The sequence below is a fragment of the Stigmatopora nigra genome, chromosome 14 (genome assembly GCF_051989575.1).
Source record: "Stigmatopora nigra isolate UIUO_SnigA chromosome 14, RoL_Snig_1.1, whole genome shotgun sequence".
Classification (NCBI taxonomy): Eukaryota; Metazoa; Chordata; class Actinopteri; order Syngnathiformes; family Syngnathidae; genus Stigmatopora; species Stigmatopora nigra.
In genome coordinates, this window is record NC_135521.1 from 3,375,001 (window position 1) to 3,445,000 (window position 70,000).

Consider the following 70,000-nt stretch of genomic DNA (forward strand, 5'->3'; position numbering starts at 1 on the left):
CAAGTGACTACATCTTCTTTGGTAATCATTTGAGTTTCTTGACAAGAAGTACACAGAAGCAACAAAGTGAAAATGTGTCCCAACATGTGAATCTAAAATATAGTAGCAGGGCATGTAATATTATTAAAAATATTTTTTCCTTTGGATATGAATGAGCTTCATTTTATGTTTTTGGCGCAACATTAAATTTTAGGAGAGGAATTCAAACAAGAGCTTGTCTGGCAGGAATTTTTGGAACGTTTTGACGTTGGAATGGTGTGAATTGATCGACTCGCGTTGGGTGTGCGGCATTCTGAAAACAGCGGATGTTAAAAACATTGATGAAATTGACATGTGCAGAGCTTTACTTTAAAAAGAATCCTCACAATAATGTATGTATTATTGATTCACATCATTTTTATAAATAATCGCAACCTGTCCAAATTGATTTTCATCTCTGTTGCCTTCATTTGCACTTTGAATAACAATAATAATAAAGGTCATAGTAATTGGCTCAATAGACTTGAAGAACGAGTTAATATGGTGGCTCAAATACTTGGTTGTTTTTTTTCTTCCATAATTGGCTTCTTCACAGACACATTTTCTTCTTTTTTTTTCTTTCTTGCGCCGCCTCGTCGCTTGGCTGCCGAACTGCGAAAGGATAATGATGTGAATTACGCTTTTAATGATGCGTTAATTAGAGTCACGCCGCGGCAGAGCATGAAGCGTGAAACGTTTGCAATAAATAAGGCAACAGATTGGGTTGCATATGCTTCAGATTGCAACTTTACAAGTGCGTTGGCAACTCACTCACTCACAACTATTATTAGGAGAAAGTGAAACAACATGACAAAGTCACACTTTCCTTGCACAAATTGCATGTGGATGCTTTCCTCTGTCCTTCATCTGTCACTTCCCGTAGATTTTTGCTCACTTCCTATTCATATTGGTGCATTTTTGGGTCACATGTTGGTTAACTCATTGGCTCTCATCTCAAATCCATTTAGACTGGGAGGAGTGAATGGAAAAAAATGATCATTAGCCCTTCGGATTGTCAATAGCTTTGAAAGAGGAGCATTCTGAGGCAGGCTACCTTAGAGGTAACATCTTGATCGCGAATTCGAACCCAAATCCGACCCAACATGTATAAAAGGTCACTGAGATAATCCGAGTATTAGCAGTGAACCAAAATTATTTATATGTATTGTGTAAAATAAGATGTTCATGACCTACAATGAAAAGTAAGAGGCAAATTAACATGAAGTCACCCAGAAATCCTCCGCAAACAATATGATAATAACAAAAATGTAAAGTAAAATAAGCTGGACATGACCTACAATCAAAAGTAAGTGGCAAAAGAACACAAAGTCACCCAGAAACCCCCCACAAACAATATGATAATAATAAAAATGTAAAGGGAAGGAGCATGGAATGCCCCTAAAAGTACAGAAAGGGATGCCAAACCAAAAGCAAGTGACCTAAAGTGTGCAAGGACTGAACCATTAATGAAAATTAATAGGAAGTAGAGGTGAGATCTTGAGCCCGAACCTGACCCGACCCGGGTCGCGCTGTGCTTCTCTCTCACTGAAAAATAATGTACTACACCAAGGGTGTCCAACTCGGGTTGGTTCGCAGGCCGCTAAAGTCAACTCCAATTCATGTGGGGCGGACAATTTTAGATATGATATTTAGATTTTTTTTATTTTTTATAAATGGATGAAAAGAAGTGGATTAAAAGCCCTGAATATTTTTTTTTTTATAGATGTAAAACAATGTTTTTTTTTTAGCTTTTTTAAATATTTTTTTAGATTTTACAAGATGTTTTTTTCACTAAAAACTGAAAAAATGATTAAAAATGACAATTATTGATTTAAAAGGGTGAAAATCAAGAAATGTAATATATATGAATACTATTCCTTTTAATTTGACCCTAAAACAGAAAGTCAGCACTCATGATTTACTTTCCCGGGCCACACGAAATGATGCGGTGGGCCAGAATTGGCACACGGGCCACCACTTTGACACCTGTGTACTATACTAAAATAATGTGTGGTCTCTCTCAAAAACTTATTTTTTTTTTTAATAAATAAATGTTTATAAAAATTCAGGTCTAGTCGGGCCTAAAATGTCAATAATTAATTTCCTACGTCACAGGTGTCAAATTGGTGGGACGGGTGCCAAATCTGGCCCGCCGCATCATTTCGTGTGGCCCGGGAAAGTAAATCATGGGTATCAACTTTATGTCAAAACTTTTACTTTCAGTATATTTTCAATCAGCTCCTTTTTTATCTTTACTTTGAGTAGATTTTTTACACCAGTTAAAGTTTTTTTTAAATGTTTTTTCCCTTTTGGTACTTTTTGCACTATTGTTGCTAAAGCTATCTTTGGAATAGGCCTTGCTGGTCCAGCACTAAAACACAGAGGAAAATAAGAGGGCACCATGATGGAATATAAAAAATGTGTTTCTTTTATGTTATTTTATTTCTTAGCTATTTAGTCGTTTTGCCAGCTGAGCCGCAGATGGCGGCCCGTCACGGTACTGACCCGCCGGACCTCCGAACCCCCAGCTGCTGCGGCACTAGGCCTTGCGCAGAAGGACTGCTCACCATTTCTCGCCTGCTAGGAAGCAAACAAAATTCTGCTTTTGTGCAAGTGAGGGAAATTGCCACGTTTAGCCATTTGGCCGTTTGGCCGCCGGCGCCGGCCTAAGAAGGCGCCGTTAGCCATTAGCGGCGTGCGCCAGCCGCAGATGGGCCGCGGCATCCGGCCAGCACAGCCGCGCAGCTCCACAAACACCGCCTGGGTATGCATTTGCTAGGCCAAGTGTGTTGTTTAGATTTTTTTTTTTCATTTAATTATTGCATGCGTGCCCGTCTGTGGACGTCGTGGCGGCCATTGACGATGACAACCGATCAATCAATCCAAATGGATTGTACGTCATTGGGAATGGATGAGTTATAAACTGCATCTTAGGCATCACGATGGGAAGTATTTTGATTTTTGGCTGAGTACGTGGGCAATCATCTGACCCAAAGCCCCTTTTCCTGAGCCCTTTTGAATCTTTTTCCAGGACCATGTCTAATCAGCTCTGGTTGGTCGGTGGTGACTCCCTGATTGGTGGTGTGCCTTTGTTCGTCATGGAATTGTTTCTTGAGATTTTCTGAGTGAGCATAACATAGTTGTTTATGGGCATGTTTACGTTTGTTCACTCAGCTGTCACCTGCCATTCCACCCCATTGGATAATGTTTTTGCATGACTTATTAATTCTAATATATTTATGAATAGTTTTTTTTAAGATTAGATTGGAATAGATTAAACTTCATTCAACTCATAATTGGGAAATTTCCCTTTGTTGCAGTAGTATTTAACATTGGATTACACATTGTAGACAGAAATATAATGGATAATAAATGATAAATAAATAAATAAGCGTGTCACGCAAAATATACATACATTATAAATATGTTTGTGCTTGTATTTATATATATATATATATATATATATATATATATATATATATATATATATATATATATATATATATATATATATAAAATTCAAATTTAAATTAATGCTATGATTTTCGAACAATCTAAGTTAAAAAAAACACTCCTGGGACGAATTAATTTCGTAAGTCGAGTTACCAATGGACTTGAAAAGAGATAAATCCATTTAATAAAACCCTAATTGCTTTTACCCAATTCAGATTCCCTGAAAATTAGATGATCGGGCCCGATTTCCAATAAAATGTTTGTTTCTGGGACATCACTAGTATCAATACATTGATACTTTCCATAGCAAATAACTGGGTATAAAATATGTTGGGATGTAATAATACAACCACTCCAACATGTTTTCTACCTGCTTTTATGGCTTCCTCCCTCCCTCCCTCCAAACCTCCCTCCCTCCCTCTTTTCGTCCCTCCCGGCTGACAATCTGCACTGACAAGGTGTGAGCTTCATTATCACCCCCCAAGCCTCCTTATGAGCCCCTCCCACTTCCTTGAGAACATCTGAGGTGCTAACGCCAAACAAGGCAAGTGGGCGAAAGTATGGCGTTAAATTCATGCCACAATTTCAAAAGTGTAATGTGAAATTCCATGTATGGAAAAGGTGTTCAAGTATACAAGAATGTGTTCTAAACGTTTTTGATTTATTTATAAATTCACAATTATCTTGTGCTTGCAATGTCTTTCTCATCCACCAAGAACAGATTTCCCCTGCTTTCCACTTCACTTCGATTCATATCATGTCATAAGTCTGCCGCTATTCTCAACCAACCAGGTTACAAAATACTGATTGGGTAATTCCTGTCCAATCATAATAAGGGGTGTGCAACCAAATTAAATGCCTATTTGATATATGTTCACATTAAGTACTGACACGTGGACGTTCTACTGTTATGTTTTCCATTTGCTAATCAATGGAGATACTCCATGCCTCAAATTGAATCTGATTGTAAAACCAAAAGCGACTCATGACCTTCCAGACGTTATACATATATATACTTGAGTTGAATGTAATTGGACAGTAAGCAGGTAATCAGAATTTGCCCTCATTCATACTTCTGATTGGTTGGGGCTAGACTGGTTGAACTCTCTAAATAATCCTAATCAAGGTCTTCCCCGCCTGGTGCTCATATTCAACTGGGATAGGCCAAGGAACCCCGCGACCCATGTGAGGAAAAGTGATTCAGAAAATGAATAACCACAGTTTTGTTTAGCACATTATAGGATGCGGGCAATATGGATATTGAAGGCATTGTTCTCAGAAATCTGACTGACTTGCAGTGGTATCTCGACTGGTTACAATAGTGGTTTTGTGACCTGGATTATTTTGGAAAAAGAAGCATGTATTTCATTTAATTACGATCTTTAATACTACCCCATAAACTCTTTGATGAGGATAAAAGTATATTACTTTTTATAAGACATATACATACATACATAGACATAATATGTATGGACAAAAATATTATGGAACATTCGTGAAGCCATTCAAATGAAAATTCAAAGACATTTTCCAATGGGATGGAATTGCGAGTGGCAGCTAACATAAACATAAAGACAACTAAGCAATTTAAGATTATGTTACCCACACTCAGAAACACAACTCACCTGATGAATGAGGGTCTAAGGGACACCAATTCACCCCATACAAGATGGCTCTTGCATCTGCCTATAGAGCACTAACCTTGCTTCCTTCTAGCGAATGAGAGGCCAGCGGGGTGTTGGGAAACATCCAATAGGAAAGCAACTTTAGCACAACAAATACTTTTTAAAAAATGATACTGAGAGATCGTTTACATTTTGGGGGATGCTTGAATTTGTCTAATGATTCGTAAATCTGATTGCTTTTGTATTTTGGAGAAAAGGTTTCCCAGTGAGGCTTTTTGTAACTGGAATTGCTCGTAGGTATAAGCATTTGTAAGTAGAGGTGCTACTGTATTTAATAATAGGGGCCTGCAAGAAGGCAGTGAGGACTGGGCTTCTAGTCATGACATCAACAGCTGGTGTTTTAAATGCTGACCTAAAACAAAAACTTAAATATAAGATAAAAAAAGTTTCTGCCTACATGTAAGATTCAACACACCCTTTGTTTTTAGCTTGTGCCCATGTTTCCTGTACGCATTTTCAAACAGATTATTAAGAAGAAAAGTATCAATTCAACCCTATATTACCTTTAATGATGAATTCTGAAAGAGAAGCAAAGTTCTTTTTTTTCAAATGTATGTATGGAAACCATTAGCTGGAGTTAAATATTGGCATTCTTTTGCCTGACTTTGATTCGGGAGATGTAGGATCCATTCAATTGGATTCAAGTGTACTTTTTTTGTTTATCTTTGCATGTGCCCTACGACTGACTGGCGACCAGTCTATAGTGTAGTCTACCTCTACCCAAAATCAGTCCCTGTGATACCCGGGGAAGCTAAAATGACTAAAATAAATATACTTTAGGTTGGGAACCCCCACCCTGTCCTCCATCGCTGCCATCTTGTTGGCGTCTTTCTCTGTTCCCATGGCAACACAATCCGACATGACACAATTCCATTTTAGGAATTTTTATTTTTCCAACATGAACACAGGAAGCACACACTTTTTTTTCTTTTTGGCACCGCCCCTTTTTCAGAGAAAAACTGCTTCAAAGCGGTCTTACAATTAGAATGAGGGTGCATAGATATCACGAGATGTCTGATGTGCAATATGAGCCAATGGGGATGAGCCGCGTTCTGTCGATCAATTAACTTGTGGCCCATTCCTTCCAACAAGTGGTCTCCAACTGGCAGTCCGGGGGCCAAATCTGATGCGTCACTTCATTTAGTGTGGCCCGTCAAAGAACATCTTTAATATTCCCTTTGTGTTTGGCTGTAGTAATAAAAATGGTGTAAATTTCAGCAGTCCCCAATTCACAGTATGTTTTCCGCCTCAATTTTAACAACATTTAAAGACAACATTTTCTGTTCATTCATTTGTTTCTTTGAGGTTAATCAAAGAATGAAAAGCAGAATGTTTACTGATGTCCCTCTATGTTTTTAATAAATTGTGAATAAATGACTGAATAGAATGAAAAATATTCAAATTCGACCTCCGTTTAAATTGAAAAATCAAATATACCAAAGTCCATTTTAAAATACTATTTACAGTTTCCACTTTTTATAGGGCGATAAAAATGGGAAAAAATAGGATTTTGAAAACTTTGATGACTATAATTTAGTCAATTAATCACGTATAAGCCATATTTGTAACTAAAACCACGACTGAATCTTATATGAGCACAAGACTTGCTATACTCTTTTTCACCAGTAGATTTCAGCAAAGTAAAATTTACTATTTATTGGTTATTTTCAGTTTTGCAGTATGTAAACAACCGTTCATAGATTAATTAATTCCTTATGATATTGACCCTAATAATGTGCTTTTAATTCATACAGTATCTCAAAAATACCACGTGTGATAATTTTTCTTTAGATTTTCCTTTCCAAGTAACACAATTGTACTTGTTATTAAAACCATGAATATGGAGGTGAAAATTGTGAATCGGGGTGCGAAATTGTAAAATCCAACAATTTTAAGGCAATTTTTTAGGGTGCGACTTATACACCGGGGCGGCTTATATGCGAGTAAATATGGTATGTACTATCGAAACATGTATTGAGTATTTTTTTAGCCTTTCGACATCTACCCTTATATGATATATATGATTAAGTGCATGAAAACTTGGTCACATGACTTCCGAGAGGAAGAGGAAGTGCTACGTGAGAGAAGGATGAGGTAAATGTGCGGAAGAAGATAAATGAGAATACGACACCTCGCCTGCCCCCAATGGCTATAGATGTCTTCGGAATGGATGGGACGTCTAGAAACGTGGCCGTTCGCTGCCGGCAATCTTTTCTTCTTCATTTCAGTCCAACGCCGAATGGTGGAGTCGTCGCCCCGGGTCAGGGTCTGGTATTGTTTCCTGTTCTGGGTCTCGCTGTGTTGCAACTCGCCACCTGCTAGCATGTTGGCTGCCTTTGGTGCGCTTGTGTTCCACCTCGAGTGAGTCCTCCTCTAACTTTTGACGTTTGTGTTTGGTTCTGCGGTTCTGGAACCAAACCTTCACCTAAAAGGGACAACGGGAAATGGGTACAAGTCAACTTTGGCACGAGTCGAATCGTTGTTTTGGTTTCCAGTGGATCTTTGCCGACAGGGGCCATCCCATAAGTGTATGTAATTTGTTGACATAAAAGTTCTCCCACAAAAATTTTAATTCATTTAATTGAAAAAATAGAGATTTTTGTCTCTTTTTTAAATTTTAAAAGAGAAAGCAATACATACTTGCTTATTTCTTTGTTCTAATTTATGAAAAGGCCTCAAATGGATATAAAAGGGAAAGAGAAATGCGGCAAAATAAACAAAGTTGTGGCCCGATATCAATAGGGAGGGACATAGAAATGACCCAAACGAACAAAAGATGATCCAATTTCAACGGTAAGGAACTTTGAATTTCAGTTTGGCAACTTTGGGTTGCAACATTTGATAATCTGGAGGCACTCGGAACTTAAAAGTTATGCGGGAGGAGGGATGAGGGCTTCCTTTTGTTTTCCCGAAGCCGGCCCTCCCTCACCTGCTCACCTGGGTCTCGGTAAGGCAGAGCACCGAGGCCAGCTGCTTCCTTTCTGCTCCGACCACGTAGTGGTTTTTATCGAAGGCTTGTTCCAAACGCAGAAGCTGCGAGGGAGAAAATGCCGTTCGGATCCGTTTAGCTTTCCGAGAGAAGGCACCATGTAGCAGGAGGTTCTCCGTCCCGCCGTCCCCGTCATCACCTGAACAAAAGACGCCCTGGTTGGGTAAAACTAGGACTAATTGTACACCCTATGGTACAATTTACAAGCCCGCTCCCACTATTCCAGACTATCTTGCTTTAAGAGTGTTTTTGCTGATTTTCTGTCTTAATAATTGGATTTGGTGATTCTTAATGATCCCATTTACTTTGATTTGCTTTGTTGTTCTAACTTATAACTATGCCTTTCCTATATCTGCATTCCCCCTCCTTGCTACTGTCACAATGAAATTTCCCAAATATGGGATGAATAACGTTATCCAATCCAATTCACTTCTACACTAAATTTCTCGCAGCACTGATTGGCCAAGCAACGTTCCATGATCATCTGCAGCCAGTGATAGCCAAGCGGCGCATGTCAACATGATGAGTCAGGCTGTCTTGACCTCCATGGCAGCGGCTTCACCAAACCCCAGAGAAGAAACCAACGAGTTCGATCAAACTCAGGTTCAGAAGCCCTGAACTAGAAGTAACCCTAAATTAATAAGAAGCAACCTGATCATTTTAGATCAGATTTAGATTAGAACTTTATTTCATTCCGTATTTGGGAAATGCAGTAGCAAGACAGACACAGAAGACATTGTAGACCTAGGTAAAAAAACTGGAGCCACTCACAGGAAGTCCACAAGGCATGGAGCTTCTGCAGACTGCGACTGAGGTTAATGCCTCAATCATCAACTGTAACCCACTAGCAAAAGTCTTTAGGTTTACTGATTTATAGTTTAGTGAAAATGTTGGTCCGGTCTTAGTCTCTTGTTCTCTACTCGGTCTTCACTGAATTTGACTTTTGGGCAAGGGTTGGTGTCAGTCATGTTGTGTTTTAGTCTTGGTCATCACTCCCAAAAGTCTTGATCTTGACTCTTTCTGGGATCGTAAAGATGTCTGTCAAGTTCATCTTGGTCTCCTCAGTGTAAGTAGAAGTCAATTAGGAAAAGACAAGATTCAGACTCAAGCATCGGTTCCATAATGGCCGGCCGATGGTGTACGTGACTGTGTTGAATTTTTGAGGTCCTTCGTTGAAACCTTTAATATCGTTTACATATAAACAAAGTCGTAAACAGTCGCATTGAAGAGATCGGCCGGCGGCATCACGCCGCAGGCAAAAACGTCGGTTGAATCGGAGTGAGCCGTGACAAAGACGTACAAACCGATGGCTAGCGCGTAGCATTCACATGCAAAACACGTGCTTTCATCAACACCAAAGTCACGGTAAAATAAAATCGTAGCTTCACCCGGGAATAACTTGTGCGTTCCATCTTCCCGATCGCTTCCGTATCCGTATGTAGTCCATTTGGAATTGGAAAAGTTCAGTTGTTTTTAACTTTAGGTGCTAATTGTGTAATAGTGGATCAAGGGAGTTCCTCCCAAAGGAGTTTGATATTGTGAACACATTGAATATCATTAGATGTCCAATCCTTCTCAATTGGGAGGGACTAGGAGCAATCAATCAATCAATCAATCAATCAATCAATCATGGGTGGATGAGTGTATGGTTTGGGTGCGTTGGCCTCCCAGTTTTGAGGTTGAGGGTTCAATCCCAGGTCCAAAACTTCCTGTGTGGAGTTTGCAGAGTTTGCATGATCTCCCTGGGCTTGAGTGGGTTTTCTCTGGCTACTCCAGTTTCATCCCGCATCCCAAAAACATGCATACTAGGCTGATTGAACACTCTAAATTTCCCCTAAGTATGTATGAGTGTGAGAGAGAATGGCGGTCTGCCGTTCAATAGGCCACCAATAATCTGGGATAGGCTCAAGTGACCCTTATGAGGATAAGCGGTACAGAAAATGAATGAATGAATGAATGAAACACATCTTGGGGGAGAGTGGTTAACACATCTGCCTCACAGTTCTGAAATAGAAAGTTGAATTCCTGGCGGGTTCAAAACTATTTTATAATTTGGCAAACAGAATTCTCAATTTTTGGAGTTAAAACTAACTCCAACAAATGTTGACTCCAATATGGATGATGCTTGGGTCCAAAGTATTAAATTCTGACAAAGAAAATACATTCTGAACGTTTGGTTAAAAGAAAACCAGCACGTTTGTTTGCGTGTTCGTGTGCGCGTGCATGTGTGTGTGTGTGTGTGCGTGGGTACGGGGGGGGGGGTGATTACTTTTTGGTCCTATTTCATGAGTTAAATTTGCCGCACCAACTCTAATATTATTTAATAATATTATTCAAATTGAAAGTCCATTGGGAGACAATAAGCTAAAATACAAATAGCTTAATCAAAACTGAAATTAATCAGTAATGAAATCATCAATACATGAGTTGACATGAACAAATACGAGTTAAAATGCACACAAAAATATTGAAAGTCAAATGTTACACACGCGCGTGCGCGCACACACGCACACTAAAAGACAAACAGAAATACGTTCACAAATACAATGCAAAAAACAAAGTCACGTTCCCAAACACGCGCAAAAATGAACACACAAAGTCAAAGACAATCTCCCAAAACACAAAATCCTCACATAAAGGCAAGCCCGAATATACACAGGGACACCAAAAACAAACACACAACACCACAAAAATACGCGCACACACACCCCAGAAACATGATAACACAACAACAACAACACAAATACACACGAACAAACACACGCGCATACAAAAAACACTGGAAAACACACAAATACATTTAAAGCAATACAAAGGAAAAAGGCAAGCGCGTGCGTGTTCGTTCTGTTTTGTCGGGTGTCATTTGTTGGGGGATTACTTTTAAATCCGTAATATTATTTTACTAAAATATAGTTGTAAATAATGTACTCAATTACATTTTAAAATTCATACATTATTAAATAATAAAGAAAAAAAGAAATAAAAAGTAAACTTTCAATCTTTTTTAAAATACTTTTTAAATGGCTGTGATGTGGAAAAAAATCCTTTCAGCTACTTTATGGAATTGCAAAAGATGTACACAAACGAATTAAGCCTTGAAGGATTTTCAACTTTCGTTTATTGGCTGTGTGCTAAACGTCCAATATATCCAATCAGATTTTATAGTAGGATTTGTAATGAAAATAAAAAAGTCAATCATTTTGGATTAAAAAAATAAATTAAAAAAACGTCAACCAGTTTGGGCCTAAAAATTTACTTAAAAAAATAAAATAAGTATATATTTAGTCATATATATTTTAAGAGAAATATATGAAAAATACACCAATTCTGAACTAAACTAGACAAAAAATAACCAATTTGAACCCCCTATTTAAATGAATCTATCCCTTTTTAAAAACAGTACTACTTCATAAAAATACGTTCCTTGTATATAATGAACAAGATTCCCTAACGTTGCGCGATACAACGACATCGCGCAAAGTCAGGAAATCCGTTCAATATATACATTTATCAACAACCTTTTATATACATAATATGTTTTACCTGCGAGCGCGTGCACGTATTTGTGTTGGTTGTGGAAGATCCAGGCCGAGGTGGGAGGAGGCTGGCGGCAGAACACGTGGAGTCCGAGGTTGGTTCCGGCGGACCAGTCCGAGGTCCGGACGAAAGGAAAGCCCGGCAGAAGAAGCCCGGCGGCAGCAGCGGCGGAAACGGAAGCGGAGGAGGAAGCGACGACGGCGTGCCGTCGAAGGGCCTCCGGGAAGCGGAGCGCGGTAGGCCGGACGGGCTCGTCCGAGGCGGGCCGCTGATGCTGCTTCTGCGGTTTCCCCACCAGAGCTTCAATAGAGAAGCACTTGTTGACGCCCGCAGACATGCCTGACGGACCCCCGAAGCCCAAACTCATAGCGCAACCATCTCCGCCTGCGTGCGTCTAGGCGCGCAATCAGCACGTAACGCACCTGCCGACGCGGAAGGTGGGTCGTGCCAATCCCGATTTTCATGACGCCCCTTCTCGAAGGAGGGGCCTTTTGGGTCTATTTATTTCAAATCATCAAATTCAGATGTTTAGAAGAGCACGGAGAATGCTAATCCGAGTGTCATCATCATCATCATCTCAATTTCCGAATCGCTCTATCCTCATTAGGGTCGCTGGGGGTGCTGGAGCCTATCCCAGCTGACTACAGCAGAGGCATGGCACAAGGAGATGGACAACCATGCACACACACGCCCATACCCAGGGGCAATTTACAGTGTCTAATCAGTTTACCATGCATGTTTTTGGAATGTGGGAGGAAACCGGAGTACCCGGAGGAAACCGGAGTACCCGGAGGAAACCCACGCAGGCCACATGCCAACAGGTGGACCAACCTGGATTTGAACCTAGGACCCCAAAGCTGTGAGTTCGACGCGCTAACCACTCACTTCACCAGGCCGCCCATTCAGTGTCATCCGTCATCAGTGGGATGAAAATCAGTCATATGAGAACTCATATTTATTTAACTCACATATTTACGGCTTTTCATCTATTTGGCATTAAAAATGGCATCTCTTATCAAGTTAACCGTTTTACTTACAAGTATCATGACAACAGTGATACATACCTGTCAACCTCGAACCATTTGTGATCTTACCAAATTTTGTTTTCGCCCTTACATATATGTATAAATACATGGAAAATCTTACCACTTTACTTTTTTGTAAAAAATCACGAACAACAAGTAGAAAATGTATGTTTATGTGTTTATTGCTTTCAAAGTTCCACTACAACAGCGTGTATTCTTGACTTGTAAACAGACCAGAAACAGCTGATCAAATGAAAGTAAACATAAACAAGGGAACAGGAAACGGAAATCACATGGTGAAAGTGTTACAAAACGAAATGTTTATCATGATCTTTTTTTTTTAGCCAATCAGAGGCGCCGGTACATATATCACTTGGCAGACATGCGTTTCCGGGAAGAAACAATGGCGGATGGTGAAAAATGGCTAGAAAGTGCCTTAATTTATTTTTTTTTCTCAAAATCACCGTTTAGCGTACCATTTTCATGTGTACAGCGTACCAATATAAAAATGGGCTTTCAGTTGTACCAATTACGGCGAGAACGTACCAGTTGACAGGTATGGTGATACTTTGTAATGGCACTAAATAAGATTTTTCCACCTCTGAAAACGGCAAATGTGGCTCCCTCCAGTGGTAAATAATGGTCTGGAGCAATTTAAGTAAATACAACGATGCCTCTACTTACGAATAATTCAACAGGTGACATTTCAGGTTATGAAATTACTGTCAATATGAACTTTTGTGAAAAATGTCACTTTCTTACAATATTGCCTTTTCAGTATAGCAACAGGAAGTTAAACCACAGAGGTGACACACCAATAGTATTACAAAAAAACTTTATTCATCATATGTATAAAAAATGGCTGAGAAAAATTGACAGTGAGAGCCATGCAATCCGTTTTCAACTAAATTTCATTGAACTCATTGACTGCTGCCATTGAGAACGATAGTAAATAAATCCATTTTAAGTGGGAAGGCGAGCATTCATGATCAAACAACTTCAGACAACACAATAGTTCATTCATTCATTTACCTAGGGTCAATTTAGAGTGTCCAATCAGCCTATGCCCATGCATGTTTTTTTTAATGTGGGAGGAAACCAGAGTACCCAGAGAAAACCCACACATGCCCAGGGAGAACATGGATCAACCTGGACATGAACCCGGAAGCCCAGACCCATGAGGCTGATGTGCTAACCACTCAAGCCACTGGGTCGACCTACTCAAAAGTTATTTATTGGTATTTTTAATATGTAGTATTTTAATGAGTGCCCTATTAAGGATTTCAGGCTAGAACTGTTGTATTAGAACAGTAGGAAGTTCATGAATTTTCTGGACTGCTTTATCCTCACCAGGGTCACAGGGGGTGCTGGAGCCTATCCCAGCTGACTTTAGGCCAGAGGCAGGGGACACCAATTGCAGGGCACGAGGACAGATACAACAATTCACGCTCATACCAAGGGGCAGTTTTAGAGTGTCCAATCAGCCTCCTATGCATGTTTTTGGAATGTGGGAGGAAACCAGAGTACCCGGAGAAAACCCACACAGGCACACAGATGCAAACTCTACACATATGGACCGGCTTGGATTTGAACTCATGACCATAGAGCTGTGAGACAGACACACTAACCACTTAAACCAACGACCGGGCCGCCCAGTAGGAAGTTATAAGTGGAAATATGCCAAACGTTACTGTCAAGTGAGTAAATACACTGTCAACGGCAGCCAATAAGTACAAGTGTCATTTTTTCCCCTACTGATGTATGTTCTTGAATCAATGGTTGGATTTAACCCCTTCCCGCAAATTTGGTCCGTTATTATTCAGGGGGGAAAAGGCTGAATTCAAAAGCTAAAGGAGCCATCTTTTTTTTTCCTTAAAAAGGACCTAAAAAGCACACTTCAGAAGCAATTCATGCACAAATTCAAGTCATAGCAAAGTTTTTTTGTGTTTTTTTGTCCTGATCAAGTCCATAGTAGTGGAGCTAAATTACTGCGCTTCACTTCCTGAGACATCCGCTTAATTAATTTCTCACAAAAACGCAGGCAGGAAAGTCAACGCCTGTTTCACTTAAGTGGTATTTTTTCCGGGATAGTCCAAAGCATTTCAAATCGGAGGAGTGGTGACTTCCAGCGAGGGACAGACAGGATGCTCACGCCAGCATAAGCTCAGTCCCGCCGTCACAAACGCGGGATTCGGGGTCCCCCGCCCGGCAAAACGTTGCGGCAGGAGCGCTAAAACATGGCTCCTCCTCCTGGGGGGAACCAGCCATTCTAAGTGCGGCTTCCAGGTCTCGCACTGAGCTGCCAGACACCTGAAAAACACAGAGGCCGAAGAAGTATTAGGTAAACTAAAGGTCATTTTCGGTATATATACATATATATTTATAAAGATACTTTTTTTAAACTGGTAAATCAAAACCAAATAAAAATTGTATTCCCAAATTGTTTCAGGAATTTTTTTTTGTCTCAAACTTTTTTTTTTAAATCTGAGTTTTCCTTTTTTTCCAGGTTAAAAATGCACCTCTCTCTTTGCAAAAGTTCACGTGATAGCTGAACCGCGAAGTAGTTCTTATATTCTTAATGTCTCCCTGACAAAAATAAATGAAACATTTTCGTGAAAATGTTCATTTGGCCTTAGAGTTACCCCAAAGCTGTCCATGAGCGTCTTGAGAGCATCCGGGCTGAGTGTGAAAGCAGCCTTGAGAATTCCCTGGACCAGCTTTTCCCAGTGGGTTTTTGCCTCGCCATCTGTAACGCTTGAGCCAAAACGCCGGCCGTCGACCTCAAACTCATTCCGAGGCGAGAGTGCCACATCGGGACATTTGGGGCGCCGCTCCTCATCGCAAACAAGATCCAACACCTGAATGCACAAATGTGAACTGGTGAGCTTTTTCTTAATGAGAAGAAGTTAGTAAAACAGAACAGATATAGTGGTAACTCTACTTACAAATGCTTTTATATACGAAGTTTTCAGGTTAGGAAACTGATATGCAAATTACTATTCCAAGTTGCAAACTCCCCCAAATTTTTTTAAAGAGTTTTTAAATTATTTCAGGACAATTTTTAAAATGTAATTCCCATTTCAATTAATTAATGACACGTTCAAGTCTGGATTTAAAGGTGTATTAAAAGATTGAATTCTATCTCCTTTATTCCTCCGTAGCTTTGAGACACTTCATCATTCAGTACAAAGAGAAATTGTCTCATTATGTATTTAATATATAGATGAATACAGTACAAAGCAATTTTAAGCTTGAAATGTATGTATAAAAAGATATTTTCAAGCTAAAAAGTATATATATATTTTTTTTAAAGAAGGAAAAAGAACATTTTTCTCTTTTATAAATTGAAAAATAATATTCACGATTAAAAAAAGGAATATTTTTATTATATGAATATATTATTTGCTTTTAAGTGATTCTTCGGTAAGTGGCCGCCAATAGGAGCCCCCCTAGTGTTCATCTCTAAACTCTTCATTTTTGGTGGCAAACGGGTAATTTTGTTGGTAAATGGTGAATTTTAGGTAAAAAAAACAACAACAAAAAAACAAATAAATTCTATTGTAGAATTCATCTATGAAATAATTGGCCAAAATATATTACGGTCCCTAAAAGTTCATATTGGTAAAGAAAAAATATTTTTTTTTTTCCAAAAAAGCAAATGTTTTGCAATGAAAATAGATTTCACATCATTACCATCAGTTAGTATAAAAAAAAAAAAAAAAAAAAAGTCTTTTGCACCTTGCAAAAACGGTTCCTGATGTCGAAAGCTTTGTCTCCAGGCAGAAGTGCGGGTGCGCCTGGCGAGCCATCCAGGTGAAGTACACTGATACATGGTGGCAAGCATTAGTGCTAAAAGACAGCGGGCCAAAGCATCTATTTCTCGAGTGCGCTCACGTCTCTCCATCCTCGTTCCGCGTAGCTGTCGGAGGGAGGTGTGGGTCCGGCAGGTATACCGCATCCCCCATGGCCAATGCGCTCCTGCTGCTCGCTGCTGCATTTTGGTCGTCTGGACCCCGTGACCAGTCGTTGATGGAGGTTTCTAAAAAGGGATTTATTTGCCAAACTATTCTTACCATAGAAGCTTTTACTTGAAATATTTAGCTCGGTCTGGGCGATAGATCTATTTGATGAATGGCTTCCATTTTTTTCCAATTCCAGATCATTAAAAAAATAAATAGATTAGATTTTTTTTTTTATTCACTCGTTTTCCATACCGCTTAAATAAGGTTATTTTGTCGTTAAAACTGATTAGTTTTTAGTTACATTTTTAAAAAAAAAGTCATAATTGGGTGTTTTGCTCCAAAAAGGCAAGTAAAAAAAAGAGATTTATAAAGGTAAATGGTTATTGATAATTAATAAAAGGCTATTTTTAACTCATTGGTGGCCATTGACCACATAGACGTCCAATCGATTTGAACCAGGAGGGCAGAATGAACAGAGATAGATGGATAACAGATAGATCATACTAGAGAAAACATCTAGCACCACCAATGGCACTGAACGATGAGCAGTCGCAGCAAGTCCTCAAAGTTTAAATAAATTTGAGACGTCTATCAATGTCAATGGCAGCCAGACTGTTAAAAGTGTTTGAAGAAACAACCCCGATCCAGCAATCTAATAGCAGGCAAACCCGTTGCTTACCGTGTTTGACTCCGAGAGATGCGGCGTATCCACCAGGACAAGCTCCTCCCACTGTCGATCCTCCTCTACTGTAGTTGATGGTGGAGAAACCCTGCATGAAGGCTGTTGGATAAAGAGCATGGTTAGGTCACTCAGGTGGCTAACAGGCTATTTTTCAAAAGGAAGATGGCTATGGCTTTGCTTATCATTCCTATACAAACACTCTTTTTTGGAAATAAAAACACAGACAAAAGTGAAAAGATGCAAATTCTGCATTTGTTGCGTCGTTGCATGTACATTAATAACTGGAGATTGTTCTTTGGTATCAGTTAAAAAGTAATTACCTGCAGTTACCTGTAGTTTTCTTATATTTTTGCTTTTTTGTATACATATTTTATACAAAATGTATTTATTTTCTGAACCACTTTATCCTCAATAGGGTTTCTGGGGGTGCTGGAGCCTATTCCAGCTAACGCCAGGGCAGAGGCAGGGGACACCCTGATCGAATACAAAATTGTAATTCAATAGAAAATATTCCCCTACTTACGAAAAATTCAAGTAAAAAAAACTTCTGGAATAAATTAATTGTGTAAGTAGAAGTACCACTGTATTTTGACTTGACCACACAATAAAGCTGTTATAAAATAACTCTGATTGAATGCGAAACTCAAAACAATGACTTGTTTGCTATTTTTGATCAGCTGCAATAAATTGTCAACATTTTTTTTAAACGAAAAGTCAGGTGCCAACAGGGAGAATCAAATCGAGGGGAAAATATACATTCCCATCGCTTAGATTGAAGAGCTTAAACATGAGACTGCATGGTTATTATGCATTACAGTCAATTCAAGGTGGTGGCATGCTCTTGAAATATGCATAACCGCACTTTTGTGGTTGGGTGTGGCTGGTATTTTTTTTGGATGTGGACGTAGAATATTTTTTGTTTTTCAGAGGGGGCAGAATACTGACAATTAAAAATCACTCCTACATGGCCTAACCCTGTCTTTACCTCCTCCAGCAGAACCTTGGCCTCCTCGGTGCAGGCTTCCTCCCGGTCCTGCTCCGCTGCTGCCATGGTCGCTGAAGTCTTGCAAGTTGGGCAAGGTCTTCTGGCGCTTCCTCTGCACCTCTTCTTTATCTACACACAGAGGCAGACACAAGGTTCATGTTTTTTTTTTTTTTTTTTTCACACGCTAAAGGCCTAAACATTTGGAAAACAATTATTTTCTGCTACTCGGGTTTTAATAATGGATACAAAATATTTCATCTCTGTTTGGCGTTAAAAGATTCCTATTAAGTCAAAATAATAATAATGTTAAGTTAAAAAAATGAAAAATAGGTTAATTTCTCACCAAAAGTTGATTTCTTTGTATCCAAAATGTTTCATGCTAGTCCAACAGGTTTAATATTGGGTAAAAAAAGTAACATTTCCGTTATTTTTTTAACTTTTGGTCCAGAAAGGCTAATATATTTGACTTATATTATGCTAAAAATTGTCATAAGTGTGGGATGTTCCTATCAAACATCCCACAGTTATGACAAAAGGTTTACAACCTTTGGCCTTTTATAGGCCAACCATTTCACTGATTGGTTGCCATTGATGAGACCAGAGCTAGACACCCAATATATGATAAATGATAAATAAATGATCACTCACGTTGTGTCCAAACGGATTGGCCCCCTAAAACCTTGACTGGCAGCCAATAAGTTAATTATAATACGAGTCGACGCCGATTAGTGTTTTGCGGCGGCCCTACTCGTTACGCACCGATAATCTGTGGGTGGTAGGTGAAGGGTTTGGGCTCGCTGGTCTCATTGTCAGACTTTCTCTTGAGCTGCACAAAGACGTTGGCGGGCCTCTGTAGGTTCTGATCTCGATATTTGGGCGTCTTGAAGACAATGGCGAACTGCCTGTGCACGTCTGTGGGTGAAAAGTCACCCAGAGCTTCCCAAGTCAGACCGGAGTCATCTTCCTCGAAAAAGCGAACTTGGATGTCGTCTGCGGTGCGGCGGCGGGGGGAGTCAGTTAGCATCCAGTCCACAAAGGTGGAGGAAAGCAATATTTGGTGAAATATAGACCTTTCTGGACTTTGTCACACAGGAGGTAGACTTCGTCTCCGCCACTCACGCAGCCGGCCGTACGGTCCATCCTGACGATCTTCAGATTGGATGCATTGGGAGCCTCTAAACACAAAAAGCCAGTCAGCCATTTTGCTTGCAAAAAGGACCAAAACTTTTGGCTAATTGGCCTTAGTCTTGGAAAACAACTTTACCACATAATGTGTGTGTGTGTGTGTGTACATGCGTATAACTATGTCTAAACACAACTTTACATTTACAACAACAAGAACAACAAAAATTCTAGAATATTTTTTTCTATAAAACTACATGCATAAGACCAATTCAAATGATTACTGTCTGTGAATGCTTTCGTTTCTGTGCCATGGATGGCGGTAGACATCCAATCCATTTTAGACCATTAGTGTCAAACACATTTTTTGTCGTGGGCCAGTTCGGACATTTGATTTCATGTGGAGGGGAGTTGTGTCTTTCAACTAGGCTGCCAAAATTAATTGATTAATGAATTGTCAGCTTTTCCTATCGTGCTGATTGAAAAATATTTTTTTGGGCCATTCAAATTGGCACAAATCTTCTGCAATTATCGATTTAAAAAGGGGAATCAGGGGCAAATATTCCCTATACATCTACAATAACACCACTGTATAATCATTTCTTTGAATATGATCATAAAACAGAAAGTCGGCACTCGTCATTTACTTTCTCAGGCCGCACAAAATGCGACGGGGGGCCCAGATTTGGCCCGCGGGCCGCCACTTTGACACCTGTGATTTAGATTGTTCAAATAGATTGAACGTCTAGCACCAGTTTGGGTGAAAAAAGCCCTGTATAATTTGCTATTCCCGGTAGCTTTGGTTGGTCTGCACGCATTTAAACAGGCGGCGGTGGAGACTGACTGCTGTCGTAGATGGGGTACGAGGTGACAGGTTGCAGAGGTCTGGTGAAGCCGCCGTCGCTGTCAGGGAGGAAGGCGGTAAACATGAGCCGCACCACACTGAGGTCCATCTCCTTGGCCTGGGCGCAGGCAGCACTGCCGATGACGGCACGCTGGCGCTCTGCACACACAGCACAGTGAATAAAGACCTGGTAGCATTATATCCAAACGTCCATTCAAAGACTCACCGGTCAGCTCGCGGGGCACGCGGCCCTCGCCCTGCAGGGCATCCACATCCGGGTGGACGCCTAGACCATAGTTGTAGCCCATCCGAAAGGCCTCCGTCATACGCTCCTCTAACGTCTTTGCCACATTCTTCTTGGTCACGTGCTGGATGCCCAAGTTGGGGAAACTGACCAAAAAAAAAAGGCTTTTTTAAAATGTAATAAGTGATTTAAAATAAGGAAATATTTACTGTCATTTTAAATTATATTCCAAAATTCCACTTCAAATAAAATAAATTCTGGTAAAGTGAAAAAACCTAAAGGGGAAAACACTGAAAATGAACCTATTCAATATAAAAATATATTTATTATAAATGACAAACGGAGAGGAAAATTAATATTTTTATATTTATTTTCAACTGAGCACATGTGAGCAAAGATGTGCCAGAATTTCCTATGCCTAGACGTAAAAAAGGTCAAAAATCAGTATCCAACTTGGCACAATTAAGCCAGAAATCTTAAATAGTTATTATTAATTCAGTCCTAAACTTCAAAAATCATCTAAAATTTGTCACCAAATCTACCAATTATCACCAAAAGCCAGGATTAAGTGCCTTTTCCCTTACAAGACATGAACAAAAATATCCATTCGTAAACTTTAGTATACAGTAATCCCTTGTATACCACGGCTTCAATCTTTGCGGCTTCCCTACAGTGCAGATTTTTTTCTGGTTGATTTTTTTTAAATAACATCTTTTTTGTTGTAAATTCGTAAAAATGTGAAAATCCACACTGAAACTTGCAAGCGGAAGCCACTCCCCCTGTCCTCTGCTTGCTACTAGAACTCAGCACTGAAGCATATACATAATAATAATATTTTTTAAGTTGGTAAAAATGTAAAAGTCCACGCTGAACTCTAGACTTTAATGTCGTGAGTTACAAAATCAAAAACCAACGAACCACACATCATACTTTCTTAAGATGAAAACCGCAACAAAGCATTTGTTTAAAAATTGAGAATTGGAACTTATTGTCAACAGGAAGAAAATCTCCATACGTGATGTTGGTGTCTTTGGGAGGCACGTCCATGATGCAGAGGCCCTTGTCACACTGCTTCCCCACCAGACTGTGGGCGTGCAGTTGGGGGAGTGGAGTCAGTGCCGTCACCAGCTGGACCACCACGCGGGCCGGACCCTGGTAGTTACAGATCTGAGCCAAAAAAGCACAGACATTACACCGTTGCTCATGGATCCAGGTATATGACCTACTGGGATGTCTAATCTTATCAGTGGCATGGAAACTATTAGTTATTTTTCTTCCACTTTCAGTACATCCATTGATGGAGCGTTATTTATTAGAGCAAATAGTGTAAATCTATAGTAACATACATATATTTGTGAAATACTAGTCAATTCACAAGATGAACCCATGTGTCTGTGTGCGTGTGTATATATGTACATATATATATGTATACATATGTATATGTATATATATGTGTATATATGTGTATATATATATATATATATATATATGTGTGTGTATATATATATATATAGATATATATATGTATATATATATATATATATATATATATATATATATGTGTGTGTATATATATATATATAGATATATATATGTATATATATATATATATATATATATATATATATATATATATATATATATATATATATATATATATATATATACACACACACATACATATATATACACATACAAATATACATATATACATACACACACACACACACACACACACACACACATACACACATACATATATACACATATACATATATACATATAAAACTACCAGCTGGGAACAAACGTCAAGTTAAAAAAATATGAAAACGATTATATGTACACGTTTTTTTTTATTTTAAAATTGAATTCTATTTTTTTTTACCTTGACAGTAGGATACGTTTTCCTGTTCTTCTCACTGGACGCTCCTGGCAGGCCGCCGTGAGATGGACCTTCGCAACCATAACGGAAACGGAAGCCGCGCTGACAAACATCAAGGGGAAAACAATCAAGAAACAAAAGACACTGAAATTCATCAGTGTTGAGAGTTTCTATCACCATCTCAAAAAGCATAAATCCTTGCGAACCAAACTGACTGTTGTCCCTGTTCTACAAATTTTAAGTCAGTATATGCACTATATAAAATAGGTATATATACTACTACATAAATCAGTATAAATAAAATATATACGAGTATATATAAGTCAGTATATATAGAATATGTACTAGTATATATAAGCGAGTATTTATACTGAAGAAAATAGCTGATATTCTTTACAACCCTATACTTAAAAAATGCATTTTTAACAACACTTTTTAGTCCCATTGACAATAATGGATGTCCAATCATAGTGCAACACAACTAAATAAACAATTTTTTTTGATGATTTTAAAGCTCTTCTAATAATTTATTTTTATTCAATTAAAGGAATATTTTATTTGTATATTTAGGTTAAAAATAAAAGCGCAAAAAAGGACTTGGCATTCAGTATTTTTTACTTGGGTTTTAAAAAATGATTTTTTGAACTACAAAGAAAAAGAGTAAATATAACATTTGTAAGTAAGCATTTCTATTTATTGAATTAGATTTTTTTAAAGGGAAAAACTGTTAATATTCCCTAAAGATGTATAATCTTCATGGGACTTTTAATCATAAAACATGAAGCCAACACATTATTTTATCAAACTCCACAAAATGATGTGGCAGGCCACCACTCAATTATCTTATCTTATCTTGTCTTATCTTAAATTAGCAACCTATGGATTAATTGACCATCAAAATAATCGTTTGTTGAAATCCTAACATACCTGTTTGGGTTGTTCCAGGATATGTAGAAAGGGTCCGTCCCCTAAAAACGAAATGAAGAGTAAATGAAATGGAGGAAACAATATAAAAACTGGAAAAATATATACATAATTCAAACAAATATTTTTAAAAAAGTTCTAAATAATTGGACATTATATTGTACTTGTTGTCTTAATGAACGGATTCCGGTGAAATTGTTTTAATTTCCTCATAAATCAACTAAAAAGTTTAAACTTATGTTGTGACCAAAATGACCAAAGTAGTCAATTCATTAGGGAAACACCCCTCACCTGTTGTCAAGGACGTGGAGTGCGAATGGAGTGCAGGGAATTGTGGGAAGTCCCACGCAGGGTCCATGATCAGTGTGTCAAGGATCTGCCACAAACATTTGAAACATTTTTTAGCAAAAAAACAGCACCGCAAAGCGGCATTAACTTGCCTGCAGCACGCCTACGCACGCGCACCTGATTGCTGACAGGAAGGAAGTGCTCATCGCCCGCCATAGTGCCTGAAAAAGTAAGGAGAAAAAAAGTGAGGTATATTTTTTGTTCAAAATAATACTGTTATTTTAAGGATCTGCTCATCACCCTTTATTACTTGTGTCACAGGGCTGAAGTCATTTGATTGAGTAGAAAAATCACAAGTTATTTCCTGTTCTATTAAAGTGAGCTTGACATTTTATTTTATTTTCATTTTTAGAGGATGAAAATCTGGTTATTTTGTATTTCTATGTATTTTAATATTTTAAAATATTAAATCATTGGCTGCCATTATTAACGACAATAGATGTCCAATCCAGTAATCCCTCAAACATCGCGGCTTCAACTTTCATGGATTCATTACATCACTGATATTTTTCAGGAAAGAAAATAAGTTCATAAAAATGTGAAGATTCATGCTGAAACTCGCTAGCGGCGTCGGCTGGTGGTCTGGCGGCGAACGAGGTATATACATTTATGACTTCTTGTAACTCCCCATAGCAGTTTGGAAACACTATTAGAAGATTAAAATCAAAACGAGATTAAAGTCATTTTGTTGCCCTTTTATTTACATTGAGTGAATCTGAAGTTGTTTGATTTCACTTTGGCTAGGTAAGATCCGTATCAAAACAAAACTGCTTTTGTCCTACTATTAGGAAATTGAAGTAAACAAGGAGACACATTCATAAGATGAAAATATTATAGATAACCGTAAAATTACAAGAAATTAGTCAGACTGAAACATTACAGAATGAAAATAAATCATCATGAGGTGGTTTTGTTGCTTATTTTTACATTGCGTGAGACAGAATTGTTTGTCATCATTTTAAGCAGCTTTGATGCAAAATTTTATATTGTTTGTTTCAAACGTCATAAAATGACAAAGTTGTGTTAAATCGTTACGTAAATTGGAACTTTTTCAGGGGCACCGGAACTTCAATTTGTAGTAAAATTAAGAAAATAAGAGCATTTGGCGACGAGAAGGGTTTAATGACAAAACGTGAGAAATGTACGCGTATGTCAATTTTTCGAGCGTATATAGAACATCCGGTTTCTAATTTTTCTACTTGCTAAAATTTCAATTTTACGAGGCGAAAAACACAAATGCGAGCCAAAAGTAAAGTAAATATAGGAACAGCGTAACAATATTTGCTTTCAGCACACGCTGGATACACATTATAGGGGGCGGTTATAATGAAATATAAATCAAAATTAAATGACTATGTGGGAGGAAAGGGTAAACTATGTTAGCCGTTCTCGAAAAGTGTTTTCGCTAGGTTGTTTGTAAACCTCTTCGAAGGAAGTTAAGATATTAAATGTCATCTGATAATTTTATATTCACCCCTGAATTAAAATGTTTGGACCATTCACCAAAACAATTTTTCGCAAGGAGGAAGAGGGAGTAAGATGTCGTGCCGGAAGAAAAAAAAACAATTTAAAATGATTTTTAAAAATGCGCCAAATGACTGTCAATCATCTTCAATACGTTCTTTATTTACCGCATGTATAAAAGTTTTTGTTTATGTTTTTTTTTTTGTTATTCTGGACGTAGCAGCACATGTCGGAGCGGCCAAGTTTCAGATGGAAAGTAGCACCGATAAGGAAGTACACAACAAAAGGACAAGCCCGACACTTGACAAGGACACAAACCGAGTTTCATCGTCGTGTACATAAGCATTCCCTCCGCGAGATTCAATACTCGTGCTCGAGTCTTACCTTCCAAGTTGATTCGGCTCAGTTTGCCACTTTATTTGGAGGAATCGACACGAGCGGCGTCGCCATTTACGGCCGCGTGACGTCGCCGCCGTCGTCGGTTTCCGCGACGTGACGCAAAGCTCCAAAGTCAAATGTTTCCAGGACAGACGAGACGAACCGGCAGATGCCACCCACTCGCCTTTCTAGTTCTTAAATCTCAAAAGTCAGAATAGTAATTGTCGGTATACTTAAGACTGATTTTGCTTCCCTTTGGGAAATTCCCTGTGACGCGCTGCTGAGATGGACATTAATAGAAGACGTCTCACTCCGAGCGAAACCGAAACACCAGTTGTTGCTCATCTCGCACCCGATTCACACTGTTCAAACTCCGAAGTGTTCCAACAATTTATACACAATAGGTTTTAGTCTTATACGTCTAAAACTTCACGCTCCCACCTCTCAAAAGTAACGTTTTCAACAAAAACAATGATTTTTTTCTTGAGATGGGTCCTCCAACGCGACTGCGCACGCGCTTAGTTCGAAGTTGCGAAGTTTGGTCACGGTGCAAAGTCACGTGGCTCCAAGCCCCCCCCTGCGAACCTTGTAAGAATAAGCCGTTCTGAAAATAAATGTATACAAATAATCCCCAATTTGATTTTTTAAAATGTATTTGTATGTTTCCATGTATTTGTACCATTTGTTAATTTATTGGCGTTAATTTTTTATTTCACCACACAGTGGTGCACTTGCACCCTCAGACCCTCATGATTGCGTCATGACAAACACTTCCGGGGGACTCTTCAGGCTCGTCCTCATATTTCATTTGTAACGTGTGTTTATCAACAGATTTGTTTACATTGACATGACGACGTAATCTCCCACTGGATCGATCACCTTTTGTTTCTAGTGAGGGGTATGTTAACATGAACATTCATCCATGGTGGAAGTTCCCATGAGGGAAAAGAGGAACAATGTGGAGAGTTAAGGGACTTGCGTGGAGAGGTAAGACGAACGTCAAGGGCACCGACGAGATTTATTGTATCTGGTGTCTTGTTTATTTTGGTCCAGCCAAGTGCCTTAAGTGTCTTCAAAGTCGTCAGCACTTATTTTAAAAGTGTTCTTTTCGTCCTTCATAACACCATTGATAATAATTAAATACAAAGCATTAAATGCCTTAAATTTACGCTATACGGATCTTGTTTGCGCTTTTAATTTCCATGTCATATACAGTTCTTATCCTTGAACCCAAAATCTGAGATTAAGGATTAAATTTGACGCAAATCACCATACTTTAAATTCAAATATAACTTGAATATATTTATTCTACACGCTAAAGTGCCTTATGAAAAACCTATGATTGCCAACCTGTGCACCTGTCATTATCAATGCAACTGGCATAATGAATTCTCTGGAAATTCCCCCAAATTCTTAAGTGGTGGAAGCATTGTATGTTGTGCTTGTGGTAATGTTTTGTGTATGTGCACATTTTGTCTTTGCAGTGCTACATCACTACCACACCAACACCCCGCTACGTCTACCCCAGAATCACCATGTGGAAGATAAAGTTATCAACCACTCTACCGTTCTCTCTTCTCTAAACTCTTCAGACAGCAGGTACAGGATAGATTTGCAAAATCTGGAGGCGGGGCTAATAGAGCCAATCCAGGAGAAGAAAAGTATAAACATTTAAAACAAAATTAGAATTAAATTTAGTGTATGGTTAGATTAAATTTATTTTTGAGTGTGTCTGCATCGTAATCCAACCGGAGTACCCGCAGGAAACCCACGCAGGCCCAGGAAGAACATTCAAACTCCACACAGGTGGAAGTGACCTGAATTTGAACCCAAGACCCCGGAGCTGTGAGGCCGACGTGCAAATTTAATCTTACAATCATTCTACTTATTCAAACATTTTAAAAAATCCCACATGGTCCTCCAATTTTAATGATATATATTCCAAAATCAATTGAAAAAAAAACAAACAAATTTGCACTCTTTTTCAACTATTTAATGAAGTCCAAAGCATTTCTATTCAACATTGAATTTTCTCCATTCACACACATACAGAAATTCTAGTCTCTGTTTTCACAGAATTTTGTTCTTTTTAAAATAGTTTTGAGTGGTTTAGAATGACATCATAACTGTTGCCATTCATAAACTTTCAGTTATCATAAAGAGGAGGATGGCGGGAGTCGGGAGAAACAAAGGGCCTTTAAATCCACCTTCACAGAGTTGCCTCGTTATACAGCCCTTGACGCCGTTGGATGGGTATGTCATATTTCTCATGTGAACAATGAATAATTTTACTGCATTTTAGTTCATTTATCCAATTATGACCTCACAGGTTTAGCATGTGGTAAAGTATTTTGACTAAATAGACATCTTAGTTACATTTTTTTTCTTACCCTGACACCTGATTCTAATTAGCAAAAAATTGCCCTTCTATTTTTTTAAATATTGTTTTGATTTATCATTTTGTGGAAGCAACAACTAACAGTTTATCATCACACATGTCCAAAGGGGGCGTCGGCAGTGCTGTTCATGCAGATATGCCGGAGGATCCACTCCAGTTTCTCTTCGTGCACTGATTCCAGTCCAAGCTCAGGAGTTTGGACAACCTCGCTCACTTTGCAAAAGTGTGGATATCGCTGTCTGCTAGATATATGTAAGCATACGATCTTTGCAAATGTAATAAAATAAGACCGTTCCACTTTAGCAATCGACTATAGAGATTCACTACATCACGGCTTGTATCCACCAGATATTTATCAAAAAAATTATAGTGTAGGAGCAATAATACAAACATAAAATGGAGAAAAAAAGACAAGTCACAATTGAAGAGTATTTTGTTGGCCGATAGAGGGAAATGTCTAACTTTGGTAATTATTCAAGAATAGTACAGACAAGGGTTTTAAAAGTCCAAATACAAATAAATAAACACCATAAAGTACTGTTCCTAAATTGGGGTTATTTACCTGTTGGAGCAAGTCTTGGAACCTATTATCCGCGATAAACAAGGTATTAAGTTTTTCCCTTTTTGTTAAGCAAAATAATGGCATATGTGAACATTGTCTTAATATTACGATTGGAGTCGAACTGTTATGACAAGATTAGTTTTACTTAATGGTTTGTATTAGATTAGATTAGAACTTTATCTGATCTTGTATCTTGCCTCACATCTGGCAATATGATTCATATCATGATTCAATTCGATCCAAATTAATCCCGATATTCCTCTTTGAGACTATTGAAACTATTTTTTTTGCATATCACTGATCAAAATGAACATAGAAATAAATGTATAGCAATTTATTGCAGAAATGTTATTCAGTACTGATGTAACATTTTTATTTTATATTTGAATAATAATGGCTATTATTGTAACATTTTCTGATTTTTTTAGTGTAGACAAGCTCTTGTAGAAACCAGCTTTAGTCCAAACAAACAATTAAAAAAAATAAATCAAGTAAAATCATAAGCCTTTAATGTCATTTTACACAGCTGCGTATAACAAAATGGGTAGTACTACTCCACAAAACAGGTAAAAACATAAATAAGTAATATAAAAATAAACTCCAAACTGGAGAGTAAAGAGCCACTGCACCCATGCGTGCTGCCATCTTGGATCAAAACATTTTAAAGAAATCAAAACACTCAATATGAAAAAGTTATTTAAAGATATGGTAGGTCAAAACATTAGCTTGATATTTCCAGGTATATTTACCACCACTGGGCCAAAAGAGAAAATAATGTATATACTATACTATATATATATTGTAGAATTCATTTTTAATACCCTTACTATGTATTGACTATCTTTTTATATTTTGGTGGTGTGCTTCAGTATTGAGGAAAGATGTGGTCCTAAGAGGGGGGAGTGCGGCGTTGAGCCTTCACAATCAATCCAGCAGTGGAGGAAGTGATGTCACGCAACACAGAACTGAACAGAACCCCCTGACTCCTAATGTCTGTATCACAGGCTGTGAGGAGGAGGTGGGCCTGGGTTCCCCCTTACAAGGTGTGTTCAGTATTAGCTAGTCTGCTTTGGCCAAAAATGGCAAGCGCAACAAACATCGCTTTTAAAATTGAAGAAAATCTCCACTTTCTTATTGGCCATAGATGACACACATGGATGCCCCCCAGAGAAGAATATTTTCGAAGAAGAGCCCAGAGACACAGATCACACTAACAATGAGGTTCGGCATATGAGTTTATTATGTTAGCATTTTCACTTTCTTATGTATTAGCGATTAAATATGTTTTTTTTTGCACCAAGTTTATGTTCCAACGTGAGGAGGCACTGGCAGAAGCAGCTCAGAACCTCCAAAAAGTGGCTGAGAGCAGTGTCCCAGTGATCCTTAACATTATTGGTATTTATCTTTTACATAACTACTCGACTACTATAGTAATCCCTCAATTATCGCGGTTAATGTAGACTAGACATAAACGAAAAACCGCAAAGTAGGGTCACCACTATTAAAATGAATATATATATATATATATTTTTTGTAATTCATTGCTGAGTCCTAGTATCAAGCAGAGGACAGCGTGGATTTTCACATTTTTATGAACTTTAAAAAAAAAAAAAAAAAATTTATTTTATTTTTTTATGAAGACCTATATATACAATTAAATAAGTTAAATACAGTAATACCTCGATTATCACGGATAATGTAGACCTGAAATGGCCACGATAAACGAAAAAAAGGTCACCCCTATTAGAAAGAAAAAACATAAAAAAAATAAAAAAATTAGGATAAAAAAAAAAAAAATATATATATATATAGTTTTTTTATTATTTTTTTTATTTTTTTTTCTTACTTCAGTGCTCGCTGTTTTCAAGTTTAAGCGTGGATTTTCAACTTTTTATGAACTTTAAAAAAAAAAAACATTTCCCCTAGAAAAAAAATCCACGATGTAGTGAAGCCGCAATATTCGAGGGATTACTGCACATATGCACCGAGTCATTTTTCTTTCACATGTTTATATTTTTATTATAACTGAACAACATTCCCGCCATGGTACATTTTGGCAATATGTAGTAGTGATCTAGCTTCCCACTCTCACTTCTCGCTACAGGCCTCGAAAAAGCCACAAGTGGAAACAATGAAGAAGCTTTCACTTGTTTCCTAGCGGCAGCTCAACACGGCTACAGTAAAGCTTTGTTTAATACTGGCGTCTGTTACGAGAAGGGTAGAGGAGTAAGCAAGGATAAAGAGAAGGTAAGGAGATACACACACACACAATCACTGATCATATATATATTTAACATTGACCCTATATGGCCAAATGTATTTTATGTGATACATGAATGACCATTATAAGGTCATAGTTTCATTTTTTTTTGCATTCACTGTCAATTATTCACTGGCTTGGGCTTTAAAAGTTCAATATTGAACATATTTTCATTGAAGGCTTCACATTACTACCGGCGTGCAGCAGTGGCAGGTCATCATCAGGCTCAGTATCGATTTGCAAAGCTGCTCTTGACCAGTAAAGGACACCAAAATAAAGAAGAAAAACTGAAAATGGCCATCAGCTTTTTAGAGAAGGCTGCTGCGGCTGGGCTAACTAAGGTGAGAAGCCTTAAGTCACATATTGCAGAAATATACGACATTTCCTCACAATAGTTTTTACTTAATTCCCACTTTTTTTAGGCTCAATTGTGCCTAGCGTCGGTGTATTCTTTGGAGCCAGTGAGAAATGGCAGTAAGGCTGTGTACTACTTGCACATGGCGGCAGAAAGCAATGTGAGTCCTGTGAATTTGATTATCAGTTGTAGACGAGGGCAATTTTTACTATTATTATTATACATTTTTTTTTTGGTCAATCAGTTTAGCTACTGTATTTTCACGACTATAAGGCGCACCACATTATACGGCGCACCTCAACGAATGACATTTTTTCCATATATAAGGCGCACTGTATTATAAGGCGCACTGTCTATTTTGGAGAACATTTAAGACTCTTAAGTGTGGATTATAGTCGTGAAAATACGGTAATTGCTATTGACTTCCAGGTATGAAGCACTCACTACTTTACAGTCACCTCTAGAGCCAGCCATTGTTGATGTTTTGGATTTTTTGGTATAAAATCTTGCAGTGGGGGAGGAGCTATATGATGGAAGATTTTGTAAACTAAGATGGCATCTGCATATTTAACAGTAACCGTTAGTGTTTTTTTTAATATCCGACAGTGGTGGTTTTTCGTTTTTGGTTTTCTGTTTTTTTCCATATATAAGGCGCACTGTATTATAAGGCGCACTGTCTATTTTGGAGAAAATTTAAGACTTTTAAGTGCGCCTTATAGTCGTGAAAATACGGTACGTGTCCTTTTAGATTAGTGACAATGCGTGAAATATATACCGAGTTTGGAAATGTAATAACAAAAGTGTTTCCGTTTTTTGAGTTTTTTTTTCTCCTTGTCTGCACTTAGGACAATACTGCCCTACTCCTATTGGGTCAGTGCTACGAGAGCAGCTTTGGGGTCCAGCAGAACTTGAAGAAAGCATTTGAATTGTATAAACGAGCCGCTCAAGCTGGGAACAAAGAGGCCCAGCGCTTACTGCTGTCTCCCATTGGGACACACAGTACGTGACAGTGCATGTGAAAGCTTGTTTCTCATCTGTAAATAAGCATCCCGACTCCCTTCCATTCTTTATTTTACAGTGTTGCGCCCTATCCGTTCTTCTCCGTGTTTCTCCGTGTCAGACCGGGACATCCAGCAGCTGTTTTCTCGTGAGCGCGCAGACTCCCCTTCGGTTGCTCTTTCCTTCCTGCCCCACTCCTGGAGCACAGGTTGCATAGACATGGCTCCTGCGCTTTCATCTTCTCATCTCCATTCTCAAGGTTTGGAGGTAAAATACTGCCAGTGGGTAGTAGGTGTTGGATAACAGGTTTAAATTGAGCCTTGTGTTCTGATTAGAAAACAGTAGGTTCCCAAATTACGAATACAATTGGTTTCAGACCACCATTCGCAAGTCAATTTTCGTAAGTCCAATAAAGTACCAATTATATAGATACTACGTGTGCTACTGAGGTGGAAGGAATTGGCCCTTCACAAGGCATTTCAGCTCAATGGGCACAACAGTGCTAGCATGTAACATGCTTGCATGCATATGTTTTAATAAAGGCAGCAGTCGCAAAACTTGTTTGATTATGCTATATTGACGTGATGTGTACTTGCGTTATTAGAATTTAAAGTATTCAAACATCTACAAAGCCGTAAAAGTCGTCATCTTCAGTATCCAACATTAAGAGCTTGCCGTCCAACGCGCATGGTTCCAAATTATTGTCAATCGGAGTTGTCGCCGTGGGCTTTCGTAAAAGTGATGCCAACCGAAAGCTCGCCTTGCTCGCTGACAATTTAGCCCAGGCATCCACAACCCATTCACAAATTGTTGTTAACTCTTCCGAGTTATAGCTCTTAGTTTGTTTGAAATGTGCCTCTTAAAAACGTATCTCTTTGCAAGTGACATTTTTTTGGGTGTCAAACTGATATTTTACTGAATGCTCACACCCAAATGTGTTTCTATTTTTATGTGCTTCTTGCACCCCTTTTCACGTTAGGCCCTTATCTCTATATACAAGTAGCAGGTCAGCAAGAACTGAACTCAGTCAAGCAGTAAGGGTCAAATAGCGACACCAATTTTGAGTATTTAGTGTATCCACAAGGGGCACCGACTGTTTGGATGCCTCTCGTCCATTTTAGAGAACATTTTAGACTTTTAAGTGTGCCCTATAAGTATATAAAAATATAGACCAGTCAGCTGGTGTTCACATCTACGAATGTTCGCAAATCGGATGGTCGTAAGTTGGGAACCTAGTGGACAAGAAAATACACCAAATGAATGAAAATACCAACCCCTATATCCATATAAACAGGTGCAGTCGAAATCAAATTTCATTCAATCTGACTGAGGTGGTAGTATTTGCCAATCAGTTCAGAAGTCATGTAAACTGTCAGTCAGAATAGTTAGTTACCTTCAGCCCAAAATCCAATCAGGAAAACACTAAACAATTGTTCATTGTTGATATTCTTCCATACGTTTGGAAATTTACCTTCTAGTCAGCCTATTAGTAGTCCTTGCGGTCATTTTATTCTGCAAATTGAAGTTACAGGCCTTGTTTGCTTTCAGTTTTACTTCAAATTATTCTTCAGTTCTGTTTTTTAAGGAAGCTTGTTGAGTATGTATGTCCACTGTGAGTCGGAGTCCCAATAGGATTGTTTTTGTTTTGTCTATTATGGACAATCAATCACCTAAAACGGTGAAAGTTTGAAGCCATGGTTACTGTGAAAGGAGACAATATTTTAGAGAGAAAGGTCAGTACATTGCGTTCTTGGTTCTTCATAGTTTGTTATAACACCGCCTTAGATTTAATTTGCATTTGTGTTTTCACAAGAGAATGTTTTACATGTGTACGTTGAATGACGTGAGTAAAAGTTAATATTAGTCATACTTTTGTATATTTTTATACGCCTTTACAATTTTAAGTTTTTTTCTAAAATGAGCATTGCCGATCCCACCTGCTTGTTTAAAACCAAAAGACAATTGTTAAGCCATTAAAAAAAATCTTTTGAAAAATATGTGTTTAACAAAAAAAAGATTGAAAAAAATCAATCACTCCTCTATTAGGACAGCCATTTCTGGCTACCATAAATTTCAAGTCTCTACGTTGCACGGATTGGACAAACGTAGCGAGAGAATCTTAACATACACACACATACACACCCATAAATCCCGCTTTATAAGGATTATAGATGAGAATGAATGAGGTAGTATAGCATGGCCTTTGCACAGGTCTCTGAAAATGGCCTGTTTTCCCCAATTATAGTCAGTTATGACAACATTTGGACACATATGGCTTTACACTTGGTAAATTAACTAATAATTGGTGATTAGTTGAGTGCCAAAATAATCATTTATGGCAACCCTAGATTATCCCCAGAAAATCTGACAGTAAGTGGCCAACTAACGTAAGAAAATACCTGAAGGAGGGGTTAACTATGGGCCGCTGCTCAGTTTTTATTGTCCCGCTGCAAATAATCAAGATATCAGTAAATAAGATATCAGTAAATATGACCCACACTAGAATCTTACTCCAATTATATTGCACATGTCGTATTTAACATTAGATGTAGCGAGTCACTTAAACAGCAATTATCCATTAGCTGAAATGACAATCTGACAACATATTGAAACAAATGTAGAAAACTGTGAACTTTTATTATTTTGTTTTGCATAAATAATCTTCTCCAAAGTTTGTTTCAGTACAATTAATATAAGTATGGAATATTCTTATGTCTTTAGATGATTTTGTTGTTTGTTGCTCTTAACTCATTTACCTGCACTGATTGATACTTATAGACATCAAATCCATTTCATCTTCATCAAGTCTAACTGCCATTTAAAGCAATCGAAAGCTGACAGCCCTCTCAGTCAAAATGGTTGGATGTCTCACTTGAACTAAAACAAAAAAAAATATTTCAAGTTGCCTTGTGTTTCTATGGATTTTCCTTTTAAAGCAACTCTCAAAGAAAAAAAATTGCACTCCCCTGAACTAGAGCGATTCAGTTGCATTATTAATTCCAAATAGTTTTGTGTAATTTATATGTACTTTACAGCATTAAATAAAACCAAAGCATATCAAACCATAAAAGAATACCAAGTTCCTAAGTGATTGATGCCCCACTATTTTTCGTCTCATCATAAACCCCTAATTGGATTTTTTGTGATGCCACCACAATGCTTTAATTGCATCTGGCAAATACATGCAAAGTGACATCTTAATGTTGCTGTAACAACAAAAAATAATGATAAACAGAAACAAACTGGCCTCCACAAGTGGTCAACATCAGGTACATTTGTAAGGAAGACCATTACTGTTCATAAGTAAACACAAAAATAAACCCAGTAAAAATAAAAAAAAATAAAAAAAACATCTTCTTTCAACGACTAGACCATTATGGTCAGAGTTTCTGGAAAAGGTGGCGGGGATGGGGACCCTTCGGAAAGGGTTTCCCTCAGAAGAAGCTCTTTTTCCCGCAAGAGGCATGGCCCAGTGTGCGAGTGGTAGAGTCGCATGAAGGCCAGCATGGATTGCAGCAACCACAAGACTGTCACAAACCACAGAGACGCCTGCGCATAAAGACAAGATGCATTCAAATCTAGACTAATCCACTGTGAGTCATTTATGGATTAGCAAATTAAAAGTAGGTCACAATGAAGAAATCTCAGAATTTAGAACACAAAATGACCTCATTCCGATAAATAGGGGTATTTTTTTAAGTTATTTTATTCTCTGCATTGAACCGTGTAGTTTACACTGCAAATGAGCTAATTTATGTGTTTTTTTTTTATAGGATAACTAGTAACATGCGTGGTTGTTTCATTCATTGACTTTGCTTAGCATGCCATTACTTGGGTTGTCTTCAGTTTTTATCTAAATGCAACTCTTTCTTTATCCAACAACACCAAGTTTTGAGATTGAATAAGGGCTTACATGTAGCAAATTTTAGTCCTCACCTTTGCTAGACTGAGTTCTGTGTAGAAGGACGAGGTGTCCACGTCCAGATAAAGCGGAACCGACATAGACGCGGGACAGCTGTAAAGAGAAAAAAAAAATCCCAAAGCATTTATATAGAGCGTAGTTTTTCGACATTCGCAATCACAGAGTGAGAGGGAAAACCACCTGAATGATTGGGTGTTGTTGTCGGTCACCGTGTCACACCAGGAGGCAAGCCCCAAAGACAAGATGACGCTGGAGCCAGCCGACAGGAAGAGCATACACACACTCACCAGCACCGTCAGAAAAGATGAAAACAAAGTGCTGTGTAAAAAAGATACAATATGCCACAATTATTTTTTTATGGATGTTTTTGTTTTAGCACCCCCACCACCCTAATGAGGATAAAGACGTTCAGAAAACGAATGAATGAATATCAACATTTTGGCAAATTATAACATGCCTATTAAAAAAACACTCGCAAAAATATGCAAAATACTGAAATGTTAAACTATTGAGTATGAATCAACATTCTGTGTGGAGTTTGCTTGTTCCCCCGGGCCTGCGTGGGATTTCTCTGGGTACTCTGGTTATTTCAAAGGCATGCATGGTAGGCTGATTGGACACTCTAAATTGGTCCTAGGTATGAGTGTAACCGTGCATGGTTGCCCGGTGATTGGCTGGCCAGTAATTCCCGGCTCCAGCACCCCATGCGAACCTAGTGAGGATAAAGCGTTTCAGAAAATGAGATGACATAGTATTTACATCCCCAAATGATGTCTTTTTTCCCACGACACGTGAAACACTCACTCGTCATGTCGTCCGTAGAGGTAGAAGAGGCACCGCCAGCCCTGCGCCGCTCCGTAGAACACCGTGAAAATACCCACAAAAGTGGCAAACTGGCAGGCTGCAGGTGGTCCCCACTGCTGCACCACCAAGCGAGCCACGACGCCCCCCGCTTGCCCCTCGCCGGCTTCTTCTTTAGTCCAGTAGCCGGCGGAGAAGAGGGCGCAGCGGCCTTTAAACGCAGAGCCGTTGAGAGCCATGGGGACGACCACCAGCAAACCCGCCGCCATGGAGAGGGCGTGAGCGGCACAGTGAGCCAGCAATAGCCGCCGGTCCAGCTCCATGTCCGAGTCAGGGAAGGGTGAGTTTAAAAAAAAACAAATACAGGTTTTAAAAGGTCACAGCATCGTGCACATCTCTACGTTCGCTTTGGGAAGGTTTGGATAGTTTCCGAACAGGGGCGTAACCCTACTGACGATGATAGCTCAACTCCAACTGTTATTACACAACTATACGTGAAAAGTGCAAAACAGACTGACGTCCCACTCTCTACTAGTTTCCCATGCCACTTTTACTTCATTCTGACAAGGTTTCCCATTGAATTTTTCCGACAATCAAGAGTACAGATTTTAAAAACATATGTTTCTTTTAACCTTTATATCATTAGCAACTTTGAATAATACATAGCTTCCCAAATAACCCCATCACTGATGCAGATTAAATTGAAGTATTTGTAATTCTTCATCAAAATCACAAATTTATTATATTTTTTCTTATTTTGGTCAGCAATAGCGATGTACAATGACCACAGTGATAAAGTGGAACAATATTAAAACATACAAAAATATGACCTATATTTTCTATTCTCGGAATGGAGCGTTTTATCTTCAATTCAAACGATCTTTGATTCCATTCCCTTCAGAATGACGTTGCTGCACCGACGTCACCTATGTTTTTAAATAACAGATTTAGATACAAATCAATCATTCAAATAGATTTTATAATCATGAACACCTCCATGCATTTCTCACAGGTTGCAGAAATATACACACAGCCCTTGATATATATTAATTATGTTTGTTTTTTTAAATTAACTCAAGTAGTAAGGTAGCATATCAGTTGTTACATTTTTAGTTTATAACTTCTGTGGTGGACATAATGCAGCATCAAATATGTGATCATGGAAAAACCCCATACAAAGCAATAAAAATGGGTGCCAGCATCATTTGACCTGTACTTTCAGCAAAATGCCGAAACCCGGGATCGAACCAGGGACCTTTAGATCTTCAGTCTAACGCTCTCCCAACTGAGCTATTTCGGCGGTTAGAACGACCATGAGCATAGTTGGTACATATACATACAATAGTACGTGCTGCAGCATTGTGGTGTGAAAAACCAAAAGTAATTTTGTCTTCAACTTTTAACGTCCGTATTATGGCAAAATGTATTTTTCATAATGTAGCCAAGAAAATGTTTGCTAAGACAGCAATGACGTAATTTCTCCCCGAAATCAACGCAAGGGCTGCCGGGAAGAAAGGTCAAAAATCGGTCTGTTCCCAGTGCAAGTCTTTTGATTTGCAGCCATCAAAAAGTCGTTTTTTCCCCCACATTTGTTCCATTAAGGATTTAACGAACAGCACAAAATGAACGACGACGACACTGTGGTATTTTCAATTATTGTTGGATATTATATGACGAAAATTGGAAATACATCGCATTTTATTGAACGGGTGTAGCAAGTGGTAGCTACCCAGCACGCTATCGGCTACATGTTATTGTTTTGTGGTGGTCGTTCTTGCACGGATCTTTATTAAATTTAAAGGGTATAATTCGTAGCATGCTCCCTAAAGAAAACCTCTGCGATACGTTTATATCCAACTCTGTGAAGTCATTTGACACTTCAGAAATTGAGTGTAAATGGATACCATGTCAAAATCAGGACACGGGATCTAGATTGGGTCTCAAATACTAGCTTGTGGAGAAAAAAACCTCTAATTTTGGAGGTCAATCAGTTCGGGCAAGTGATGTTATTCTGCTGGTCTGTGCCAAAATGGATGACAAGTCCAGCAGCCATCACAGGCTTCTGGTGGTCCTGCTCATGGCGTTGATCTTCAGCGTCATTATGATTCAGTACGTGTGTCCGAGCAGGACCGAGTGCCAAATGCTCCATCAACTGGGGTCCTGGTTTCACATAGCTGCAGGTTCCCAAACAAGTGATGGTGAAGTCCAAGAGAAACTGGATCCGTACATTTCAGAAGATGGCGCCTTGATGCGTTTCATCCCACGCTTTAACTTCACCAAGGTGGACCTGAACCGTGCCGTGGACTTCAACATCAAGGGAGATGATGTCATCGTTTTTCTGCACATCCAGAAGACTGGCGGCACCACCTTCGGTCGACATCTAGTGCGGAACATCCAGCTAGAGAGGCCATGCGAGTGCCACGCTGGCCAGAAAAAGTGTACTTGCCTTAGGCCAGGCAAGAAGGAAACCTGGCTTTTCTCCCGGTTCTCTACCGGTTGGAGTTGTGGGCTCCACGCCGATTGGACCGAGCTGACTCGCTGTGTACCGGCGCGGATGGACTCACGGGAAGCACCCAAGAGCATGCAGAGGTAAGCTTATTGAAAAAAATCAGGTACAGTCAAACATCATTGGTTCAGAACTTTTTTTGTAAGCAGAGCAGCACTTTATATGTAAATCCTCAAATTCATTCCATGGTCCTCACACAAATAAACCCTTTAAAATTGGTCAAAATGTCCCAATTTTGTAGGAAATATGGGGGAAACACAAAAATGAAAAAGAGGTCAGCAATTTATTTCTTAATGTCACAAATTAAATAGCAAGTACATATACAAAATCTACCCATGTTGAAACCTATGGGAACGAGAGAAAGCAACTGGGATGCAACATAGAGATAGCACACAAACATGAACACACCTAGTAATAGCACAAGAAGACATTAACACACATTTAATAAACACAGCATTTAAAATTCAAACAACAACAACATTAATCAACAACAATGTTTTATGATTTAACACCCATTTTATAAGTCACTACTGGTCCTTACCTGTTTTTGCAGTGCTGGTTGACGAACAAAACTGTCATAACTTGGATATTTTTCTTGTCTCGATGCGCTCCTTTGAATATAAAAAAACTTTTGTAACCTGGAAAATTCATACCTAGAGGCATTCGTAAATTGAGATATGACTTAATTTGGATTTTATTAGAAAAATTGTCATTGTTTACTAACGTTGACCTTCTTTCTACTCCAGTAGGAACTATTACTACATCACCATCCTGAGGGACCCAGTGTCCCGGTACCTGAGCGAGTGGCGGCACGTCCAGCGCGGCGCCACCTGGAAGGCATCTCTGCACGTATGTGACGGCCGCTCTCCTACGTCGTCCGAACTTCCCAGTTGCTACCCGGGCGACGATTGGTCGGGCTGCACCCTCCAGGAGTTTACCGACTGCCCTTACAACTTAGCCAATAATCGGCAGACGCGCATGTTAGCCGATCTGAGTCTTGTGGGCTGCTACAACGTGTCGTCCATGAGCGAGGACGAGCGCTGGGGTGTCCTCTTGGAGAGCGCCAAGCGGAACTTGCGTGGCATGGCCTTCTACGGCCTCACCGAGTACCAGCGTAAAACCCAGTACCTTTTCGAACGCACCTTCCGCTTAGCCTTCATCGCTCCCTTCACGCAACTCAACGGTACGCGGGCGTCCGGCCTGGACATCCCTACCGACACACAGCGGCGGATCCGCCAGCTCAACCGCTGGGACGTGGAACTCTACGAGTACGCGCGAGATCTCTTCCTGCAGCGTTTCCAGTTCGCCCGGCAACAGGAGCGGCGACAGGCCCGGGAGAGGCGGCAGCAGGAAAGGAGGCGGCTCCGAGGGAGGCTCGCCGCAATGCAAGGACGCCAGCAGAAGCCCACTCAAGCACCCACCATGATGGAAAATCATTTTGTAACTCTCTCCCAAGAAGATGCCAAAGAAGATTCTGATGCGCTGCTTCCAGAATGGTGGGAAAAGGATGAGACTGGCACTTTAGAGGATTATTTGGACAACGTGGAATTGTGGAAATGACCTTTTTTTTGTGTTTGTTCTTGGCACATTAGATAAACGCCTTACTATGGGCAGAAGACTTTAGGGAGTGTATGGCTATCATATCGAGGAAAAAGAAGTCTCGTGATGGAATAACACAATTGGTTTCACGTTTTGTTACACCTTAACTGACAATAACGTAATTCTCTTATGAGGTAGATATTTTTTTGGGGTCTTTACGTTCCAACATGGTAATTTTGTAAAAATTTGATGACAACTGGTGATGAAAACTTCACGTTTTCATGCAAATGATCTTGCGTTGCATCATGAGGAGAACTCAAGTGCCATTTTATGTTATGCCGGGATGATTTTTAAGTTGGAGTTTTATACTAATTATACTGCAACTTTAGTTCTATACATTGAAATGATTTCTTGTTTTTACACATTATGTTGTAAAATAATAATTTTGATGTTCTAATAATCATTTTCAAGTGCTTCACCTTAAAACGTAATCATTTTTGTTTTAATTTGATATTTACCTCGCAAAGTGGTAAGTTTCACATATAATAATGATTTCATGTTTAATGTCTTATTACATTGTAACTTGATCATTTTTACGTTATAACAGAATCATTATTTTTTTTACATTGCCCAGAATTATACGTGAGTAAAAACGACCATTTTATATTATAATGTAAACAGTTTTAAGTAATTCTTTATATTTTTTTAAAGTATATTTATTTTGTCGCATTACAAACGTCAGTCAATTTGCTCCTGCATCAGCGTTTTGAAATGTTTTTCACGTTAAGGCCTACATCTTGTTTAAAAAAAAATACAAAATTTCTATATTTTATTTGTTCTCATAAGATTCTTTTGTAATTTCTCACTGACATTTTTCATACTGGTTTGATAGCTATACACTGTTGTAAAGCATGATCTAAGAACGAAATGATCTTCAAGTAACTGCACCAGTAAACCTTTACAGAATGTCTTATTTATAATTGTATTGGTCGATGATGTTTAAAATACCGGATAAAACGGTTCACTTAATGTCATTCGTTTACACTACCAGACAGTTTTAGTTTTGACTAATAGTGCATTATTTTATTAAGTTTATCTCCACAAACACAGCAGGCAAATTGCTGTATTTCATAATGGGAATGATAATCTAAGTTTTTATGTTCTCAATTGTTCTCGTCTTTGTATCGCTGCCACAAATACTTTGTTACTACTACAGTCTTAGCTATAAATCTGCGGAGAAGTTCTGTACAAGTCTTCAACTATTGTGAAAACATTTGATCTCAACTATATTAATTTGTTGGTGAAAAGATCAATAAGCTATGTTAATGGTTATGAATAGTGACTTCTTAGTTTGTCCACACTGATACACTCTAATCTTATTTTGCTTCAATTCATTTTTGTATTTTTTTTTTTTGAGCAATTGAATACCTTCTTTAATTGTTACCTTTGAGAGTAGCAATGATTTTTTTCAGTTCATCTTTTAGAAACTAAATTAAAAATACCTCAGTTCGCTGTATATTTACTATAAATCCTGTGAATGTTTCAATGTATCTTGTCTTAAATATACAAATATTTTTACATGCACCTTGACTGTTTTATCTTTTTTCAAATGAGGGAAACATCTTTGAATCTTTAAAAATGAATGTAAAGTGCAGTAAAAATGGAATCATATGAAATAGGGAAAATGCATCAGTTTGAACGAATGGGAAATATAATGAATTAGGGATATGGTTGTTGATTTTGGGGCAATTCTGGTTTACTTTTGCTTCATTTAGGGGCAATTTAGGGCATTTGAGGGCAAAAGATACCAAAGTTCACGCTTCCCACATTTGTGGTGAAAACATTTTTGTTGGTCTTTAAAATATTGAATTTGCATCACTTAGTGGCACTACTTTTGGTAAGGAAATCGTAACACTACATCAACCACAATGCACCTCGTCAAATGTGCCCCACTGCGCAACTGCAGAACAAACGGCCGCGCGAGAAATTGAATTTTTTTAATTTAAATGTGGAGCGCAGGGGAGTGTCGACCGTCCACGCGATTTTAGAATATGGCAGCGATCTTACATTTGTCGGACTCGTCGGATCCGAATAAATCATCTTCAGACGACAAATCTTTGTCTGACCGCAGCTTAAACAGAAGTCAGAGACTCGCTGAACAAGCGAGACGGAGAAAAGAGGCCGACGACCCGCTTGTTCTAGCCGTGAAATATTTCTCTGACGGTATGCCTTTTTTTCCACTTAAAATGTTTATTTTTGGATAAATTGCAGTTTTGGTGATGAAGCAATGTTTTTTTGGCCTTGATTACATGCAGTTTAGGTAATTCGCACTACGGTACGGCGCCTTGTTGTGACGTCACTCGTTGTTGTTTTCCGTCACTTGCCACTGCAACGTGACTAACTTCGAATTTGTTTAACATGACAGACAATCTGTCATGTTATATTCTATATTAAACAAAACTTCTTAAAACTTCTAACGTTGTTTGCGTATACCTGAGAAAAATAACTGCAAAATGATGACATGTTACTGGAACACTTGAAACTTCCATGTTTCGATCAATAAAGAATGATAATAATTATACAATTGTGTAATATATAGTTACATACTGTACTACAGACGTTTTAACATTATATATTTTTAGCCTGACTTTACCTGTCAACAGTTGTCAAACGTATTGACACATCTAATCATCTATTAAGTGGTCAGACTTAATAATGTTGTTTTCAGTTAAGGCAGGTACTCCATTAATTGGCAATGATGTCGTCGAGAGGAACCTGGTTGTGGTGGAGATGGCGGCGTATAGTAAAGGTCTCCCACCTGAAGCCATCTCCGTGATGCTGGAGTTTACAATGAGCCTTCGCATGGGTAAGTTTTATAGATGGCTTTATTTCTCCTAGCAAAGCTGATTTTATTTTTTTTATACTGTTTGAATAAATATGTCCATCTATATTCCCCACCTCCCAAACCTTATCTTAAGGAACAAGTTTGTGTGCTAGAGTGCTCAAATGCCTGATCCCCGCTACAGTGGTGCCTCAAGAGGCCGTGGTTCGAGCCATAGGTTGGCTGGGTGTCTCCAAAATTCCCACTAGTACGCAAGTGAGTCAACTTAACTGCAAATAAGAGGATAGGGAATTTCTGTCCTCAGTTTATATTTCATCCCCAACTCTTTACCATTTGCAGGTTCTTTTCATAAAGTGGGTGCTGACTGTTTTTGACATGATTGACGCTAAAGATCAACTAAGAGCCATCTACGGCTTCATTTTTAGCTATGTCACAGATGAAAATCTGGTATGTATACATATATCCAACATCATTAATGTTAATCCTCGTAGCTCACCCGCTTTCATGCCATTTCAGTGTCCCTACATCTGCCATCTTTTATACCTTCTGACCAGCCGGCAAAGCGGTAAGCCAACGGTGACTGTGACTCCTGAAAGGAGTTGTTTACTGACGTTCTCTTTTCGTTCAAAAACTGTTTTGGCAGTGCGAGTTTTTCGGGTCCGAAAGCTACTTGACCTACAAACCAAACTGGTAGGTGCACTCATCTCATTTTCTGAACCGCTTTATCCTCACACGGGGGGTGCTGGAGCCTATCCCAGCTGACTTCGGGCCAGGGGCGGGGCACACCCTGAATTGGTGGCCAACCAATCGCAGGGCACAAGGAAACAAACAACCGTTCACACTCATACCCAGGGGCAATTTAGAGTGTCCAATCAGCATACCATGCATATCTTTGGAACGTGGGAGAAAACCGGAGTACCTGGAGAAAACCCACGCAGGCCCAGAGGAACATGCAAACTTTAAACAGGTGGACCGACCTGGATTTGAACTCAGGTCCCCCATTGCGGGGTGCCGCACGAGCATTCATAAGTACGGGTAAAAGTAAACGACGGGAAGTCTTAGTCTTTAGTCTGTTCCTCATAATCTTCTGAACCTTGGTCATGAACTAGCGTTTATATCGCTTTGTTGGTTGGCTGGGATAGGCTCCAGCACCCTCCGCAACCTTTGTGAGGATAAATGGTATGGAATATTGGAAGGATGAACAGAAACTCCCCTTTAGTAGGTTTCAGCTACCGATATAGGTAATATATGTTAATCATGTGTTGAATTTATGTGATGTTTTCTCAGGGACAACAGCCTTTCCTATTGCACCTACTGTCCCTTTATAAAGTCTTTTGTCCCAAACTTGTGACACTGTCTGTTCCGTCCAGAATGAGGGTAAGTGCATTGTCCTATAAGCTTTTTCACTGCCAGTGCTCCCAATTCAAATAGATTCAACCAAGAATGATGAATAATAATAATGATTACTGACGTTTTGCTCTATGTTGTCGCAGAGTGGCTTCAGGAATCACAACTCACCCTGGAAATCTGCCCTAGCTCTTGTCCAGAAAAAGAATCAGGCGTCACTTGACCCTGCTGGTGGTGTGACCCTTACATTTAAAGATCAGAGCAATCCGAGGAAAAGGGTATGGAGGTTTTTTTACCCTGGTTTATTGTGTTCAAACCTTTCGGTCTTTGTTGATTTCGCTCAGTTCGTCGCCAACTGCTCCTTCGTATTCAGACTGACCTTCACATTGGCAAAAAAAACCCTTACTTACGAATACTACTCTGAACTCCTAATATTGGCAAAAAAGTATTTTTTTTTTTTTTCTCACTGCCAAAACTCTGAATGTGAAACTAAACCGCTTCAGATTCACCTTTATTGTCAAAATTAGACACAAAATGACAATCTAATTTTACAATTTTATATTTTTATATCATCTCATCTTCCGCTTTATGCCAGGTCGTGGTAATGTAATATTACAACTGAAATTAATACTTAAATTTTTGTAATATTATGACAATAATCTCGTAATATTCTTGAACTTTTGCATTGACTTTGTGTGAGAATCCATTCGAAGCCATATTCTTCTAGATGCCATTATCTTCACAGATAAATGTTTAATTGTCAACTCATTTTTTTTTTTCCTTCAGAAACACCGACACTTGGAACTGGCGCAACTGAGTTGCGCGGTTAATACGGAGCCTCCGACTGAGTTATCATCCCGCATGGAATTAATCCCTGTGGCGCAGCTACGGACCTTTGCCGAGCTTTTGGAGAACATGCATCGTATTGAGGTAAACCTTGTGAGATGGAAACCTACTTAAATGTGTCCCGTTCCCATCATAACATAGACGTAGACTAGGGGTGCTCAAACTTAATTTGCTAAAGATCTCTTTTTCGGGGAGCCAAACTCACGCCATCTACCTTTTTCCCCTCCAGGCCACAGACAAAGCTTTAAAATTTAACTTTTTAGTCCTTTGCATATTTATAAGCATACTTCATAATGGTTGTCATCAGTATCTTGTTTACTGGTTTCACATATTGGAGTATTTTAATGATCTCTTGTTTGCCGTTTAACCACCAAAATTTACACACACGGCTGCCAACCTTTTCCTCCCCACACGATGGCGCGGTAATCCTGTTTTTGTAATGGGCCCAACTCCACACACAGCAAAGACTTGTAATTACTTTAAAACTAACTATTAAACTAGTTTCATTACACTTTTTCCCCTCCTAGATAATCTCTTTCTACAATGTCATTGATTTTTAGACAAGTCATAAAAGTGAAGAAAAACAACCAAAAACTGATAGGGATTAATTGTAAAAGTTGTAAAGCCTCATATATAGTTCCAATAATCTATTAATTAAATTATAATTAAATTATGTATCTCATCCTGTCATGAGCTATACATTCAGTGAGCCATTTTGCTGTCCTAGCCCGTAATTAGGACCATCACCTTTACTCATAACTATTCAATCAATCGTTTTCTCTTTAAACTACTCAGTTGTGCTTTTAGTGTTCTTTTCCTCTCTTTGTTATTTGGCATTTTACACTGTCTAAGTGCCTGCAATGTTTGAAGAGGGAGCAGCTGTTCACACATTAAAAGTGATAGTATAAAATCTCTCGGGGCTTCAATTATTAGGATTACAGGCTGGTCAAAGATTATTGGCGCTTTGCGAAAAGTAGTAAAGATGGCAGACTGGGTGATTTTTCATCTTGTAATAGTCTGCTTTTATGTGACTTGAACGGACCCTCTGCCAAATTTGGGATATATTTAATGACAGAAATATCATTGTTCATTTTACATGGTATCTCCTAGAGAATGAACAAAAAATAAAATTGAGATATTTATTAGCAATATTAAAAAGTCTAAGAAAATGGCAAAGTTTTAAAAGGCAGTTTCAATAAACAATACAATGTCATTTAGAGCAACGGGATCTTAAGATGTTGCCATCGTGCATTCAAATATATAACTCGTTTTTAAAAAAAAATGTTAATTTCTGTATTCAGGGAGTCCTCAAACTAAAAAGGAGTTCCATTCCTATGCTGGTTATGTAACCTGAATTTCCATGTTATTTGGATGTTAAGTCAAAAATTGCCTCAAAATAATATTATGTATGTATATATATATATTGTATATATATGTATATATATGTATATATATATATATATATATATATATATATATATATATATATATATATATATATATATATATATATATATATATATATATATATATATATATATATATATATATATATATATATATATAAAATTATTAATATACTACTATAAAAAACAACTCAAAATTAAAAAAGAATTCTGTATTAACCATTATAGTACTGTTCAAAGGTGGATGGAGAAGTAGGGGCACCTATGTATAGTACTGCACATACTGCTTTTGGCGTAATATCAAGAAATTGATGTAATATTGCGAAGGAGAAAAGTCATAGAATCACGAGTTAAAGCTGTTATTTTCCAATACCTTCTACTACAAGAACAATGCCAACTTCATCAAGGTTTTCAATAGTTATAGCTGTAGGCTGTAGCCATTGCAAACAGAAACAATATAAGCCTGTGGGCCTGCTAGGCTTATTGAGCATCAGGGGAAAAGTTTATTTTTGTGTTTATGAATATTTCATTTTTGTCCCATTATGATTGTATCGGATAATTCATTTTCCCACCAGCTTCCAGCTCAAATGGGCTCTCTGCTGTCCACCAGCGTTGCTCTGCACTATCTGGACTGCCTGCAGGAAGAGTCAGCCCTCCTCCGTCTTAACCTCTGGTTGGGATACGCGCTCCAAGAAGGTAAGACGCAAATGTCATTCATGTCATTCCTCTGAGGCCCAAATTTCTAACCACCAGCTGAACTCTGACTCTAATGGCCATCATTCAGTGTGAGGTTTAAAATGGATTTGAGGGGAACTCGGGAATAGTACACGCGGTGAATTTGAAATGTGGCACCCTTTTTTAATGCTAAATCTTTCACGTTCCTTTCCCAGAGTTTTTGCTTTGCCGAGATGGAGGCACCAGCCACAATTCTGACGAAGCGTGTCACTTTTTAAGCAGGCTGCTGATGGCAAACCAATTTCTTCAAGTAAGCCTCTGTGCTTGTTATCTTCTTCACATCGTCTTTCGATTTTATTTTGTGTATTCATTGTTATCACATTCTTTCTTCTTCTTCTTCTAGGAGGGGTTTACTAGCACTGAAATGTTTCTCTACAAATTCCTGACTGTTTGGGACGGATTCCTCATGCGACCACAAATTCTCGGCCTAATAAGCAACATATCTGTGGTCCCAAGCCATAGTAAGTTCATTAAAATATACGGCATATTGTCCGCGATATTTACGAAATAATATTGCTTGTTACGCTATATAGACTACACACACTAAATACACACAATAGCTCATTAATACTTAAGGTAAATCACTTTACTGACCCAGCATCAAATTCACCAGGAATTGTAAAACATTCATGAGGCAGGAAGGGTCAGTGCCTGCTCATAATATGTATAGTATAATGAGAAGTGATAAGACACCATTCAATCAAAGGTCATTCAAAGTCACGGTTACGCTAAAAAACTGAAAGAACAATCAATTAATAGCATAACTAGCCCAGAAAATCACTTTGAACCCTATTTAGATCTCTAGTGCCGCAATGCATGCTGTTGAGGGTTGAGGAATGAGTAGCAATATGGTGTACACCAACAGTTTTGACGGAAGGTGGCAGCAAGGTTTCTCTGTGTTTCTCCCAAGGGAAGCCGTGATGGCCAAATGAAGCAATGACACTTAGCAGCCAATTGGTTCATCCTAGCTTCTTTTCAAGTGGTCTTAATGCCCAAGAAGCCAACAGTGTTGAGAATTCTATGGCTGTATTCTTTTAAGAAAATACTCATGTTTTTTTTCTATTTAAGAATGATTTGTTATTCATTTCTTATTTTGAACTAACAAATTGTAATCATTAGAAGCAATAGTTCCCACAGTGTTGGCTTTAAATTATTTTTTACTTTTGTATTTCATGAACTATGGAAGATATCGATTCCCAGCCCAAAATCCCTAAAATGTGAGATCACAGGCGATCGCAGTTGTTTTTTAGCTGTTTTTTTTTACTATAGTTTATACCTCATTTCCCTTTGCTAATGAAACCAAAATAACTTTTATTTTCATAGTATTTTTTTTTAAACAACATTTTTGTACAATGTATATAGCATTGAACCATGGAATATTGAGGTGCATCATATTGAGTTTAAATGTATCAATACATCATGACTGATAATATTTTCCATATCAAAATTTCCCCTTTCAGAGATTGGAACACTTCTGTTTGAGCCGCTTAAACAAATCTACTTCACTTCTTCTTTGTTTTTCAAGGTGAGTATTTTTGGCCCATTTTGTTTCTAGCTAATTTCGTGTGTGATTTAATAGCGCTAATTTTTATCTTCTGTCTTTTCAGTGTGGGCTGTTGGAATGTCTAAACAACATGCTGCGAAATTGGCTAACCTGGCACTCGGTTTATGCTCTGGAGGATGATATGGACATCAGCGTCAACAGCCATACCTCAATGTAAATGTTATGATCCTTCATTTTGTACTCTCTGGCCTGCTGTTTTAATACTTTCCGAATTGTTTGCAGATTCATGACTCTGTCGGGCTTTAAGGATTCTGTGTTCCAGTTGGTAAAATTTGTGGGTCACCTGGCCACCGTTGGGTTGCAGGTGGAAAGCAGCCACACGCTCCTGCTCAACTTTGTCCTGGAGTTCTACATGACGGTAAAGCCAGATCATTGAGTGATTCTCTGCCATTTTATTTCGCCATGGTAATTTTAAAATTAATGGCAGTCATGCTTTGTGATGTGACAGTAGAACAATCACTATCACTATAATTTCCTTGTTTCACAATTGGCAATCAATCCGATGTGATATTCTGACTTAGCAAGAGTGATTCTACAAACAGAGTCGTCAGTCATCACATGAGCCAAACTTATGCTGAATAACTAAAACAAACATATTATGAACACAACCATAACTTCTACTATATTAGGGTTGATTAAACAACAACAATGAAACATCCCATTGTTACCAACTTTAAATAATTTAACGTATTTTCTGGCATAAACGCCGTATTTGTCGCAAAACAAGATAATGACTGAATCGAAGGTAGGGCTTATATGCGCACAAATTAGACGTGACCTGCATGAAACGACTTTATGCAAAACAATGTGGTCGATGGGGTAAATAATTTCAAAATAGAGAAAATATAAACTGATAAAACGCTTAAAATATATTTTGATGTTTATGAATGAAATAAAAAAAAACATCTTCCATGATTATATGAGAGAACTTGTAAAATTAAACCATTTTAAGGTCATTTTAGGGGTATGGCTTATATGTAGAGGTGGCTAATATGCGAGAAAATACTATATCCACAATACTGAGAAATTCCACCGTATGGCATGTTGGGAATTCCACTGTCAAAAACATGATAGACTGCCGGCTCCCTGGAAGAATATTTATGCTGAAATCCAAACATTTATTTGTGAACTTGTGTGTTTTCCAGGTGTGCGACATGTATTTACAGTACGGGCTCCCCCTCATTGTGATGCCACCGCCCGGCGTTTTCTATCCAGCGCTGCTCGCAACCGACCCCGTCAACGTGGACAGCCTGGCTTACATCATGTACAAGTACGAACTCGCAGCCGTCTTAATGTGGCGCCGCCTTCCTACTGAATGATAAGACAGGATGGGACCTTCACACTTTTATGCTAATGTATAATTTATGATAATGAGTAGCTCGTAAGCAAAATACGTATCCAAACCCTGCCTTCCGTTGTATGTTGTTGCTTGCAATTTTTGAAAGCTTTTATAGACTACCTACCAATTAACTTCAACGCAAGCTCGGTGACACGTACATCCCTCGTATTTTTCAATTATTTTGCGCTTAATGTTGATTGTCAACTTTTGTAAAAAAACATTGGGGCAAAATGCAAAGCTCCGCCCAGTGCTCGTAGATATATTTTATGCACGAAAGAGATGCGCTAAAAAAGACAGTGCCATGGCCACCGGGCTTTTCTCACATCTCAAAATGTTTCTCGTATCTAGGGCGTAATATTTGATCAACATTTTCATTGTATCTCGAGTATCTCGTAGGTAAAGCTGTTCGTATGTCAAGGTACCACTGTAATTGCTCATTATTATCAAAACGATGAAAACTGCTTTCCTCTCGTTACCATACGTCATTAACCTACTCCTTTTTTTGGCAGATACAAAGTGAACCTGGAATTTGCAAAACCTCAGGAGAAAATTACAGAGGTATGCAAAATACTTACACGAACTATACAAAAAACATTGTTTTCCAACTTTAGCTAAGCAGAGCTACTTATGTTACAATTGAAAAATTTCACTTCACAGTTTGTCTTCACATATATTCAAATACACTATTATTTTAATATGATAAGTGTCAGGTTTAAAATATGGTGATGTCTTGATTCAACAGTCAGTATCTGCACCTCATTAGCTCAAGATTGAAAAAATACTTTTTGAGCATGAAATTCAGTTTTTATACAGACAATCATTACCACAGTACATCTGAAAAAATGATAACAGAATATTCGAGAGAAAAAGCATGTCATTTTGCATGGAAAAACTGTATCATCTTAATATCTGAACATTTTAAATATGGGAACTAATGTGCATTCACATTTGTAAATGAATGAGTTCCATTTTTTAAATGTGAATTAATCAATCTACTATGATAAAACAACAAAATAACTATTAACAACCATGAGTGTTCAGCATTTGCTTTAAATATATCTGGTGCCATCTGGCATTGTGATTTGGTATACTCTCTAGACCCGAATTTAAGACGACAAACACTTATTTCGATGCAAAAACATTGTCTTACATTTGGGCCAATCCAGTATGTATCAAAACACCGTATTGCAGTTCTACATTGAATTCGCTTCTCTGTTGAAGCTAGTTGACCTTTTTAGTGCACTGCAGGTGGATGAATATAAGTTGTTGATTTATATTCCTGCTCAACCCTAGGCTTTGATATTTGAAAGTACGTGTCAGTCAGCCTTATTTTTCATTTGAAAAGTGCCAATGGATTCTTAAATGAAGCAGTCAGCCCTGCGTGTTAAGGAAATGAATCGACACAACAAAGAGACACGGTAAATAAACAACCTTTTCTTTCTTCAGTCTTTTCGTATCAGCCGCCAGACCTTCAACGATTTCAACCTCTACATAGTGGAGATGGTCAACTTTCTGTGGAACGGCAAGATGCTCCAGGGTGTCAACGTGAAGCTGAAGGCGGGGCTGTTGAAGAGCAAAAAAGTCCCGGATTTCTCCAAAAGCTTCGATCTTGTCCATCACCCGGCCTTCATGGGCTACGCAGTCGACTTTCACCGGAAGGTAAGAAAAGCACAAACATAGTGAGAGTTCAGTTTTATTCTTAGGAAATAGTCATGTTGCCAGTTTCAGTCAGGTTTATTTATATAAGCCTAAATTACAGAATTAAGTATCAAAGGCTACCACAAATTATTCTTTTTGTGGTGATATGACTATTTAACTGTTAATGTAAGATTAGATTTTTTTTTATTGGATTTCTATTGCTCGCAACAACAACAAAAAAACACTCCTAGTGTAGTGACAGTTTTGTAAGTTCCTTGAAATTGCTGCTCTTTAAATATATAAACAACACAGTTCAAACTCAGGTTGATTTTCTCGAAAGTCATGTGACTAGCTAGAGCTACTCCACTTTCTACAACTACAGTAGGCTTTCAACACTGTAAAATGTGTCCATCCTGGGACACACACCGTTTCTCAATGACCTTTTTAAATTGATTTACCCCTTTTTCCCCCAAAAAATGTCAGACTCTTCAATAGAAGTGAATCACATGTGGTATTAATGTATCTTTTATACAACATACATTACTAATACCTAAGTGAGGATTTTATTATTTAAAACTGCAGTATGAGACATCATTTTCATCATGTTTAATAATACACACAAGTCTTTTTTTTGATTCTGTCGCAGCGCCAACATTCCGCTCCGAGCCGGCGAATCGTTTGAGCACTTAGTCTATATGTGTGCTAAATTCTCTTTTTACTGCTGCACACTTTGCCTTCACTAATGCAGAGAACGAGAGCAAATTACATAGCAATGATGTTTTTTCCTGTACAGCCTTCTACTTTTGTATGATATTTGAGAGCGCCAGTAGGATGAGTCAGTTAGAAAACAAAAAATGATGTTGCAAAAAAATTAGGTTTTAATATTCTGTCTTGCATGAATCAACTATTACAAAGAAATTAAATGATGTGAATTGCACTTAAATGTAGTAATAGCGCGCCCTGCTAATGGACAATCAAATGTTTGCTCATGTACATCATCAGTTACCAGAACCTTCCTCAACATTCAGTCAACTAAAGGCCTAAGAAAGAAATATCGAACTACAAGAATATTATTTCATATTTACAAAATCAAAATCATACAGTGTAAAATTACGAGATTAAACTTATAATATTTTGAGAATTAACCCTTTCATGGTATAATTTCAAGATTTAAAACATGATTTTACACGATTAAAAGATTGATGCTATTTTTTACTTAATAAACAAAACAGGCTGATGGCTTGGCGACATTGGCACACGACTACTTTTAACCTAATATTAAGACATTGAAGTAATATTAGGGAAATATACATCAGATTAAAGTTGTTATATTACCATATTTCCATTATTTGAACTGTATGTATGTAGTTCAAGATATGCGGACTCCGTTTTTGGCAACGTAAACATCGGTTTAACACTTGGCAAGAGGCGTTGGCATTACAACGTTGTGTTTGAATGAAAATAATAGAAAGCAGCAGTGTAGAAAATTATCAGTCGCAGTAGTAGTCGTGAAACATTCCCTTGCCGTTCTCATTGTGCACCCGTGTGTATAAACTTGTGTACCCTACAAATGTCTTACCAGCAAGGACAAATGCATACTAAGAACAGCACTTGGACAATTAAGCGCACAAGATATGGATTCAATGATTAAACAGGTTGCATTTCTTTCATGTATGAAATTCCCGATAACAATGTTTTTTTTTTTTTGCTTTTATGATTATCAGCATTGGCCTCATAGGAGAGACATGGACCTCAATTCTATCCAGGTATGTAGAATCACCGTTAAATCAAGTTAACACTGTGTACATACGTGATTGTTTAATGGACTGTGTTTTGCAGCAAACCAAGTTATGGAACCGGTACTTGAAGTATCTGTTCTCCCAAGGCTATAAAGGCCTTGAACACTTTGCAAAAACTAATACAAATTGGCAGCGTCCACCGAAGAGCCACGAGGATGACAACTTGGTCACGGAGGCCTAGCAAGAACTAGACAAAGGTTTTTTTTTTTTCAGAAATATTTCTTTTGCATTAAAAGTATTTTTCCCCCCTTTCAATTTAATAAGCATTTGTTTCAAAGCACATTGATTATGGTGGAACAACTTGTACAGTATTTAAGTATTCTATGTAAATAAAATTTAGTTACAGATTATAGGTAGAGCGAATTGTGCAAAAATGTGTCTGTGTACCGTAGTAAACTCATTGGATGCCATTTGCGGTGATTGACGTTCAATCTAGCAATTAAATGAGTGTTCAGTCTGTCAGTGTAAATAGATTAGATGTCTGCAAGTGACGCTAATTTAAGATTATGAAAAGAATGAAGTCCTATGATGGCAAATCTTTCACTGTCAATGGCACTGAAAGTTATAAAAACAACCTGATTTTGATTCTCTGTCTGCTTTAAGTATTCATATCTCTGCATACAGTATCCCACGCACCAAAAGGAGCTGCAATCCTGATGCATGAAGGGTCACATTTTTTAGAATTTCAATTGCTATGGATTGTTTGTAAATTATGTTCTACTGGTGAACAATTTAAAAGTAAACATTTTCTTTCATCACAACTTTTTTTGCATCCACTGTTGATGTGATTATTTTGTTACTACTTGGACATTTTACAGTAGCCTTATCCTATGTCTTATTGTAAATACAAAACTTCTGGAGTCATGCCTTTTTGTCGTATTTCTTTGTATGTTGTACATTTTTTAAATGTGGATGAAAAACAAATTATGCACAGAAGACGGACAACCATTCACACTCACCCCCATACCTAGGGGCAATTTAAAGTGCTCAACCAGCCTAGCATGCATGTTTTTGGGACACTGGGGTACCTGGAGAAGTCCGGGAGAACATGCAAGGGATCGAAGGCTCAATCCCAAAACTGTGAGGCCGACGTGCTGACCATTTTTTTTTTTTACATTTGTACATAGTCGAGTGTGCTGACTACTGAGCTACAGATCAACTCATCACCAATTTGGCCATTATAATTATCATTATTATTCTTATCATTATTATAATTATTATCATTATTATCATAATTATTAATATCATTAATATGACCATGATCCCTATCATTATTATTATCATCAAAATTATATAATTATTATTACGATCATCAATATTATTTTACTCTGACGGACCGGCAATAGGTAGCTTGCAGACCGGTACCGGTTCACGGAACTGTGGTTGAGAACCACTGGGTTAAAGAGTAAACTTGTATATACAACCCTGTATCAAAAGAATCTAATTGTCGAGTCTATTTCCAGGGTTTCTTTCTCATCCACAGCATCCTTCTTCCGTCCCTCCCTCCCTCCACCTTCCGCCTTAGTGAATCCATGTCAGCATCCAAGTGTGGGAGGTACTTGGAAGTTGTAAATCTCATGCTGGCGAGCCGCGCGCACACTAGCGGGCAAGACGCGAAGCGAGCACGCCGCCTGGCTCCAGTCCGTTCGTGATTCACCATACCCGGCCACTCTCCGCCTTATCCAGGCGGTCGTTCCCTCGCTCTTTGCACATACGCTTAGCGGACGGATGTTGCTTTTTGTTGGCCGAACTGCTCCCTGATGTCACGAGCCCCAGTGCCGCGATCCTCTCCGGTGCTCAGCCCGCGTTCACCTCTATCCTCGCCGGATCCCTCGCCTCCGCTTCAGCCGCTCGGCAATCGACAAGACCGCGGGGGACTTTTGATTTAGACACCTGAGACGCAATCTTCCGGATCTCACTTCAAAGGTAATTGTGGCTGATTTATATTCTCCTTTTCTTGGAAGTGAGTTTTTGAAACCTCTTGCTTGATTTTTCCATGTTTTATAAAATGTGTTGATGTTTTTTTTATTGCATTATTTGGTTGCACTGAACGAGGCGTGCTGATTTGGTTTGGTAATCATTTGCAACCCAATGTTTGTGGTTAATTATTGGACTCGTATGCAGTAGGTCGGGGGTTGCCAAGTCCGGTCCTCGAGAGCCGGGGCTGAATCGGGATCCAGTCTGTTTTCCACGTCTCCTTACTCTACCACATCTGAATCAAATGATCAACTAATCAGCAAGCTTTCCAGCAGCGTTGTATCAATCCCGATGATTTGATTCAGGTGTGTTGGTGGAGGGAGACATGGAAAACAGACTTGATTGGGGCTCTCGAGGACTGGACTTGGCCACACCTGCAGTAGTTAGTAGTGCTGTATAGTATAATGTTTGTACTGCTCGTATCTCAGTCTACTCGTATATCGAAGCTGAATTTGGGGCTTTATTTAAACAGAGTTTTTATTTCTTTGCCTTTGGGTTTTGGTTGAAAATACCCTTTTAGTCATTTATAAAGGTGTGCAGTTTTAGCTAAGGAATACTAATAAAGTTTGCCCGTAAAAATGTGAAGGTTTTTCAGACGTTTTTTTTTTCAATGCATCTGCATATACTTTTCTCATGCATGTTATGTAATTCACTCTATCATCATAATACCCTCATTTGAGGACCGAGCCTCACGCACTCCTGAACAAGATTTTGACAGAACAATAACCTTGAACCAAAACTAGTGTGGTATTATTTTCAGGGTTGCCCCCAGTAGAGAAGCCCTTCAACAGCTCACCAAGTAAAAATTCGCATATTTCTCAACTCATTTTCTGAACCGCTTTATCCTCATTATGGTGGTGTGGGGTGCTGGAGCCTATCGCAGCTGACTTCAGGCCAGATGCAGAAACACCCTGAATTGCTGGACAGCCAATCGGTGGATAAAAGGAGAGAAACAATGACTCACACTCCTCACACTCATACATAGGGCCAATTTAGAGTGGCCAATCAGCCTACCATGCATGTCTTTGGAATGTGGGAGGAAACTAGAGTACCCAGAGAAAACCCACACCGGCTGGGGAGTACAATCAAACATAATAAATAAAAATGCTAGGTTGAGACAGACAGGAAAGTTGCAATTGTATTTATTATGCTATTTAATAAGATATTTCCAATAATTGAATATTGAGTCTAACAAAAGGTTTGTTATTATATTGACCATGAGATGTCACCATTGCGTTTTCAACTCTATTAGAATGGGGTTGTCATGTGTATACCTTTTGTACCCTTTTGTAGTACTTATTTCGCTTTTGGGGGAGCGGAGCCTGATGGCCCGACAGGTTTATAAAGTACTGTGACTGGAACTCTGCACAATAATTTTAAAAAAAGTCATGAATTGTGAAGATCTGAGAGAAACTACTGAGCATTTACATGTTGTCTCGTCTCGTCTGTCTGGCAAACGTCTAAAGTGTTCAGTGATCCAAGACATGTTGTGATCGTTGTTTAAAAAAGGGCCAAAATGAAATATTTTAAGACATGCAGAAGGTAGGTAGGTGTTTGTGAAAGCCTTGTGTTGCCAATCTTAATAAGATTGTGAAGCTTAGAAATGGTCACACTCCTCAGCAAGCCATCTTAGCACATTATTTGTTGAATTTGACTCTTCAGAATGGTAAATAACGCGTCAAATGAAGCTGTTTGAGATTTTCCTGCCACTTAAGGTTATGTTTGGTTATGTTTGATTTTTTTGGGGTTGCATTACTCACAAATGTGAATACGTACATCCCTAATATTTATGAATGTTCTCTTATATTGAAGAAATGTCTATTTGTTTAAATGTTAGTTAGCAAATGGCTTGAAATTCGTATAAATCTGAGGTGGCCAAACTATTTTTATTTTAGAAATTTCAAATAAGGGAGCAACTTGAAATCCATCCACTTTCATTTGTTAAAGAAAGGACCGGAACTAGGTAATAAAATCCTTCTTAAGCTTTTTAATAGTAAATAGTCACTTATTTTTTCCTCTTAACTCACTAGCTGCTTATTCATAGAACTACTTATAGGCATCCAGTCCATTTTGACTAGGAGGGCGATCGTTTAAATTGAACTGGATGTCTCTCTCCGTCAATGGCAGTGAAACATAATTACTCAATGTCACCCTTCCAAGTGAAAAAGATTTAATGTCTGTGGCAGTGAATGAGTTAAGGGCTGCTTGGAACAAAATAATCCAGAGGTAGAGTTAGTTATAATGTATACACCAGGGGTCGGGAACCTTTTTAACGAAGAGAGCCATAAACAATTCATATTTTCTTATGTTATTCCTTGAGAGCCATTCTCCGAATTTAAAAGTCAAAATATATATAGATGGTACCTATGTTTTTTAGTAATTTCACCACTTTTAAAGTGGAAAAAAATACTTTTTACATTCTTAAGCAGTTGCTAATAAATGAGAGTATGCATTCCAGAAGAGTGTAATGCAAATAAAAAATGAAGATTAAAGCAGCTCTAGATGTAGTATCTGGTTTCCATATTTTAGCTCACAGGTTAGCGGAGAGCCACAAAAGAGCCACATGTGGCTCCGGAGCCATAGGTCCACTATCCCTGGTATACACGCTCAGTCAGTTCAAGTATTTGAAGACGCTGCTATATTGCAAGTTCTCTAAATTAGAAATCATATCCACTGTGAAAGCCATAATCTAAAAGAAAAATCGAGAAATCACATTGTATTTTTTTTTGTTTTTGTTCTGTTAGTTTCAATTTTAAAAGTCCACCTCCTCTCCATGCATTATTCTGAACCAGATGTCCCTGTTTGAGGTCATTACCTGCATAAAAATACGTGTCTACCTTATACAATCAGTAAGATCCAAACTTGTAACTTAGCCAAGACCAAAGAGCTGTTCAAGGACACCAGAGAAAAAAATGATACACCCCCATAAGGCTGGAAAAAGCTACGGAGAAATTGCCAAGCAGCTTGGTAAAAAAACGATTCATTGTTGGAGCGCAATCATTAGTTCATGTAAGAAGCTAAACATGACGCTCAATCTCATTCGGAGTGGAGCTCCATGCAAAATATCACGTTGTGGGTTTTCAATGATGCTATGTAGAAGAGGTTTTTGGTCATAATTCTACTAAGGAGGAAAACGAATGATGAATACCATCCCTAGAACACTATCCTTACTGTGAAGCATGGGGGTGGTAGCTTAATTCTTTGGGTGTGTTTTTCTGCACATAAGACCGGATGACTGCACTGTATTGAAGAGAGGATGACCGGGGTCATGTATTGTGAGTTTTTGGGGAACAACCTCCTCTCAGTCAGAGCATTAAAGATGGGTCGTGTGAGGGTCTTTCAACATGACAATGATCCGAAGCACACAGCTAGGAAAAACAAAAAGAGTGGCTCCATAAGAAGCATATCAAGGTTCTGGCATAGCCTAGCCAGCCCACCAGACGTAAACCCAAAAGAAAATCTTTTTGGAGAGAGCTCAGCGACCGCTCAGAAACCTCACTGATCTAGAGAAGATCTATATGGAGGAGTGGGCCACAATCCCTCCTGCAGCATGTGCAAACCTGGTGGAAAAACGACAGGAAGTATTTGATCTTGCAACTAAAAATATATAGCAGGGCGTTCAAATACTTTTTTCAACTGACTACATGTATAGACAGTCATAGCATTTTCAGTTTTTACTTTGATATGCAAATGATATCCCCAACATACAACAACAAGATCCAAGATATGAAATCCCCCATAATGTAAATACATTTCCCATATCTGTTGTTTTGTTTTGAAATTGTCCCCGTAACATTGTTATTGCCTTCTTTACTTCTTCCCACAACAACAACAACAACTCTCTTTTAGCCATAATCTGGTTACACCCTAGTATAAAGGTAGAAATCTACTGTCCCCTCCAAATAACCCAACATAAAACCATTCTTGTATCCAACAAGAGAACTTGAAATGACCATCGTAATAGTATAATCGGGTCGGGCAGTTTTCTGTCCTTTCATCTTCCTTGCAGTGAAGCCTCTCAAGAACATTAAATGGTCCAACAATCAGAAAAAGAACAGAAGAATCTCAGGTGATAACTTGATGTCCACTCGTTTTTCTGCTTTGCGTGTACGTTCTGTATTTTGGAGAGGCACTTAGAATGGCAAACATTCATAAAGCCTAATTGATAAAGACTCTAAAATGTTTTAGGGAACTGTTGCGTTGTCACATCCTGCCAAAGTCATTTTTAGAACACAAGCAAACCTTCTAATGTGTTTGCAAACAGTAACGCTGGAGTTGGCCTTGAGTCAAGGCACATGCTATTTACATGAAGAACCTGAACTTACCTTTACGTACTTTTTCCTATGCATTTTTTTCCTGTTTATTTCCTAATTCAAGTGAGAGAGAGCTGAAAATGTCACCCTCTGTTTCTGTCTGCCCGGGGTCTTGTGTAATTTACTGGTGCGTAATGAATAAATATGCATCCCCGACTATTGTGACGGACTGTTTGCTAACGGGACTATTTCGTCAAAGAGGTGACGTCAAGTTGTAAAAAAAACGCAAAGTAGTTACAGGTAGCTATTGGGAATATTGTAACATGTAAAATGCGTCTTGACTTAAGATTTAGGGTAGAAAAATTCTAATTATGAAGATAAGTATTTTTGTAAGTGAAGGTACACTTAAAATAGTGCATACAGTCTTACCTTGAGATACAAGTTTAATGCGGGACTGAGCTCGTATGTCGTTTTACTCTTATTTCAAATCGTTTCCCATAGAAATGAACTAAATACAAGTTAATTTGTTCCAATCTCTGAAAAAACACTATAAAAAAACAGGAAATTATAAAGAAAAAAACATTTTTATTGGTTGTGATTCACCATCTACTAACAGAGTAACAAATAACTACTGCTTATGATCTTTAATAATAAAATGAGACATTTAATACAACGCGGAGTTCGCAGATGGGAGATGCGCTAGTAACGTAACATAAACTTTAAATTTAACTTAGATGAACTTAGATTCCTATACACACACATACTTAAAAAGTTTTAATCTTGCGTTGCACACATTTTGAAAAACTTTTTGTACAATAACCAAGGCAAAAAGGTTCATGTATTCCAGCCAGGCCTTCGAGACCAACTCCCTGCCTCTCTATACGTATTGGCGAGCCAGCTCAGTCACGCGTAAACTACTCTTGTTTTTAAATTATTTCGTGCTTAAAATCGATTGTCATCATACGCCTTTTCTTCGCACTACCCTTCATTGCACCGGCCTGCCTTGGATCCATTGTGTTTCCCTTAATTCTGCACTGACTAATGCAAAAAAAAACATGGAAAAAATGTGACGCCCCATCCAGTGCTTGTAGAGATCTTTGCACAAGTGAGTTGCGACGAAAAAGACAGTGCCATGCTGTTATCATAAGCAGTCTCTCTTTAACAGCCTGACCACCTAGCTGTCTCGAATGCTCGTATCTCAAAATTGATCTTGTATCTCAAGGTAAATATTTGTCTGGAATTTTACCCGTATCTCAAATTCCCCGTATGTGTGGGCATTTGTATGTCAAGGTATTACTATATTTACTTTTTTTTTTTCATTGAAAAAAAAAACCAAATGTTGATCCTGCCATTGATGATGACAATAATAGACATCACATTATTTAAACTGGAAGGACTACCTGTAAATACACGTTTCTGTGCCCTTTGTGGCACTGGAAGTTCAATATATTTTGACTCGGAGGGCTGAGAACAAACGATCGCTGCCGCGGCAAAATGGATTGGCGCTGTCACTGGTACCTTGTGAATTAAGAGGATAAAAAAAAAACAGGATTCGGACAATTTTTAGTTCAACAATGTCTCAAAATCGTTAAAATAGTTGTCCATTCGTTTGAGAAACAATTTGTTGCCGATTACTCGCACCAGCCTTGGGCCAAACTAGATCCATTGACAACAATGAAAGCAAAGCAACCATCATTCTCTGTAAAATATAACAGTTCGACTTTGAGCCACTGTGGCTTAATTACGCATGAGATTCCCCCAGCCCCCTCCCCTCTCACCCTCTAATTGGCCTCCCCATTCCTCAAGCATTGAGCTCTTTAAAGTCACCTTATGTATTGGGCCCCCAAAGGGGAAAAAAAGATTTGCATCAACACTGCCTGTGGTTTAATTTGGACAAGTGATAATTGTTTTAAATGGATATTATTCTAATTATATTGTACAGTATTCGCGGCACGGTTCAGTTCTTCTTTTGCCTGACTTCGGTACAGGGTACATGGATTTGATTGCCCCTGGCTGGAGATGTGATTGGAAGTGTGAATGGTCGTCTGTCTAAGGTGTAGTTCACCTTTTTTTACGAAATCAGCTGGCATAAGCACCCCCGTGAAAGTGACAAGGAGAAATTTTACAGAAAATGAATGACTGAATGTGCAGTATTCTCAGCAGGGGTGCGATAGCATGGCCAATTGACAATAGAGCTAATTTTCTTCTTTTTTTGGAAGCAGCCTTTTACTACCAATGTGTGAATTGTTTGTTTTGGTTTCGAAAAGTGATAAATTCATCTGTTTAATATGCAGAAGACCAAATGGTTTTCTGTACACGGTGAGTTCAATTAGAAATGCAAGGTTGCAAAGATTTAATGGGATGACTTTTCTATGTAGAAGCAAGAAATGTAGTCATGTTTTTGCTGTGTCAGCCCAAGAAAAAAAAAAACTGTTGCCAAAACCAGACTATATTTTTAGAGTGCACGGTTGAGAAAACATTCAAAGTGAAGCCTGCCATCTTTTTGGGGAATAAATAAAAAACGTATTGAAATGAGTTTACATTTATTAACAGTATTTACACAATACAATTTTAAAAAAACGGCAAAAATTTAATGCAATTCAGTGGAATGGCAGAGACCGCAAAAACATAGATATATATATATAGCGGTATATATAGATATATATAGAGGTATATATAGCGGTATATATATAGCGGTGTATATATAGAGGTATATATAGCGGTGTATATATAGCGGTGTATATATAGAGGTGTATATATAGAGATATATATAAAGATATATATAGAGATATATATAGAGGTATATATAGAGATATATATAGAGGTATATATATATATATATATATATATATATATATATATATATATATATATATATATATATATATATATATATATATATATATATATATATATATATATATATATATAGATATATATATAGATATATATATAGATATATATATATAGATATATATAGATATCTATATATATAGATATAGATATATATATATATATATATATATATATATATATATATATATATATATATATATATATATATATATATATATATTTATATATATTTATATATATATATATTTATATATATATTTATATATATATATATATATATATATATATATATATATATATATATATATATATATTTATATATATATATATTTATATATATATATATATTTATATATATATATATATATATATATATATATATATATATATATATATATATATATATATATATATATATATATATATATATATATATATATATATATATATATATATATATATATATATATATATATATATATATATATATATATATATACATCTCTATACATCTCTATACATCTCTATATATATATCTCTATACATCTCTATATATATATCTATATATACCGCTATATATACCGCTATATATACCGCTATATATACCTCTATATATACCGCTATATATACCTCTATATATACCGCTATATATACATCTATATATACCGCTATATATACCTCTATATATACCGCTATATATACCTCTATATATCTATATATACCGCTATATATACCTCTTATATATAGCTCTATATATATCTATAAATATATCTTTATATATATCTATCATCTCTATCATTTTGCACGAAGACATTAATTTTCTTGAGCCGCTTGGTCTTCATTGCTCCATCTGCGAGCGTCCCGGTGTTGCCCTACATCAAGTCACCCCGACGTTAATTTGGGGTGATTACGGTTCTCCCCCGTGGTCCGAGCCGCACGGCGAGAGGCCCTCGCGCTCGGCTGGACTGTCAGAGCGCGTAACGAGATGTTTGATGGCGCTGAGATGGCGCATAATGAAGCAAATGAGAGGCTGTAGAACCCAAAAAAATGATGGCCACGCTTATTCATTATTCAGCATCTTGCAGTCAAGTGACTTCTATTTGTGTTGCGCCAAATCCCAGCAGAGGCTGCCCTGATGTTGGATTTAATTTGCGCAGACTTAACATGGCCCAGAGCTCGAGGTGGGAAAATGTTGTGTGGGGGGGAGAAAGCAGAGCAGGAATCCGACCTGTTTGCGGCTACAGTGTTTGATTGCAACAATCAAACTGTCTCATTTTGTGAAATTTGCAGGTGTAAGCTCCCAATATGCGATTCATCTTTTGCAATGAGCAGATTATCAAGAAGGCCATTAACTGATTGGAAATTGGAGTCGTGATTTAGAGTTTACTTACGCAAATGAATGATAGAAAAACACTGTGCATTAGCGTATGGAATACTATTCCGATAGGGCTGCCACAAACGTTTATTTTGATGATGACCAATTAGTCTCATGGTTAGTCGACAAATTGGTTCAGGTCTTCATAAATGACACGTCATTTACTGTTGTCTTACTTTACCCTTTTAGCTGGAAATGTGCATTCATTCATTTTCTGAACCGCTTATCCTCACAAAGTTTGAGGGGGGTGCTGGAGCCTATCCCAGCCAACTATGGGCCCTATTCGGGTGACACCCTAAAATGATTGCGAGCCAATTTAAGGGCACTGGAAATGTGCAATTGCACCAAAACGGATTAATTTGAGAAAAAGTTGAGCTTTCATTATTTTCTAAATCAGAAGCAGATAATCATTATTTGTCGTTAAGGACCACTAAAACCCAAATATTTACAGATTTTTTTCTTTCCCTTTTCTTTTAATTAATAAAAAACTAATCAAAAATAATAATGGAAAGGAAAACTAATTTCCTTACTATTTGAATGAGATATTTTAAAAATAAACAAATTAAACAATACCTATAACAATACTTATCTTTTATTTTTTAAATCATAAATAATTTACTAAATTGTGTTTTATTTTTTTCAAGAAGGCCATTAACCCACTGGAAATTGGAGTTGTGATTTATATCATCTAATTTTCTGAACCGTGTTATCCTCTTTAGGGTCGTGGGGGGTGCTGTAGCCAATCCCAGCTGTCAGCTGTGATTGGCTGGCCACCAATGCAGGGTGTCTCTTGCCTCTGGCCTGAAGTCAGCTGGGATAGGCTCCAGCACCCTCCGCGACCCTGATGAGGATAAAAACGGTTCATAAAATGAATGAATAAATGAATAATTATTTTTTTTATCTATTCAAATTTGTCAGGGTTGTTAATAACAGTCCTTACTCTCACCCAATCCAACAATTTCATTAATTGAATTTGACTTTATAGCACCTTTTAAATGCCTTCCCATCTTAGCATTGCGTTATTGTTTTGCAAGCAATGTCCATTTTCAACCAGAGTCCAATCTAAGCCAACCTGCTTTCATGGTATGACTTCCATTTATAAATGGCCTCTTGCCAGGCAACTCCATCCCTTCCATTAAAGTTGAATTCCCTTATTGCCGGACCACCTTGCGAGGGAGACCCTCATAGCCCCGCCGTAAATAACCAACATAAACGCTAGCCACAGACAGTGGTGCATTTAATGTTAATAGGAGCGCGTTCCTTAACCCAGGCTAAATAATAGCCAGCGGTGGCCGTGGTCAAGGAGACCACACGCTTAGAAATTTACGGCAAATGGATTTGCTATCAATGTACCGCTGACACTTTTTCCATTTGTCCGTTTTGTTCAGTCTCAGGTCAGCATGGGGCGACAGCTAAGGAACAGATGTGCTAAAAACACTCGAGTACTTACAATGAAATGGACAAGAGTGCTATTAAGCATATATTTTCTAACAGGTGTACAACTGTGAGCCTTCGTCTCAGTCTATCATCGTCATAAAATTTATCGTCATAGCAACAGCACAATGAATTGAACCTGCACAAATTTAACCCACCAAAATATACAAAATAGGAAACGAGCAGGTCTCAAATCACTTGAAATAATTGTTTACCTCCTCTTGGTAAAAAAAAAAGAAAAGACACCGTTGACGGATTACACATTTCCGGCTCGTTTTCACTCTGACGTGACTTAAACCGCCTTGTGGTTAAATGTGCCAAAATGTCAATCAAAATTCAAAACCCCCGTAGGACTATGTGTGAAAAAAGGGGGGAATTGTGTACAGATTGCGGAATGCTTTTTTTAAACTTTATTCATTATTCCTACCGCTTATCCTCACAAGGCTCACAGGCAGGGGACACCCTGAATTGCTTGCCAGTTAATTGCAGTGCACAATTGAAATTTTACATTTCAATAAGTAATACATCAACACTATTCCGCTTATTTGTAATGGATTGGATAACTTTATTCATCCCGTATTCGGGAAATTTCTGTCACATTCGCTAGAGGGTGAGAGTGCAGATACAGGAAAGGCATGACAGCTGACGGGAAGGTAGGATCTGCGGAAGTGCTCCTTCCTGCAATGAGGGTGCAGCAGTCTATTGCTGAAAGAGCTTTGGAGGGACTCCACAGACTTAAGCAGGGGGTGGGAGGTGCTGTTCATGATGGACATCATCCTGGTCAGCATCCTCCTCTCTCCCATTTCCTCCACAGAATCCCAAGGACAGCCCAGAACAGAGCTGGCTCTTCTGACCATCTTATTTAGCCTGTCCCTTTCCATTTCCGTGCACCCGCATTCCACAGTGTTGTAAAAGGTCATCAGCAGTGTCCTACCTACTCCATAGTACCATAGTCTCCTCAGTAGGTAGAGGCGGCTTTTATACAGGGCATCTATGTTTGTGGAACAGTCTCGTTTGTTGTTGAGGTGAACACCCAGGTGCTTAAAATTCTCCACAATTTCAATATCTGTTCCCTGGATGTTCGATTGAGTGCTCGGTTGAGGATTCCTCCGAAAATCGACTACCGTTTTTTTGTCTTTCTGGTGTTAATGTAGAGGTGGGTTTGCCTACAAATATGAAGTCTTAATGTCTTGTTCACATAAGCAAAGTATACTTTGAAGGAAAGACCCCCTCCTGAGAAAAATATATATAATTAGCTAGATTGCCTTCCTGCTATGAAATATTGACTAAAGTCCATTTCAGGTGGCCTGGTGGAAGACTGGTTAGCACATCCAAATAGTAGATTGGGGGTTCAACCCTCAGTGGGTTTCTCTTTGGACTTTGCATGTCGTTCTCGTGCCCGTGTGGGTTTTCTCTGGGTACTCTTGTTGGCTCCCATATCCCCAAAACATGCATGCTACGCTAATCAAACACTCCAAATTGTCCTCAGGTATAAGTGTGGATGAATAGTTTTCAGATGGTGGTGTCCCTTGAGATTTTTTTCAATGCAAAAAGTGTGCAGCAGCTCAGAAATGGTTGGGAAACACTGGAATAATAGACTCTTACGTGCCTTTTTTAAAAAAAAAAATACTACAGTATAAGGATGTGTTTCTTCGGGTGCCGGCGTGTCGAAATCATTTCTCAAAGTTGCACTTTTCTCCGTCTGTACGACTCGTAGCGGCTTTCCGATTTATCAAAGAGAAAAAGGCCACGACGACGGCACAGCGCAATTAATTCTGTCGGCTTCCATTTGTTGGCGTTCAGTCGGACTCGCTCCATTAGTGATGTGTATGTATGTGTGTGTTTGTTTGTGATAGTAAATGAATGCAGCTCTTCATCACAGAGGCCCTTCCTAGCAAAGCAGAAACAAAAAGATGCTGAATGTTGTTATTTGTCGGCGTCGTGCCGCGTTAGCTTTTGTTTTTTAACATTCCCATTCAATTGCTGAAGAATGAATAACACGTTCGCCTTTCATTTAGGGAAATTAGTCATGAGATGCGGAGGAAATGGAAGGAACAAACAAAAAGTCTTTTGTCTTGTGTAGCTTTGCAGGGGAAAAGCAATTGCAAGGCTGATTTTAGATTCGTTTTCTCGCTTTCAAATACAATATTTAATTCAAGACTGACGAAGAAAATGTGCGATATCTCCCATGAGACACACAGAACAAAAAGTGTTTCAGATCGCTAACTTTTTCTTGCGTGGTTTCGAAAATGAATATTTTGTAACCACTGTCTTACAACTGTGATAATGGATGAGTTAGTTCAACCAGAATGGTTTGATATTAACATTTTATTGAGCACTCATTGAACTAAATGCTTGCTGGAGTTTGCATGTTCTCCCCTGGCCTGCGTGGGTTTTCTCCGGGTATTCTGATTTCCACCTACATTTGAAAAACATGCATGATACTCTGGTTGTAAACTCTAGATTGCCTCTAGTTATGAGTGTCGGGTTCAGAAAATGAAGAAATAAATGAGTAAATAAATACATAATTACTTGGAGAAAAACAAAAACAATTGAACATTTTTGAATGAGTACATTTTTTACTAGACTCTATACAATGGTTCATAAAAAAATGAAAATGTTTTATTTTTTTGTTTTTAACTTTGAAAAAAGGTAAACTGAATATAGTGAAACATATTTAATACGGAAATATTTACTGTTAAAGGCTCAAAAAAAGGATTATCAAAACTTAACTGAGAATATAACATTTACTGTTTTTGACTTTTTTTTAAAACATTTTAATAATGAAATGTTTACCATCAAAAAGTTCATAAAGAGGACTTGAACCTATTTTACGTGGTCAATATCTCATCAACTTTAAAAGTTGTTGTTGAATACATGTGCCAGCCCTAAAAACTGATTTACTACTACAAATATCCATGCTTTTATTATCTTATATATAGATTTTAACAGTTTATCATCTGTAATCCTAATTAAGTCTGCATCATATGAAATAACAGTCAACTAATTTAGTTGTTTTTTTTCTCATTGACTGTGATCAGTCGCTGCCAATTTGTTCTTAAAAAAAGGGATGTCTATCTTTGTCAATGGCACGTAGTTAACCAGCAGTAATTGCAATTTTTTTTCCCATCATATGAACAAAACATCTAATAGAGATGAATAAATTGCTTTTTTTTCTCTCACTGAAAAGCAAACGTGCGCATGACCATGGCGACACATGTAAAAAAAAAATATCCCCTTCGATGTATGCTCATTAAAAAGCAGCGTTATGGCCCCGGGCGGGCTTAATGAGATCGCTGTTAACACAAACACTTGACATCATCAGAAAGCATAGAAACTTCAATTAATGCAAATTTACAAAGAACAACTTTAAACTGATCTGGCATTGCGGCATTTGTTATTATTTTCCGGTTTAAAAAGCCAGTTGACTCGCCTCTATTTTACTAGACAAATGTTAAGTGCATGAAACGGCGCTACGTCCCCCCCCCCTACGGCCATCGCAACAGCCGCCCTCACTTTGCATCTTCTTGTTTCACCAGCAAAAAGAAGAAGACGTCCTATTTCAGATTAAGCTTCCAGCGCCTTGGGCCGTATTCTTTTTCTTTCAATTGTTTCCATGAAAAATCTCCATTTGTTTCAATGCCTTTCATGAAACGTGCTTATAATTAATGCCTACATTTTTTTCTTTTATGGCTCGGAGCTGTA

The 70,000-nt window shown here is 38.1% G+C and overlaps 7 protein-coding genes, 1 long non-coding RNA gene and 1 other non-coding gene across 10 annotated transcripts in view; 4 read left to right on the plus strand and 5 right to left on the minus strand.

The window, feature by feature from the left end:
* Nucleotides 1-6,024: 6,024 nt before the first annotated feature.
* emx3 (empty spiracles homeobox 3) lies at nucleotides 6,025-12,146 on the minus strand. Of its 2 annotated transcripts, XR_013328656.1 has the most exons (4): nucleotides 11,689-12,145; nucleotides 8,094-8,284; nucleotides 7,288-7,581; nucleotides 6,025-6,344 (listed from the first exon to the last, which is right to left on the minus strand). XR_013328656.1 is itself a non-coding variant. In XM_077732911.1 (3 exons), exons 1-3 carry the CDS (start codon nucleotides 12,047-12,049, stop codon nucleotides 7,381-7,383), a joined length of 753 nt encoding a protein of 250 aa, XP_077589037.1. In that variant the 5' UTR covers nucleotides 12,050-12,146; the 3' UTR covers nucleotides 6,025-7,380. The 2 variants fall into 2 exon arrangements, 1 of the variants encoding a protein (XP_077589037.1); XM_077732911.1 differs by having other exon boundaries at nucleotides 6,025-7,581; nucleotides 11,689-12,146.
* A 2,217-nt stretch (nucleotides 12,147-14,363) lies between these two features.
* Nucleotides 14,364-15,806, minus strand: LOC144207404 (uncharacterized). Its single transcript, XR_013328649.1, has 2 exons — nucleotides 15,350-15,806; nucleotides 14,364-15,017 (listed from the first exon to the last, which is right to left on the minus strand). It is a non-coding gene; the product is annotated as an uncharacterized LOC144207404 (long non-coding RNA).
* Nucleotides 15,807-16,406: 600 nt separating this feature from the next.
* nfkb1 (nuclear factor of kappa light polypeptide gene enhancer in B-cells 1) lies at nucleotides 16,407-26,067 on the minus strand. Its single transcript, XM_077733386.1, has 14 exons — nucleotides 25,549-26,067; nucleotides 23,818-23,861; nucleotides 23,644-23,728; nucleotides 23,356-23,396; nucleotides 22,432-22,530; nucleotides 21,562-21,713; nucleotides 20,529-20,692; nucleotides 20,303-20,461; nucleotides 19,407-19,511; nucleotides 19,096-19,326; nucleotides 18,337-18,465; nucleotides 17,349-17,450; nucleotides 16,602-16,746; nucleotides 16,407-16,530 (listed from the first exon to the last, which is right to left on the minus strand). Exons 2-14 carry the CDS (start codon nucleotides 23,854-23,856, stop codon nucleotides 16,407-16,409), a joined length of 1,575 nt encoding a protein of 524 aa, XP_077589512.1. The 5' UTR covers nucleotides 23,857-23,861; nucleotides 25,549-26,067.
* Nucleotides 26,068-26,293: 226 nt separating this feature from the next.
* Nucleotides 26,294-33,370, plus strand: dele1 (DAP3 binding cell death enhancer 1). Its single transcript, XM_077733632.1, has 12 exons — nucleotides 26,294-26,529; nucleotides 27,027-27,141; nucleotides 27,693-27,795; nucleotides 28,048-28,192; nucleotides 29,372-29,545; nucleotides 29,647-29,723; nucleotides 29,804-29,897; nucleotides 30,607-30,749; nucleotides 30,942-31,103; nucleotides 31,185-31,277; nucleotides 31,963-32,116; nucleotides 32,196-33,370. The coding sequence occupies exons 1-12, from the start codon at nucleotides 26,499-26,501 to the stop codon at nucleotides 32,417-32,419; spliced, it is 1,515 nt and encodes a 504-aa protein (XP_077589758.1). The 5' UTR covers nucleotides 26,294-26,498; the 3' UTR covers nucleotides 32,420-33,370.
* A 1,352-nt stretch (nucleotides 33,371-34,722) lies between these two features.
* Nucleotides 34,723-37,337, minus strand: LOC144207488 (transmembrane protein 179). The gene is made up of 4 exons (XM_077732980.1): nucleotides 36,843-37,337; nucleotides 36,219-36,356; nucleotides 36,053-36,131; nucleotides 34,723-35,665 (listed from the first exon to the last, which is right to left on the minus strand). Exons 1-4 carry the CDS (start codon nucleotides 37,160-37,162, stop codon nucleotides 35,483-35,485), a joined length of 720 nt encoding a protein of 239 aa, XP_077589106.1. The 5' UTR covers nucleotides 37,163-37,337; the 3' UTR covers nucleotides 34,723-35,482.
* A 729-nt stretch (nucleotides 37,338-38,066) lies between these two features.
* trnaf-gaa (transfer RNA phenylalanine (anticodon GAA)) lies at nucleotides 38,067-38,139 on the minus strand. The gene has a single exon. It is a non-coding gene; the product is annotated as a tRNA-Phe (tRNA).
* An 8-nt stretch (nucleotides 38,140-38,147) lies between these two features.
* hs6st2 (heparan sulfate 6-O-sulfotransferase 2) lies at nucleotides 38,148-42,468 on the plus strand. Its single transcript, XM_077732979.1, has 2 exons — nucleotides 38,148-39,428; nucleotides 40,092-42,468. Exons 1-2 carry the CDS (start codon nucleotides 38,869-38,871, stop codon nucleotides 40,903-40,905), a joined length of 1,374 nt encoding a protein of 457 aa, XP_077589105.1. The 5' UTR covers nucleotides 38,148-38,868; the 3' UTR covers nucleotides 40,906-42,468.
* A 234-nt stretch (nucleotides 42,469-42,702) lies between these two features.
* Nucleotides 42,703-55,236, plus strand: cenpi (centromere protein I). Its single transcript, XM_077732849.1, has 20 exons — nucleotides 42,703-43,107; nucleotides 43,613-43,750; nucleotides 43,863-43,981; nucleotides 44,066-44,173; nucleotides 44,243-44,291; nucleotides 44,370-44,416; nucleotides 45,014-45,103; nucleotides 45,220-45,351; nucleotides 45,860-46,003; nucleotides 47,901-48,021; nucleotides 48,216-48,310; nucleotides 48,404-48,521; nucleotides 49,521-49,585; nucleotides 49,668-49,777; nucleotides 49,847-49,982; nucleotides 50,770-50,894; nucleotides 51,473-51,521; nucleotides 52,410-52,622; nucleotides 54,326-54,367; nucleotides 54,441-55,236. Exons 1-20 carry the CDS (start codon nucleotides 42,936-42,938, stop codon nucleotides 54,579-54,581), a joined length of 2,214 nt encoding a protein of 737 aa, XP_077588975.1. The 5' UTR covers nucleotides 42,703-42,935; the 3' UTR covers nucleotides 54,582-55,236.
* A 685-nt stretch (nucleotides 55,237-55,921) lies between these two features.
* Nucleotides 55,922-70,000, plus strand: part of drp2 (dystrophin related protein 2) — a 118,049-nt gene continuing 103,970 nt past the window's right edge. Inside the window, exon 1 of the mRNA XM_077733012.1 lies at nucleotides 55,922-56,326. The gene's annotated coding sequence lies outside the window, so the exon portion shown is untranslated. The remainder of the gene's footprint in view (nucleotides 56,327-70,000) is intronic.

Excerpts from the sequence above, each read along its gene's own strand:
- dele1 (XM_077733632.1), top strand. The coding sequence starts at position 26,499 with ATGTGGAGAGTTAAGGGACTTGCGTGGAGAG. Across the intron at positions 27,142-27,692 it reads CTAAACTCTTCAGACAGCAG|TTATCATAAAGAGGAGGATG; the intron begins GTACAGGATAGA and ends ATAAACTTTCAG. Across the intron at positions 31,104-31,184 it reads CTGCGGCTGGGCTAACTAAG|GCTCAATTGTGCCTAGCGTC; the intron begins GTGAGAAGCCTT and ends CACTTTTTTTAG.
- emx3 (XM_077732911.1), bottom strand. The coding sequence starts at position 12,049 with ATGAGTTTGGGCTTCGGGGGTCCGTCAGGCATGTCTGCGGGCGTCAAC. Across the intron at positions 8,285-11,688 it reads ATACGTGCACGCGCTCGCAG|GTGATGACGGGGACGGCGGG; the intron begins GTAAAACATATT and ends TCTTTTGTTCAG. Across the intron at positions 7,582-8,093 it reads TCTGCCTTACCGAGACCCAG|GTGAAGGTTTGGTTCCAGAA; the intron begins GTGAGCAGGTGA and ends TGTCCCTTTTAG.
- nfkb1 (XM_077733386.1), bottom strand. The coding sequence starts at position 23,856 with ATGGCGGGCGATGAGCACTTCCTTCCTGTCAGCAATCAG. Across the intron at positions 23,397-23,643 it reads CTCCACGTCCTTGACAACAG|GGGACGGACCCTTTCTACAT; the intron begins GTGAGGGGTGTT and ends TTTCGTTTTTAG. Across the intron at positions 16,747-17,348 it reads ATCTCTCGGAGTCAAACACG|AAACCTCCATCAACGACTGG; the intron begins GTAAGCAACGGG and ends ATCCCTTTTTAG.
- cenpi (XM_077732849.1), top strand. The coding sequence starts at position 42,936 with ATGGCAGCGATCTTACATTTGTCGGACTCGTCGGATCCGAATAAATCA. Across the intron at positions 43,982-44,065 it reads AAATTCCCACTAGTACGCAA|GTTCTTTTCATAAAGTGGGT; the intron begins GTGAGTCAACTT and ends TACCATTTGCAG. Across the intron at positions 48,311-48,403 it reads TGGCAAACCAATTTCTTCAA|GAGGGGTTTACTAGCACTGA; the intron begins GTAAGCCTCTGT and ends TTCTTCTTCTAG.
- LOC144207488 (XM_077732980.1), bottom strand. The coding sequence starts at position 37,162 with ATGGAGCTGGACCGGCGGCTATTGCTGGCTCACTGTGCCGCTCACGCC. Across the intron at positions 36,357-36,842 it reads CTCTACGGACGACATGACGA|CACTTTGTTTTCATCTTTTC; the intron begins GTGAGTGTTTCA and ends TTTTTTACACAG. Across the intron at positions 36,132-36,218 it reads AACAACACCCAATCATTCAG|CTGTCCCGCGTCTATGTCGG; the intron begins GTGGTTTTCCCT and ends TTCTCTTTACAG.
- hs6st2 (XM_077732979.1), top strand. The coding sequence starts at position 38,869 with ATGGATGACAAGTCCAGCAGCCATCACAGGCTTCTGGTGGTCCTGCTC. Across the intron at positions 39,429-40,091 it reads GCACCCAAGAGCATGCAGAG|TAGGAACTATTACTACATCA; the intron begins GTAAGCTTATTG and ends TTTCTACTCCAG.